The 72,089-nt window shown below is 37.5% G+C and overlaps 2 protein-coding genes and 1 long non-coding RNA gene across 6 annotated transcripts; 2 read left to right on the top strand and 1 right to left on the bottom strand.

Annotated features, from left to right (window-relative positions):
• The first annotated feature begins 28,076 nt into the window (after positions 1–28,076).
• LOC120360015 lies at positions 28,077–32,326 on the top strand. Its single transcript, XR_005576692.1, has 2 exons — positions 28,077–28,196; positions 28,510–32,326. It is a non-coding gene; the product is annotated as an uncharacterized LOC120360015 (long non-coding RNA).
• Positions 32,327–39,160: 6,834 nt separating this feature from the next.
• On the top strand, positions 39,161–57,275 carry LOC105198145 (protein split ends). The gene is made up of 12 exons (XM_039459542.1): positions 39,161–39,295; positions 39,342–39,705; positions 39,991–40,601; positions 40,779–40,959; positions 41,204–41,495; positions 41,721–42,458; positions 42,547–51,844; positions 51,949–52,065; positions 52,196–52,309; positions 52,547–53,296; positions 53,495–53,653; positions 53,835–57,275. Exons 1-12 carry the CDS (start codon positions 39,161–39,163, stop codon positions 53,961–53,963), a joined length of 12,888 nt encoding a protein of 4,295 aa, XP_039315476.1. The 3' UTR covers positions 53,964–57,275.
• Positions 57,276–58,862: 1,587 nt separating this feature from the next.
• On the bottom strand, positions 58,863–71,665 carry LOC105198146. Of its 4 annotated transcripts, XM_039459525.1 has the most exons (11): positions 71,461–71,657; positions 71,332–71,380; positions 64,674–64,872; positions 64,453–64,602; positions 64,011–64,277; positions 60,946–60,996; positions 60,605–60,801; positions 59,738–59,897; positions 59,506–59,639; positions 59,257–59,314; positions 58,901–59,166 (listed from the first exon to the last, which is right to left on the bottom strand). In XM_039459525.1, exons 1-10 carry the CDS (start codon positions 71,529–71,531, stop codon positions 59,273–59,275), a joined length of 1,320 nt encoding a protein of 439 aa, XP_039315459.1. In that variant the 5' UTR covers positions 71,532–71,657; the 3' UTR covers positions 58,901–59,166; positions 59,257–59,272. The 4 variants fall into 4 exon arrangements, with proteins under 4 accessions (XP_025995534.1, XP_011163098.1, XP_011163099.1 ...); XM_026139749.2 differs by lacking the exon at positions 59,257–59,314 and having other exon boundaries at positions 58,863–59,166; positions 71,461–71,652; XM_011164796.3 differs by lacking the exons at positions 59,257–59,314; positions 71,332–71,380 and having other exon boundaries at positions 58,863–59,166; positions 71,461–71,665.
• Between the last annotated feature and the right edge of the window lie 424 nt (positions 71,666–72,089).

Here is a 72,089-nt window from a genome sequence, read left to right as displayed (position 1 = left end):
ATAAAATGGCAGCTTGATTTAATCGCGAATAGAAAGCGACGTGGGAAATGGTGACGGTAGGGGAGAAAGGGGAGGGGGGAAAAACAGTTCGCCAACCTCGGAATGTGTTAACCGAGTTTGGCAAAATTATTTCGGAATCTGGGTTTCGAGGTTCAGATCGATGACATAGCGCGGAATAATAAATTACGATCTAAAAGTATCGACAATCCCGAGATACCCGATACAGTGAACGACTCTCCTCGACGTTTATCGGCTCTCTTCGATCTCTCTTCCCCTCCTCTTCCTCCTTCTGCTCCCTCGGCCCCTTTCTTATCATCCTCCTCGCGCCGCGCTCTTTCTCTTCCCTGCAAAAAAAAATCTCATCGATAGCGAGCGTCCTGTTCGCCTCCTGCGAACAGCTAACGCCCAAGTTAAACTTCGATTGCTTCGCTCTTTTTACGCCAGAAGAAAATCGTAATGACGGTACAGTGGCTCTTAAGTCCGAGGCAATCGAGGCAGTCGTGGTGCGCGTCCACAGCCGGCGCATCATGTACCGAGAAATCGCGTATCGCGAACCGAAAATGTTACATACGCGATACGCGATACGTTTTACGATATCTTTTATTGCTTATCTATATCCTATTTGTAACTTTTATCTCACCTATTTATGTTTTATCTCCATTTTATCCAAGAGTGAACAAAAGCAACTCGTTCGTAATATGGACACTAACCTTTTTCAATGGTACAAATGAGGAGCAAACTTTCATACAAAATACGTTTTTTGTCCACAATTTTTGGGAAAAGTTGAAATTGATTGCTGACGTCGCACCATTCTTTTTAACATTTCGCACTGATAGGCACATTTTCTGTAAAACGCGTAGTTTTCTTGTGCTTTTCTTTATCGTTTTCTGAAAATTATAAATTTTAGGCAAAACGCATTTTGAAAGTCTGCTTCTCAAATATGCTAACTTTTAAATAAAGGCATTACAATCGTTTTGAAAGCAATATGTATTTTGCATTTGGTTACATGTATATTAAACATAGAATTAAGGTGTCCCATTTTATTTTTGAAAGTTAAATGTCTAGAAATTGGAATTAAAAAACCTGCTTCAGAAAGTTGTAGGATTTCGAGAAGAATAAATTATGGTAAAATAAAGTTTTTTTTAATGGATTTTTCGGTCATAAAAGTCTTTGCCCTTTTTCAACATAGAATTTTATTACATAATTCTTTTAATTATTCTGTATATAGATGAATGAAAGTAGAATTATTAACAAGTCAGTAGTATGAAAATAAGAATTATTAACAAATCGGTTTAGCTTTTATATTTTATTTTGACACATATTTCGATATAAAATATAAATAGAGTAATTTCCTATAATTGTATTGAAATTTTTAGTGCACAGAATAATTAGATGAATTAATTGTAAAGAAAACACATAGTTGCTTTTCAAGAAAATTAAATTGCAACATGCAGTTACATATCTTTTTTAAAAAGTATCTATATATTTATATTTTATTGTTAAAAATAAAACGGGTCACGCTGTATGTTTTCCTAGAGCGAAATTTTAAACCTTGTCTTCTAAAAATTAATATAACATTTAAAAAGTAGAGAAATATCGCTAATACCGATATTGATCTCCTAAAATCATTCTCATATTTCTCGAAAACTAAACATTGCTGCGCACTAATACTGATAAAAACATGATCTGTTTAGATTTAGATAGTTAAAAAAATAGAAACCTATATTTCATACATTCATTGTTTTTTCTATGTAAAATCTACTGAAATTGAATTTTTGAAAATACACTGCAAAACATCCGCTCTAATATATGGTGGAAAAAAAGTGACTTTTTTTCCACTTTGTAAGTGTGAAATTAAAATGGAATTATCGACGATCGACGAATCGAGTCGCCATATTGCGAGTTGCTATGGTTAAGTTAGGTTGTCCGCTTTAAATAAATGATTATTTGTTTCAAGCGGACAACCTAACTTAACCATATCAACTCGCAATATGGCGACTCGACGCGTCGATCGTCGATCATCGATAATTCCGCTTTAATTTTACACTCTTACTTAAAGTGGAAAAAAAGTCACTTTTTTCCGTCATATTTAGAGCGGATATGTTTTGCAGTGTAGAGAATAAAATTTAATTTTTTTTTGCAAAAGAAGCTTAATTTAAACAATATTGAGTATATTATTGATAATATTGAGTTATTTTACATATCTGCGGGTCCCTAAATCTGTTTTGTTTCTATTTTTCTTTCATGTTTTCCTCATAAGTGCGATGTAAAATCGCACTGTGATAAAATCGCAGCATAAATCGGCCCACTTTTCTGTTATTGAGAATAGACTATAAATGTAGATAACCTAACCTACTGTAATCTTAACCTTTATTGTCGCGCTATTATTTGCATCCACTGAAGAGATCAAAAACGCTTGCCCCCAAAATTGAAGGCAACAAAACTTGTTATTTGCATTTTAGAACAGCATAATCGAGGTGTATGTATAAATCGATAAAAAATAATGAATGCTTCGACGTGATATCTGAGATATCTAGCACAAAGTAACATCTACTTGTAATTGATAAACTTTCTTGTCTAGTTACTTTTTCTATAATTAATTCCTGCACTATATGAGGTGAATTTCGTCTGAATTCTGTTTACTCGTCTGTTGTATGTATTAGTTTTAGACTCAATTTCTTAGATGATTTTTGGTTTTAATAACGTTAATTATTGCAAAATACGAAACAGTATTATGAAAATTGCTATACTATCTAATAGAAGGCACCTTCTAGTTTATACTTGTTTTCAAAGCTTTAGTTTAAAAAATATAATTTGAAAACAAAGTGGTATGCCAGTATTGATGATGCCTCTTCTAACATTTATCTTCTAAGAAATGTATATTGAAGTGTAAAATACGAGGGATGTTTGAATATAAAGTGGAAGTTGCCTGCCTCTGATAACACATTTAAAACACGATTTATAATTAATTATTTACTTATCTGTACCTTTCAACAGGGAGAGCTGTTTTCCCTGGCTTTTCTCTTTCAGTCGGTTGTTACCAGCATGTCTGAACGAGAGGTAGTAGCGTTGCGATTATCACTAAATTTTTGGCTAAGGAACATGCCATTTCCTCTCAGATTTTTACAAGACTTAAAAATCAGTTTGGAGCAGAATGTCTTCCCCCAGTCAAGTGTGCATGAATGGTGCAAACCGAAAGACTTCTTCTTTACTGGAATCGAGAAACTTCCTGAGTGCTGGAATAAGTGCACTTAAATGGCTGGGGGCTACGTTAAAAAATAGAATGTAAGTTATTTCATTATGCACAACTATTTCAGTGCGCGCCAGCGCAACGAAGAAACACTCCCTGTGTGACTTTCTGTGCGCGGGAAAAAAAATTCTTTTATTCCAAGTGCATATATGCGCCCACAGTCAAAATGAACTTCTTTCTCCGAGCACGTATGCGCCAAAATAAACTTCTTTTCCTGAGAGCATACATGCGCCAACAGAGTACTCAAAGTGTATAGCTACGAAATTCCGATTTATATTTGAACGTCTCTGGTATAATTAATACTGCGGGCGCTAATGCAACGGAGATAGTTTAATGATAAAAAGAGATTGATAATGCAGCCACGACAATTTTTCATCTTGACAGTATTTTTTCCCCCTTTCACATTTTGCATTTTGAAATGTAAACAAATGATTATTAGTTTACCGGGGGAGCTGCGCGTGCAAACCGGTGAATTCAATGTCGACGGTTGCAAAAATTTTTGTTTGCCATGAAAAATGAGAATGCCAGCTACATCGTTGCTTTGTGTCGAGGTTCTATGATTTGTATGGCATTCCATGGAATCAGATACCATTGTGCCTCGCTGACAAATTGCCTTTCGTCAAAAAAAAAAAAAAAAAAAAAAAAAATGAAACGGAAAGGATTCACGCATCGTGACATACCTATTGGGATGTTTCACGTTGAAAAAACAAATGTATTCAAAATGGCCGATTGGTACCTGCAAAGCGCACACACACAACATTCGTGCATTTCGTTCGGGTTGCATTTTATCAACATAGCACGCCTGATAAGCCTTTCAAACTCGCGTTACGCACTCTCTAATTTTATTAGAAAAAAAAAAGTTAAATGTATAAGTTCACATTAGTAGGAATTGACCGGCTCAATCAATTTCGAAAACATTGAGATGTTTATCTTCCCAGAATTACGTGAAACGATCGATAACATTAGCACAATTGCATGAAAACATTCCATATTACCATCTCATTTCATTACTACATTTTATATCAATACTCTCACGCAGAAACGAGCCTATCAAATAAAAAAAAAGGGGGGATACTACGCGTAATGTGTGGAAACTCATTCTTTCTTATATTCGCGGAAAAGTCTCTTTCTAAGGTGAGTGAGTCATTTAATGAAAATGGAGTTGTTCATATGGCAAAGGGGGCTCGTCATCGCGGAGTTGCGTCCGCAACGAACGACCCACTAAGAATCCCGATACCGCCGTTGCGCATTTAATTCCGCGTCACGAGGAAAATTTATGGTGACCAGCGGCTAATGAGGGAAAGAAGGAAAGAGCGAAAGAGAAAGAGAGAGAGAGAGAGAGAGAGAACGGTACCTTATCGCGGATAATCTGAGAACGCGTGGAACGAAGAGTGGTAGCCACGACGTATAAAGCGGTCGTGGGTGCGGAGCGTGCGAGTAGGAGGAGTAACCTTTTCGCTCAAAGATCTGGTGCCTCGGATGCCAACGGTTATTCGAGTCGGAGAAGAAGCCGGCCTCTTCTTCGTACCCGTCGCGTTGGCTGGCGTCTTCGACGTTACATAATCGCGCGTCTTTCCCCTCCACCTCCTGCCCCGTCGTTCCCCCTTCGCCGTCGTCGTCTCTCAATCACCACCTATGAGGCCAGCGACTACAACATAGGCGGAGGTGACACACGCGTAGTCCTCGGCAAGAGGAGATGCGATCCGTCTTGCTGCCTGCTTAGACGGCACGACACGGGCTACGGCTTCGGCTTTGCCGGCGCGACGTTCTCGCGCTCGTTGTGAACTTTAACAAAGTTTGTCTAACGGTACTGATATATCACGCGTTTTTCCCATCGCTGGATCGCACTGAATGAAACGTAACCAACGTTTTTGTTTGAAAATGACGCAGCGAATGCCTCGAAAAATATAGGTGAGGACACTAGAGCGCGTTCACTTATACGCTCGAAATATTCAAATTTCATAAATGAGAGATTGTAAAGCGTGTTACGAATGGATGTAAACAGTCAACAAAGAGACAAACAATAAACGAAGATCGCATGTATATTATAATATTGTTCTACGTGTAAGCTGATTTTACCGTGAATTGCTTTTATTTACCGTGTTGACGAGCAAGTACTCCGAAATACAAAGCAAGCGGTAAAAGTGGAAGCTCGATCGGCAAGTACAAGGCACGTATTTTTGCTACACACTTTTTTACTTACATCTTCTGCTAAGAACATTTGCTTGTCTTAGCCACGCGATCTGTCGGTCGGCATCACGTTCGCACAGTACAATACTTTTTCTCTTTCGTTTCCGTTTTCTTGAATCGAATGACTTGGCAAAATAATTTTCTGAAATAAGGAACCCAGCGATTTTTGTACGTTACACGCTCAGATATATCTGTACCTCCCAATCTACTTATATAAAGTTATATTAGCGGGGCCGTTGCGTGCCGTCCGTAATAACTTTCCCTCTGAAATCCGTCATGATGAAATCGAGGCGCATCGTGTGTAACGTCGATAAATTTAGCAATAAATGTTAATATTCCCGGGCACTTATTATATTCCCGACATTTCGATCATCGGCTTGTGTCGGTTACGAGTTAATTAATTCGCTGGATCGGGCGAGTCGTAAAACCGTCAATTAACGATAAGTTGTTGCAACACGTTTACCCTGTATGAATTTCAGAATCTTCAAACTTTTCATCCTGAACGTCTGTATATTTTAGTAATACAAAATACGTATTGTTTGATTACACAATTAGATTACACAATTTTGTAATATTATTTGTCAGGGATCGGTAAAATGATTTATTAAAAAAATATATGTATAAATATTCTAGAAACTTATTTAAAATATAAAAATAAGAAATGGGTTACAAGAAGTTATTTAAAATAGTAAATACTAAATAACTATTTGATTTTATTTTATAAAACATTTTAAATAATGTTATTTTAAATATAACTGACCCCTGTTTACCACGCTCATTTTTATTTCAATAAAGAAGCCAAATCCAATCGAAATTAACTAGCGACAAAAATTTATTTAAAATATACTTATTTACAAATAAATTTCTTTCTTCTTGATGTTTTCCATAGAAAATAAAAAATAATTCATAAGAAGTTATTTAAAATAACGAAAAATAACTATTTTGTTTCATTTTAAATAATGCTACTTTAAATACAACCAATTCCTGTTTACAACACTGATGTTTGTTTTTGTTTTTCGATTTCAATAAAGAAAGCCAAATCTAATCGAAATTAACTAGCAATAAAACTTATTTAAAATACCTATTTAGAATTAAATCTTTCTCTTTCCTATTTAAAATAGGAAATAAGAGATAAATCGCAAGAGGATTATTTAAAATAATAAATAATTATGTTGTTTTATTTTAAATACATATTTTAAATAGTGTTATTGTTTTATGCGACCCCTGTTATTTTGAGAAGAATTAAAGATATTAGTACTATCGCTTTTTTAAGCGCAACAGTTTTTTTTCTTATAGGAACATACGTACACTTGGTGCCTTTCTTTAACTTTTTGGGAAAGATAATGTTCGAAGGTCTCTCCCGTGTCGTCGATTCGATATTTCTATTTCTCCCATCGTAAAAGCCGCACCCATGGCTCTCAGGGTGACGTGGATGTATATATATATATATATACATATGCGTGTGCACTATTCGCGTGTTCTTCGCGCGTCACACGTAACGCACGGTGCACAGTCGTAAAGGCACAACGACGTCTATTAAACGCGGTCAGCGTTTCGAGAGCATCGACGCGAGTCGACGCCGATATCCGCGCGCGCGTCCGAAACGGATCGGCCGGAACGGAGAAAGCGTCTTCCCGCGTCTTGCTTATTAGCCCGGCGGAGCAGAAACGCTCCTTTTTCTCTCTTTCTCTCTCATCCCCCGTAAAGAGCAGCGCGTAATTAACGTCGACGTCGCGCGTGCGATAATTAACGGCAGCGTGCTCGCGAAACGCGCGTATTTTGTTACTAATAAGCCGCGCGCTATCGTCGAAAATGAACTGTATGCTGTCTTCAACAATCGCCGCGCCGGGAGATATGATACGAGAACACATCGTTCCGTATCGGCACGTGCACGGCCGCTCTCACCGTGTAAATATTGCACCGGCTGTGACAAGAATATCCGCCGCCGGGCGTTTTCCCCGACTCCGCCGATTCCCTCCACTGGAATCTCGGTTCGCGCTTCTGTATATTTCTCCTTGTCCTAACTTGGCCGCGGCGCGCGTTTGAATTTTTAGACACGTTTCAAACGAGCGCACACGCGCACGTATGCACACGCTCGCGCGCGCCCGCGCGCGTATGCACAGGCACGTGCGACAAGAGACCCACATGGCCGGTTTCGTTTGATCGGGGTCGACGAACTGTCAACGTGTCGAACTCCATGGTGAACTTTCACGTCAGCGCGCCACGGCGAATTCCGCGAATTGAAAATCGCCGAGGCCAGACGGCCGACTCGCCGCGCCGCGCCGCCGCTGCAGAAATTCATCGTGCACGGCGAAATTCAATTACAGGAATGCGCGTGACCAATTGGGGAGTGCGCGAGGAGTCGGGCTTTCTATCCGTGACTCCTCGAGGTCTGCGAACGGGAGCCGAAAATGACAATCTCTTTAATAACAAGTCCGTCCGTCTGTGCGATTGCGCTATTTTTTGCCATTATTTCTTTTTGTATTACCGTCACGTTAGGATTTTATTTAATAATATTTATACTGAAGAAATATGTCTTCGGAAATTTGTGTTAAATGTAACATATGTTGCATGTTCACTGAAATTTTTGTGTTAATTAACATAGAATGAATGTGTTAGAAAGTAACAATATTGTATAAATGTTAATACAAAAAATGTAACAATTTGAAAACATATTTCTTCAATAGAATTAACATTTTTAATATGTTGACACATACATTTTATTTATTTATCCTAGAATTTGCATTTTAAAACTATATTAGTTTTGTTATTTGTCCCAATTAACATTTATATGTTGACACACACATTTTGTTCATTTATCTTGGAATTCACGTTTCAAAATTACATTATTTTTATGTTATTTCAACACTGAAGAATATTAAATATCAATTTGACACAAAATATTTAAATAAGGTAATTACATTATGTTAAATTGATATTCCGTGTGTTAAAAATTCAATCACAAAAATCATAACAACGACCGATTTTAACATAAATACAAAGTGTTTTCTGGTGGAAGTTTCTATATAATATATAAAAAATATCTATTAAAAAGGCATAAGATATTACATATCGTACACAGTACACAGTACATTTGGTATTTGTGTTAAAATCGTTATTAAAATCGTTTTTGAAATTTTTTTGCGGTAAAATTAAAAATTTTTGTAAAAATTGAATTTTTAACACATCCAAGTATTAATTTAACATAATGTTATTTGAATATTTTGTGTTAAATTGATATTCAACATTTCTTAGTGTTAAAATAACACAATTTATGTTAAAAAAATAATGTAGTTTTAATACATAAATTCCAAGGTATATGAATAAAACGTACATATCAGCATATTATAAATTTAATTTTACTAAAGAAATATGTTTCCATATTTTGTTTCCAAACTTTATCGAAGTGTTATAATATTTATGTTTTTTTTAAATATATTTATCTTGTGTTAAATTAACACATAAATTTATGTAGAATGTTTAGAGGGGATGTACGATATATATTAAATTTAATTCAAATTTTTCAATAGCTTAGAAAATATTTTGTATGTTAAAAGTTTTATTTGAAATTTTTGAATAAAATGTTAACATATCAAAGTGTTAATCTAACATAATGTGATTTATATTGTTTGAATATTTTGTGTGTGTTAAATTTGTATTTAACATTTTTTAATGTTAAAATAACAATTTATACATAAATAAACAACATGAAAATAATGCAAGTTTGAAACATAAATTCTAAGATAAATAAAATGTGTCAACATGTCATAAATGTTAATTCTATTTGAAAAAATGTTTCTATACTGTGTATTTCTAAATTGTATTGAAATGTTACATTTTTTATGTTAAATTTTTACATATTTATGTTATTTTATGACATATTCTCATCTTGTGTTAAATTAACACAAAAATTTGAGTAGACCGTTTAGGACACGTGTGCGATATGTGTTAAATTTAACACAAATTTTCCAACTGTGTTGACACTGCTTCTAAATTAAATTTTACTTTTGACAGATTACTCGAATTAGAGGAAAAGGAGATGGGGGAGAGGGGGGGGGACGCTATAATTGCATTCATAATGGCAGGTAAAATGCGCTTGTCTGAATCTGTTAGCGCGAAAAGTATTGTACGTAACGTTCTGCGACCATCTTTTATGCCATATGGACGGTTGCTCGGTCGACCGGTCAATCGATTCACCCCGTGGCATCTGCCAGCCGCGGAAAACGGAGGAACAATGCATACGCTGGGGAAACTGCAGTTTCCTGACGTTTCTGACGCGCCGACGGCGCCGTTATCGCAAGGTCGCGCGCGTCGAATCCACAATCACGCGCGGCACGAACTGCGTTGTGCCAATAACTGGAGTACAGTGAAATTAAGGCCGAAACACGTAACACCTCGTAACAGGGCGGCGCGGCCGTTTTCTTTGCGCTTCGCGAGCGCTCGCGTGAGATTCTGAAATATTTCGTGATTCTGGAAAATTTCAAGATTCTGTCGAATGGACGACGGGTGCTCGAAGTCAGACGAGAGGAATCTCCTCTCGTTTTCACGTTAACAAAACATTCGCGACGTGTGCAACGCATCGAGCGAAAAATAATCTAGTCTTTTCGCGTTCTGCATACACTCCGAGAGAAGTTTCCTCGAGTGAAAAAATATTTGTTTGAATCAAAGAAATTTGCGCATTGTTATACACTGATTGTGAGAAAAATATTTGGTGAGATAGACCAAACGTTTAGTTGCACAGTGATCAAGTAAATTTTAAGTCATAATAACTAGCATTAAGTATGTAGTTGTTTTGATTAAGTTTCGATACCAATAACTACAAAATTTGATTAATATTTCTTTCAAGTGTGCGGTTAAAGAAAAGTTTCTTTGATTTGAAGAAATGTTTTGCTTGATCATTTTATTAGAATTAAAGAAACAATTTGGCTGTACAATGCAAATCCCTTTTTAATAAAAGAAAAATGCTTTTAAGACTAGAACCACTAAATTATTTCTTACATTTCTGTCAGCACTCTCTTTGAGTTAAACAAATTATTTATTTATTTTAAAAAAGACTAATATAAATAAATTTTTATTTTCCTCAAAGGTATTTATCTTCACTTCAACTTTAAAACTAAAAAAAAAACTTAAAAAGGTTAAAGAAACGGTTTCATCAATTTAAACATAATTTTTCTCTGGGTGTATCAAGTGTGTTACGCCCTATTGTGTTACGCCCTATTATAATTTGCATTTAATGCGGCCGCAGCGAGTTTTATGGCGGCCCGTAGAAGAACAAAGTCGGTCTCGATCGGCGCTGATGTATTCACGTAACCCACCGTTAATCCGTTCCATTAGAAACGCGGGATCGTTTCATCCGTTACGAACGTCGCTTGATATTGCATCTTCCCGTTCACCGTCTCGCCTCCGCTCCGTCGCGAAACCGCGATCGCCACATCGCGGAGGAGGAGACCTTCGCGCGCGCGCACGTAGGAAAAATAAAATTCTATTACTTCCTGTTGACTGACGAAACAACCGCGTCCGCGAGCGAGTCCGAATGCCATCGACGAAAATAGATCGTCATTAAAACAGACGCCTCCTATAGGTTTACGTCCGGCGCGCCACCCACCGCGGCGGGAACGCCAAGTCGGTTTTATAGATCGATTTTTCAAGCGGATTACGCGGTTTGTTCCTTCTCGCTCTGGCGAACTTTCGAGAGTTTACCGACAAAGATTACGCAAGCGTGACGAAAAAAACGGACGGGCCACACGAGTCCTCGGGGCATTAGCCTCGACGAAAAGCAATGACGCAACGTGTCGAACCTGTACGAGACGTTTCTATTTTCGAGGAAAAATTCCTTCGTCCCTCGATCGGATCCTCCCGCGAAGGACGAAAACGCTCGTCGGCCCGATAAACTTTTCAAACTTTCAAGTTCGGCAACGCGCGTTTCGTAATAATCCAACGACGACGACGTTAAAGGCGCGCACAGGTGTCGCGTTATTAATTATTTATATTTAGCGCCTCTCACCCTTGTCCGCAGCGCGCCTTAAACCCACCGCAGCTCGTATACCGATATGCTGCGGAATATTAAAGAAGATAGCACAGTGTGTAACATTGTTGCGCGATGTAACGCCCGGCGAGGCGCCGAGGATACACGTTTCCGAAACGCGATTTCCGGTTTCGTTTCGTGCCTGTATTCCGCGCGCTTACGCATCGCAACTGACGAACGATATATATTCCTTCGTGTCGCAACGAAATGTGAATAATTGCACGGCGTGTATGCGAGAGACGATACGCGAGCGTTAATAAGCGTCGCGAAGACGTCGCAGCACACGCGATAGGCGTGTAACTACGGAATTATCGATTCCTTTTTTCATAATTATTTATTTGTCACATTATTGTTCCGCGAACGGAAAAGTTCCATTTGACCGTCCCCGGTGTTTTCGCTCGAAATAAAAAGAATTCTTCTCGCGCAACGAGTTTATATATCGCGCACACACGTATCACAGTGTACAGTCTACCCCTTACGAGAACTCGTTTCTCTCCTGATATCATCATTCGAGCCTCCATCCTCCTCTCTCTCTCTCACTCTCTCCCCCTTTCCCCCTCCTCCCCCGCCCTACCAGAAACAAGTCCACGCTGTAATTCCCCACCGTGTGCGTTTTCTTCCTTTTGTCTGGCAAGAGTCGACGAGATAATTGCGAAATGATTTCGCACGCGTTAGGGATACGCGAGCGTAGAAACACCGAAGATGATATATCGTGTTTTTCAAGTTTCCGTACCGGAGTGTACCCCGTGACTTTTCTCCTTTTAATTTTATTTTTTTTTATCGCGTCACGCGATTGCCGTATCTCGCTCATTAAGGCTCCCTAATTAACGTAATAACCCTTCTGTTCCTCGTGTTTTATGACTCATCTACTCTCCGATACACTTCGCGATTCGCAATCGTTTCTTTCACTCGGGATATCCCCCTCGAATGTGTGTGAAATGTTAAGAACTTCTGTGTTATGAGATGCAAATTTAAAAATTAACGACCGAGACAATATTTTTCGCAAGAAATTCTTTACAGTATTTCTGGGGGGAGGGAAGCGAAATTTTATAAATGATTGTTAACATCAATCTTATTTAATATACTGTGATACTATTATTTTGGTTCAGAACTTCGGTTTAAGAACTGCTTTTCAAGACCGAAAGTAACGGCACGCAGTTTGAAGAACTAGAAAATCATCTATGAAATATTATTTAAGCATTAAGATCCGCTATTGCACAGAAAAAACAATATCAAATTAAAACTAATATAATCTATTTAACAATCATTGTTTCGTACAGAGCTAAGCAAAAAGTAGTTCACATACAAAATACAAAATATTGACAATCTTTTGATTTAAAATACAAGTTTGTATTTTGTATTTCAAATTTAAAAATTGCTTTTTCCATAATTCAAATACCAATTGCTAATATTTTGTATTTTGAAATACTTTTTACCCGACCCTGGTTTCATATATAAGAAATTATATTCTTACTTATATATGAAATAATGATGATCTTGTTTACGTATAATTCAATCTTTTTTAAAGAGTTTGGTAATCTTAAATTTTGGCAAAAAATGTTATATTTTTATTTAAATATTATAATAGTTATCTGAAGCACACTAAATTGTTTTGATAATAGTGCTAAAAATTACTAATTCTTAAAGATATTATTTTCTGCCCAATATGTTTTGCTCTTAATTTATGAGATTATTGAATAACGGAAATATATTTTTCTTGATAAAACTATACAAAATTCCTCAAGCAAATTGTCTGTTTAACTATATATGTCATCTCATTTCAATATTTAACACGTCTATAATGAAGATATTTTCAAAATAAAAATGTTTTTTTTATCTGCGTCGGCCTTTTCTTGATTTTAATTATGTTTAAAAATTAAATTTTATACGTTTAATCTTGATACATTCCGACCTCCTCGCATTAATTCTCACATTCTGATATCACAGGCCTGGGATTTACAATGGTTTCGCAAAAGATCAGCGCCCGTCACGCGAACCCGTTAGGCCTTAAAGCGTGAAATATCTTCCACGCGCCCGGCTCTGGCATTTTCCCACTTCCTGTTTACCCCGACAATCGAGAATTCGGCGTCGTAGTGTTTGTTGCTCGGCGGCCGCGTAACTTCTCGCGAGACGGTGCGCCACGCTTGTCGCGAGCGAGGGAGAAATCGAAGAAATACGAGGCGACTCTCCGCGTAAACATCGCGAAATCGTCGTCCTAGCACATCTTCACGTTCGGTACGCGTACGCGCTTACATTACGCAGAGAAGCGCACAAACGCGCGCGCGCGCGCGCGCACCCGCACGCACACATGCATGCAGGCACGCACGTAGAACTCTCGTGGCGGAGAGAACCATGCCCAGCTGAGCGTGGTGAAATCGCGTCGGCCGCACGCGGAGAGAAGGGAGCCCTAGAAAAAGGCAGGCCTCGGTGTGAACACCGCGACGGGAGGCTGCAGTTGCGCTGCACCGTGTGCACGCATCCAGTGGCGTAACTGCGCGCCGACAACAGCGGCAAAGCCGCACCTTGCAAAATATTTATGTCTTCTCCCGCGTTTGTTCTTTTTTTTTTCTCTCTCAACGCCGCCGCGCGTTTTTTACGCCTCCGTCCGTCGCATCGCCGTCCGCAGCCGCCGTGCTCGTCTTGCCCAACGTCCGCCTCGCGCAATCGACGAGGCCGATTCCGCTCCACGACTACGCGCGCGCGCGCGTCCTCGCGAACGTGGACGCTCTGCCACGCGTAAAGATCTCGGTAGAGCGGCGCGAGAGCGAGAAAGCGTCCGTGCGACTTTCAGGAGCGCGCGCAACGATTAACAAGCGCTCTTTCCCGTTGTGGAAAATCCATGGAATTTGAGAAACGCAGAGGCAAGGCGCGCGCGTGGGTCTCACGTGTGCGGCAATTGAACGGTCTGGAAACAAGTTACGCCACTGGCTCGCGAGCCGAACCTCCTTTCTCGCTCGAACCTTGATCTCTTCCTCTCTCGTTCTCCTCTCCAGACGTTCGTGTGTATACGCTGGAGGAAGGGCAGGAGGAGGAGGAGGAGGAAGAGGAGGACGAGGACTCCTCCGCCGCCACTCCGTCGTTCTCGAAAGCGTCGCGTCGCCCTTTCGGCCGATGTGTCGTGTACAGAAATACTATCGCTGTAAAAGTGTGTTAGAACACGTCGGATTCCGTCGGCGAGAGAGACACGAAAAGTTACTCCGACGGGGAATCCCCACCGGGAGAGACAACTTTACAACTATGCTGTAAACCGTTATGACTGTGTTGTAGCCGTTTTCAAGGGCTCGCCCGGAGTCGAGGGGAAGGACGGGGGCGTTATCGTATATTCCTCGTTGGACAAGCTCTCGTCGCGATTCCTCGATCGAGAGAGAGAGAGAGAGAGAGAGAGAGTCCCTTCCCGCCCTTACCGTACCTTAACGCAACGGTTGACGTGACCAGACCATTCCGTCACGTCGCGTTGCAGGGATATCGGCCCGCCTTATCCGCGACACAGCCGCAGTATAATAATACACCGTCTCCCACTTGCATCCCCTTTATCTCGCGCTCTCACGACGCGCTCGACACGCAACGAGCGCGGCGTACAAACGACACCGCGGCGCTGGCTTTCTCCACACGGGGCAGAGACACGAACGACAATCGCCGTGCGGTGCGGCGAAATATAGGCGCGGCGACGACGACGATGACGACGACGACGACGACGACGGCGGCGGCGACGGCGTCGACCGCGGTCGTAATATCGACTACCGTTAGTTCTCGCTCTTCCGACTTCTCTTCTTCACCGATGGATGGAACGATCGACTTGTCTTTACGAGTCGCCCGACACTCCGATGACGAAGGTTCTCTCTCGCTCTTCCTTTTTTCGTTCGTCGAAATCGCTCGGTCGTTGAACGGAAAGAATCAACAAAGACACACGAGAACAATGGGCGAGGTTATTAACGCGTAATTTTCTGTAAATAATTAATATTTTATTTTGATGGAGATCCGTTACAGAGGCCCACAGTTTTGGCTCTTCGCTTTGAGCCATCCACGCACCGAGAGAAATATTTGATAAAAGACCAAACGTTTATTTAAATAGTGATCAAATGAATTTTATAATTACTGAATATGTAGTTTTGATCAAACAATCTGTAGCATTAACCATACAATTGTTTTCACACAACTGCAACCAAATGGTTTGTTAAACGTAACAAAGTGTTTGGTACCAGTAACTTCAAAATTCACTTGATCATTGTTTAACTAAACGTTTAGTTGATATTTCTCTCAGTGCAGTGCAATTATATAATTTCAGAGCTGTTTCGCATCTCAAAGAACACCTCGGTGAGTCTTCATTTTCTAGGAATATTCCCCAACGTTCTTGCATAAGAATACCACTGTCTAATCAAAAAACTAAAACATTCAACTCTCACTGTGTGTGTGTTACGTAATTCTCTTAAGAAAAAGTGTTTCGATAAACTACTTAAGTATATCAGTAACTCGTGATACTGATATCAGTAACTGATGAAATATCAGTTACTTACTATTAAAAGTGTCACGAAATTCAATGTATTCTTAAATTACACAGAGAAAACGATTTCTTCGGACTTAATAAATATTATTGTATCCTAACAAATTTAATTGAAATGCTCCAAGCAAATCGGTATTCGAATCAACAAGTACAACTAATAATAGTGTTATTTTCGTCGAATAATAGATGTTGTTTGAACGAAACAGTTTTTATTTAAACAAATGCTATATACAGGCATATTCGTTTCAGTGAAACAACTTTCAGTCAAATAAATAGGAATACTAATTCCAATGAAATCTTCTCTGTGTACACAAGTACATGAAATTTAATGTATCTATAATTGAAAAGTATGTGCATGAAATTAGTGCACCTTTGACATTGAATGTTTTTAATGTATCTGCTTGAAATTTGCTTCCATTATATTACATAAAATTTTGCTGCCTATTTTGAACAGTGCTGATACAGTAATCAACAGTTTATTGAAATGCTTTTTCTTAAGAGTTAAATTATTAAGACAGTAGACTTGTCCTAAGTCCAAATGATGCGGTGATAACATGTAAAGGTCACTTATAACATCACATAGATAATAACCAGAAAAAACTAGCTGATCTAATCTAACAAGGTCCGCTAATTCGAAATCTTAGATGTTAAACTGATAGAAATATTTCTACATAGCAACACAGCTCTATTACGAATTTACCGAATCGCGTGTCGTAGGTGTATCTACTACAATGAAAAATTATCCTGACACGTCGCAATGTCAGGTGAGGAGTTGTTTCGAAAAGTTTGGGAACCACTGCCACGGAAGAATTAGACTTGTAACAGGTGCTAGGTATTTAGAAACCTGCCAGACAGGCTGCATTGTCCAGACGCTGTCTGACCCGACTCGCGGAATATTTCCGTGATGATTTATCTTCGGGCTAAGACTGCGTTGTGTCGCCGCGTGCGCATCCACATTAAAATTACGAAGAAAATTACCATATCGCTAACAGGTTCAACTTAGTGGCATAGTTAATTGGATTTGTTATCGACTATCGCAGTTATAAATATTATTAACGACGCCGTAGATGTCGCAGTAGTAATTAGTTTCACTAAAATATGGTAACAATTTTTGTATTAACTATCGTCATTATATATGTAAGTCCCACGCTATATTAGTCCTTTTTACATTTAGGGCATTTAAAATAAAATGTTTGTCTTTAGTTCTGATCTTTTTCCGTCTTCCGAAGCATCTCGGAATTAACGCAACGCGACACAAATATGATTTCAAATGTCTCAATTTTTTCTTAGCGAAAGTATCAATAAAGTACATTATTTTCACTTTTCAATAGCGATATTTTAGTAATTGATAATTTGATAAGTAAAACACGGCTCAAGTTCACTTCAAAATAAACGACTAATCACAAAACGAATCTTTCATTATTTATTTTCATCTTTGAGATGAAAATTTGTTTATGAAAGAAAAACGGCTTTCATTGTCTCAGTGGCTTGCAATTTGGAAAGTCTATTGGTACCGCGATATCTGAAAAAAGTAGCTTGAAAGTTTCACAGAAAACAACGCTGTGCTAGATTACTATCTGGTTAGATAGCATTATTTTCTGTGAAGATTCTGAGATATTTTCTGCTTTCTTCATTCTACAGTTCGTGGCTCGTGGCTCGTCATCGCGGGGAAAAATGCATAAGAATCGCGGGCCGTCTTCGCGAAATGATAATGAGCGGCTATTCATGCATCATGGTACTCGGTGTGAGCGGAAAAATCCTAGCGAGAAACCCGACAGCGAAATACAGAGGTGGTAGTGGTGGTGCTTCTTTGTCGCGCGTTGGCGCAAGAGTATATGCAACGCGCGAATGTGTCTCCTACGGCCTTTCATTCTCGTCCGGTCCCCGCGTATCTGCATTAAAATAACGGCACCTCGGCTATACGACACAGAAGCGGCACACTCGCCTAACGTGACTTCTCCGCCTTCAACCTCGCGAACCTACGCGCGCGCGGCCGCCTCGCTCGTAGTCATTGGCTTTGCCTTTCTGCCTGGATTTAGACCGGGAAGGCTTCGGATAATTCGGAGATTACGGGACGATCGCGCGATTAATTCTAAAGCCGCTTATATTTTCAACGGAATGAACTGGAAAAGCAATTATTTCGTCAATATTAAGCTCTGCTCGACCATAAATTACACTTAGAATCACTTACTTATTTCGTTTTCTCTTACGATCTTTCCTCATCTCTTATTCAAATTATTTATATCATATTCGAAGACTTTCAATGTCATGCTTGTTAAAAAATTGTTAAGCTTTTCAGTTACAAATGGTAATCATAATAACTTTTGATAAAAACTCTTGAAAGAATTTGTATCTTTTAAAAAAATATTATGAATCATGCATTAGCTTCTCAAAGAATTTAATCGGTAAAAGTTAATTTTTCGTAGAAATGATTAGGCTGAAATTAATGTTTTAATTGACTTCCTAATAAAGACGTTTTTATGTTTCTGCCTCTCTATAAGGTATATCTCTGAGATATGCCAATGAATAAAGCACGTTCATTGACCGGCTGTGCACCCAACTTATGAATAAACGTTTCGTAATCAAATGTTTTTCACATTATCGTTGTAATTAAAACTGTAATTGCGAACCACGTAATTTCGTTTGAGAAGGAAAATGAAGAAATTAAAAAGATATAACGTTTATATACACATTATTGACTATACAATATGAACTAAAAGTTATCGAAATTTAAAAACTGAAGGCTTCTCTAAATTTATTTGTTTTTTCTTAATGAAAACAAAAAATTAGGGTCGCAAATCTCCGAATTTTGTCTGTGAAACTAACTGTAAAGAAAAAAAACAAAAAAAATTGATTTATTATTAGAATTTTAACTATGGCCGCTCAATAAAGATATTCCACGTCTATGTTCATACTACACTCTCAAATATGAGTGTGTAGTTTTTGCAGCAAAAATTATTATATTTTGTTGCAGTTTTAAGTAGATAATTTTTGAACGAGTAGATGGATCTAAATGAAGTAGAAAGAAATATTTAAATACTTCTTTCAAGAACACATTAGAGCAATGCAATAATTCATGTCGATTATGCGAGCCCGGGATATTCAGCGTTACTAGAAACTAGGATTGTCGTCGACGCAAAAACGCTTTAATTCCAAATCGTCGAATAAATCGATGTTACACAGAAATAGCGATATCAGGGACATAAATGTATCAAGAAAAAGATAAAAAAAGGTCAATCTAATATAAGCAACGGGAGTGAGAGAATACTAATTAAGCTCGGTAAGAAAAGACTTCTCGCAAAGATAAAGGATAATAGCAATTAAACGGATATTTCCATTCTTCATGATCGTATTCGAATTGTGTCGAAACGAAATTATCGGAAACGGGAATGCTCGCCTGGCAACTGGCAGAATCGAACTATCGATTTTGACAGTGCGCCGAATGCCGAAAAATAAGCGCGAAGCGTAGAAAATGAATTTAGCTCACGCATGCAGTAACTAGTCACGTCGCACGCATCGCTACCAATCCCTCTTTCTCTCCCTCATCCCCTACCCCCTCGTGCCTTCTCTTCTGTTACCCTCCCCGTATTCTTGCACCTGGATCACGTTGCATTGTTCGTCCCTGCCGCGGGACGGACAGAAACAGAATGGCAGAAGGCCCTGAAAAAGAAGATCCGAGACAAAAGGAGCAAGAACGAGAGGAGAGAGACCGGAGAGGGTCTTGGAAACACAACGAGAAGGAACCAGCGGAGGTAGAGGAAGAGGAGGAGTCGCGGAGGTGGCCGAAGGAAGAGAGAGATGGTAGATAGGGTCGGCGGGTACGATAGGATATAGCAAGAGGGAGAGAAAGAGATGTTTTTCTTCCAAAGGGGACTTTTTGCGCTGGCTTTGCACGCTCGTCTCTCCTCGGCGAAGCGGCACGGACACGACGCGCCGCACCGCGCCGTCGTAGAAATCGTCCCCGTGTGCCCGCCGGGAAGTTTAGTGGGGGCAAACGAGTTGTCGGTATCCCGCGCGAGAGTCGTGGCGATGGTGGGGGGTGCGGTAGGGGCCGATAGGGTGGAGAGGAGCGGAGACCCGAGTCTGGGACACGAGGAAGGATGATGGAGTGATGGTGGGGCAATTTCCCTTGGCGGGGGAGGGGAAGGGCGTCAGCTGCGTAGTGCCGGCTGGACGACGGGACAGGAGGGGCCGGGGGGACGGGTGGGTCGCGGAGAGCAGAGCGGCGGGACGGGACAAGGGGGGAGAGCGGTTGGAACGAGGAGAGCTGAGTCATAGCGCTGTTGCCACGTTCCTCCCCGGCCTCGTTGGGGCGTCTCGACACGGCGCGGCGGCGGAGGCCCGCGATAGTCGCCGCTTGTGTCAGTGTCGTCTGCCGGAGAACGTGCCGTCCGCCTTCAGAGGGACGGCCGACTGAGTTTCAGGGAGATATGCCGAATTGCTTTTTTTCTTCTACCCCGACACGATCGCACGTCCTCGCCGCACTGTGTGGATCTCCGCTTCCGATTCGAAGCGATTCCCACGAAAGATCGTCTATTTATAGACACGTTCGCTGAACATTCCAAGGAATGTTTAATATTGGAGTTTTCTAACATCGAATTTCGATGTTAATCAGAGTTCTGCTCGAGTCTATCACGAGAGTAACTTTGACGTGTCTTCCCCTTCGGGAATGAAGAGTTGTAATGGGAAAATGCGTCGAGAAACGTCGTTTGTCAGTCTCTTCAAATCTTGGACGTTTTAAATTAAGATGTACGATCTCCAACTGTAATTATGTGTGCCAATCCCTGTCGTGATATTTATATCGGAGGCTGATATAACAATCTGGTTCAAACACAATTTATATAGCTCATGCCACAATAAGTATAAATTATAAAACGCTAAACCAAGACTATATATTTCTGTAGATTTTTGGATGCTCAATACGAATCCGGTTTCCAAATTGTTCCATCACGTCATGATTTTAAAAAATTTGTAGTTAAGGCTGCAAAAAGGACTATTTCCACATGTTTTATCATATTTTAATATATGGAAAAATTTTATTGTCATAAGCTTAAGTACATTGAAAGAACTTCACATCTCCAAAAGAAATTTCTGTGTTGGTTCTGATGAATAAGATATTTATAGTTAAAGATGAGGTCTATTGCGGAAAAGCTGTGAATTGGATTTACAAAAATAGCTTTTTCAATCATGCTTTTTTTAAACTGTAAAGCATTCTTTAACTTGCTGATTACAAATCCGAAGTTAAAATTTAACATGATAGAATCAATATGACGGATATCAAAACATAAAGAATATTTGGATTGTTGCAAAACTTTTATTATATTGAATTTGTAAATCTTGATATTGGATTCGTATTTAGTATTCAAATAACTATAGGAAATGGCTAGTCTCATTCTGATCTTCTATAAAGAATCATTTTTTGTTAAAAATAAATAAAACAATGGGCTATTAAGAGTACAACGTGGTTCATGGTGCGTAGTGACGTATAGCCATATTTATTCAGAAGGTATAAATTCAAACGTTTCGGCCCAAGTTCAGGCCATCTTCAGCAATAGACAAATATATTTGGACTAGGTAGCTTGCTTTCTCCGCATCACACAGAAATAAAAATTCAGTCAGCGTATCCGTCACAATCGAGTAAGCCATTTTTTTTTTGTTAAATTGGGTAACAAGAATGTATGTGGATTACACGTATGTGCTCTTGTAATTTCTACATACGCGGCATTGCGCATTATACATGATCAAATCCTTATCAGTTAGTCGACCTACTTGAGCTAGTTACATGATTGAATCAGTAGTTAGTAACCATGTTATAATAATGAAGTAATGTTGAGGATACATCCTATCCTCGTCATTACAAAACTCTTGGATATTGCTTGCTCTTGCGTTTTGTATCGTCAAGATAAAAATTGTATTTCTTCGAACTTCCAGTTGACGTCAAATGTATTTCGTTGCCTCGTCAGCGTTCGATTTTCATCAATAATCGTTTCTTAGCGATAATTATAATGTTTATTAGTAGTTTGACGGAAAAAGTAATTCCGCGCGAGATTTTACGTTGCGACTATCACGGAACAATATCTGCTCTTGTAAAAAGAATTGAAAAACGATGGGCAGCTGCAAGTAAAAAGTGACCGATAAACTTCTTTCAACTTCGAACCCTTCTTCGGATTTCCAACGGTAAACATTCTTCGTGGTAGCATCGCTAGATGTTTTATGTGGTGAGAGCCAGAGCATAACCGCGAGAGAGCACGAGCGAGAGCGGCGGAGAACAAAAGGAGGGAACAAAAGTCCTCTCTCCTTCTTGTCATCATCATCGTCGTCGTCGTCGTCGTCGTCGTCGTCGTTGCCGTCATTGCTGTCGTTGTGCACGATGTGCCCACTCTGCATTGTGTTCCTTTTTACCCGCGTCGTGCTTCGCGGAATCGCGAAACCTCATATTGTTAACGTTAGATCGTCACACTCGCGCGAAAACCCGAACTCTTGGGCAACACATGCTGCATCGCTATATACAACCATGCGCGTATTTCCCGTGCGAGCGTATTTTTAAAGAGGCGCGCGATATTTTATTTACGTAAAAATGCGGAGAAGAGCCCTCGGCGTATGCCGTATCGCGTGTGTAAAAATTGATGCCTGAGGTCTCCCCGGGTCTCTTTATAACGCCAAGTCTAACAAGATGTTCAAAAATTGATATCTCTCGTTTCAATTTGTATAACGATGACAAAGTTGTTAGACCGTAACGCATTATTGCTTTCGATCTGTGAATGGAAATTATTTGTCGGGCTGACATTATGAGAGGGGAATTAAATATTTAAAAGAGAGAAGAGCTGCACCGTACCGTATCGCGTGTGTAAAAATTGATGTCGAGTCTCCCCGGATCTCGTCTAACGCACGACCCAAGTCCAATGTGATATCCGAAAAGTGTGATATCTTGTTTTACACACAGCGATAAAGAAAATTGCTAGACTGAAATGCATTACTATTTATGATCCACGAATGGAAATTATTTGTCAGACTGACATTCTGAAAAGAGATTAAATATTTAAAAGGGAAGAGGAGCACGTTAATGAATTTCCGGCTGCGTCGACTCTAAAAGAAAATTGGAAAAAAAATTGCTGGCATGTTCAGTTTAATAATTTACATGCCATTATAACTTGGAATGATCGAACGTGCGAACCTTCGCAATAAATGCGATAAATGCCACGTTACTATCTTTACAGACGCCTCTATAAACGGGAGGGACGACCGCATCGTCCGCGGATGAAATAGATCGATAATTTGTTATTTATAACGCTGACGAGTTTACGGAAGACGGAGTTTCTGCGTTTGTCTCGCCTCCCAGACTCTTCGCCGTGGGCCGATGTATTGATTTCCTGTACGTCTCCCGTTTGAAACGTGGAAAGACGTATGATCGTTCGAACCGTCACCGTCGCGATGGACGGCGCGATTAAAGCGGCTTAGTACCCGTCGATGTAATCGCGATAATGTCCACCTGCAGCTACGTATACACTAATAATGCGACGCAGATACATTTAACACTTCGATCGATGAGTCATCGACGAGACAGCGTATATAATTCCGAATTATATATAGATGAAATGACACATGTGTATCTTTTTTTCTAAGTAAACATATATTTTTAGAAAAAAAATTTTATTTGCAGCGAGGCTTGTGTCCTCGGTAACCGAGCGAATCTCGAATAATCGCAAATATTCGGAATCGTCTACAGAATTTACCGTTCTTCATGTAAAAGCTGACGCATGTTTGTTAACGTAATTAGTTTAAGCGTCGAAGGAAAAGTTGTGCGCGTGGTGTTTTTCCATTTGCCTCAGCTGCGTAGTTTTCTTTGCAATCGGAAAGACATTAGCGACTCTACGATGCGCCGCTGGAAACGTCGCGCTAGAAACGCGATAGAAACTGTCGTTCTTCATCGTGCGCGCGATCATTATAGGTAACGAGCGGCGTTTTAAATGGCCTCGCGATCGAGAGACATTAATCCAGCCCGGGACGGCGAACGAGCGAGACTGGCGTTCTTGTAACGTAGGAGAACACGGCGCTGACCTAGAGACTTCTTCGGTTTATGGAGACCCATGCTAATGCCGCCGCATAAAGCAGAACCCGTCGTCGTGCGTCGACCAGAAACAGGGGGGAACCCAAGCCTGGGAGCGAGTCTGCCCGAGTAAAATTCCTCGATGAGTATTTTGAGGGGAGGGGAGGATAAAGAAGGGGCACGGGCAGGGAGGGGAGGACAGAGAACCGGCGGGAGCGACACTAGAGGGGAAGGGATACGATTCACGGCTCGCTCGCCAGGCAAGCGAGCCAGCCAGCCACCGTGGCACTCGGCGGCTTTCCTCTCCGCCATTACCCTCCCCTTCCCTTCTCCCTCTCTGTCCTATTCCCACCCCCCACTGCCGCGCACACATCCTCTGCCCCGCTAATCTCCCTTCCTTCACCCGCTTTCACTCATACGAGAGCGACGTAGAAAAGGGGCGCTCGTTGTGTGCGAAACTTGCACCAAAGCGCGCCGACGAGCGTGTCCGTGTATGCGCGTCTTTTTTTTTTTTATTGGGTAGTGTGGGGATGGGCACGCAAGGGACCGCGGGGGAGACGAGTAAGAACGAGGAAGGAAAGAGAAGCGGCGGCAACGGCTCTCGTCGAAGCGAGGGCAGAACGCGGTCGCGCGGTTGCAGTACGCCAGCGAGAGAATCTCGAGAATTCTTTGGATCCGATGAAAATGCGCCACGTTCCCAAAATATGCTACGTTTTTGCTCCAAAACTGCGGTGGTGATAAACGTTGACGAATCTCGGGCAGTTCTCGGCGACGGAATCTTCAGCTTGCGCAGTTTCGTAATCCGGTCCGCAGGGAGACGGACAAGAGGTCAATTTGCGCGCAATTGATATGAAAATGTTACAATTGTACGAACTTCTGGCTCGGTTTTCCTATATATCGAAAACTTGACACTAATCGGCGAGATAAAAAGTCAAGTCTCTTTCGAATCTTTCGTTATCGAGAAAGATCATCGTTACAGACACGGAGAATCTCGAGAACGTCTTCGACGTTTCTCGAAATGGAACACGCGAGTTTTCGCAGCACCAGTAAATTCCGAGATTCCTGAGCACGGCAACTACGCAACTGCGACATTCACTGGTTCACTTGTGCAGCGCGCCGAGAATAATGCGCAGCAATGAGAATAATTCGCACAGCCTCTCGGGAACTCTCGGACGGTAGTAGAGTCCCGGAAAACACAGCACAGATCACACAGTAAAACGTTCTCGTGCGTAGAATATCGCACGTTTTCCTACATGGGAGAAACGAGCGCGGGACGGAGAACGAGGCGCGATTATGCGAGAGAGCGGTGGCCGCCACAACGCATCCGCCATTTCGTGCGTGCGTTCGTTCTTCCAGATGCATACGTGGCAAGATTACGCGTTTGCCTGCTTCTTCTCTTGCCTTCATCGTCGGAGGAATAATCGAGATTCCAAAAATAATTCTCAATCGAGATATACTCCTCAAAAATGCGCGATTTCTTGTTCTTTTTTTCTTTTTCCCCCGCTTGTTAATGATCGATTCATCGAAATTACACGAGAAGTATTCGAGCATAATCGATAACAACGAACAACAACGAGAAAACGCAAAAAAAACCCTTTTCTAGTCGATAGAACGACAAAGGGGCCACGCCCCGTTCGAGTCGACACGAAAGAAGATACATATGTCAGGCATCGGCGACACGCTCGTTGCCTTTTTCGAGGACTTTTCGCCTCTCTACGAGAAACTATAGTTTCCAGCGCTCTTCAATTCGTGGAGGGCCCTAGTAAAATATCCCTGCAGGTAATCCGTCCAGATCTCGGCACAACCCTCATTCCCTTTCGCTGTCTAAACGCGCGAAACGATCATACGATACGACTCGTCCCGCGTGATGTGTAGAAGCTCTCTTTCTATAGTTATCTTTTTTCCCCCCTACGATGATGTACGCTTATGAGAATACGGCAGTGGAAGTTATACGGCTAAATGGCAGAGAAATCCTTCGGGAGAGCAGACCAGATACGTGCGACTCACGCGAGATTAGACGAACGACTCCCCGGGAGAGTCCCCGAACGTCCCGGTGTTTGCGCTTGCGTGCGGCGTTTCCTTCCGACGCGACCAATCGGTACGTGCTTCTCCCTACCACGATGACAATCTCCCCCACTTAGTGTTGTCGCCTCCGCCGAGCGCTCTCTGCACACAGGGTGTGCCAGAAACAACTTCCCGGACTCTTTGTTTTCTTTAATTTCGTGCGAAATTCAATATCCTAAGTTCTCTACTACAAGGGTCTGAAAACGAGACCTCTCACTCTGCGTTGTCCCTCTCTCTTGCTCTCTTCCCTTTTGCCCTTCGTTCGAAACTTCGTCCGATTCAAAATTGCGCTGAGGCTAGGCAGAGACGCGAAACGCGAAAGATATCGGTGGTGCTTCCCAATGGGACTGCGGAATAACGCACCGTGCAATTGGGGAATAAATCGATATTGGCGCTGCCGGGCGCTACGTCCTGGAAAAACTTTCCCCGTTCGCCACTCGACTCTGTATCGTTAAATTTCTATACAGCAAACGTAAAATTCTAAGATAAAAGTTTATTTAAGAAAATTACGAGTACTGACAGAAGCCAGACAAAAAAATCTAATCTTTTTGACGACGTATCGCATTAAATCCTATAAGCTATGCAGCACCGAATGATTTGTTGTAACTGTGTGTCTTAACATTACGATATAAGTATTTATCCATAAACATGATACAATTTAAACTTTGTTATATTTATAGGCTTCCTACAATAAGCTATTAGTCGGTATCATAAGTCATAAGCCACAAGAATTGATCAATCACAGTCGAATATTCTCTTCACTATACCGACTAATAGCTTAGTCTATAAAAAGTCTATTAACGTTGCGTTGGATGCGAACAAACTTGATTCATGATTCAGAAAAGTATTTTTTTATAACAACGTGACATTTCGAGGAAATCTGCATAAACTAGCACAAATCACTGTACCGTTAACTTGATGTAATCGATGAAGCGCGGCACATTAAAGCCGACGTTTTCTTTGGACACCTTATATCTATATGTCATTTCTTTCATACCACCTCCCTCTCCTCTCCTCGTGTTGTAGCGAGTCGAGTCACTCGGCAAGAGTCGTCATGGTCTCTCCCTGCAAAAACATCCGCGACGATTTTTATCTGTACTGATCTGAACGTAGTGAAGGAAGACTTCGATCGAGGTCTCGTCTTTCTCTTTTTTCACTTCTTCTGTCGTCTCTTTTTCCTCTAGACTTTGTCTCTTTTTCTCTCTCTTTCTCTTTTTCTCCTCTGCCTTGGCTTAATTTCCTGTGCTCGCATCGAGTATCGAGAAAGCTTTCTGGAGGCAGAGGATTACGGGTCTCTGTGCGCTTCGCGCATCTTTCCTTCTTTCTTCGAAATCCTAAACGATCCTAGCGAGATCCCTTCGGCGCAGTTGCCGCGCGTAGAAGCGCAACGTTGCCGTATCCGTAGAACTAGTTAATGTTTGCTGACGGAGGACACACTCTGCGCGCGGGAATAGGTAGCTTCTTGAAAATATAAGTCTCTGTAGTGACGTGAAGTCTTAATTTATTATTTTATGTAACCAATATTTCACGTTGTTTTGGATATTTTGCGAAAACTTGCACTTTGCAATATCAGACAATCAATTAAGTGTATTCAATGTTGAAACCAACATGAAGCCAATATCAATAGTTTTTTAATATCGACTGAAAACAATGCAATTAAACAACCAGGAGCAATGTTTCAAAAACAAAGTTTCATGTCACTTCTCACGATTAGATTAAGCGGAGTCGGAAAACATCTGACGAAATCATTCTTGATTGAACTCGTGTCCTCTCGGCAATGATGTTGACATTTGTTACATGAAGATTAATGGTGTTTCAGGTATGGACGCGTGCAGAGCGTCAAGCTGCTGCCACGGGGCGAGGAGTGCCCTGTGGACGGAGGTTCCAGCAGTTCCCTTGGCGAAAGCAATGAGGGCGGTTCCGGTTCCAGTTCAGGCGGCGGTGGCGGTGGCGGGGGCGGAGGTTCCTCGACCAGCGGGGGTGCGTCAGCGACGGTGGCGTTCATGGATATCAAGTCCGCAGCGAAGGCTCATGCGACTGAGCATACGCTGGACGAGCGAGCCCTTACCACACAGTACTACGAGCCACAACATCTTCAACACAGGTTTCCCTCTCATGGGTAAGTTCGCTTATTACAAAACGTTCCTATATGAGTTGCCTCGAAATACTCCTTGAGGAAAAGGAAAGAAACAAGATATATGATATATATGTACAAATGAGTTGGCCCCCTTAAACACAATACTAACTCTAATAAGCATATAATAATGAATTATGCGAATGTTAATATTGACGAAAAAATTAGGAAACGCCCGCAAGAAGCAATGGGTTTCTTTGATTTACAGTATTTAACACAAAGTTAACGAGATCGTTTAATAGATCTTTATTTGTCTTTATTTGACTCTATTGATTTTCCCATGAGTATTAATTTTCAGTACCGATTCAATATTCACTCAACTTTTCGAAACGAAACTTCATAGCGTGAATAACAAGGATGCAACAGACACCGTGGTGTCATATCTCAACAGGAAGAGATATTGAAGAAAAAGAAGATATACACCACATGCGCTAGTGACATAACGTAACACAACTCCTTCAATCATTTTTTGTTACAGAGATAAAAATCAGATTCCTCTATCGATGTGATAAATCATGAAATTAGTGCATTAAATTAGTTTCCGATAATACAGATAAACATAGCAATGACATTTACCATGCGGAAATAGTTGAGAAAACGCTTCAATTTTATCTATTCTTTTTCTTTTGTTATCTTATTAATTATATTTAGAGCAGAAAGAGATGGACTTTGAAATACGGATCCCAGACAACTGCAATTTTAAATGTTACGTTATCTTGTGCATAATGTTCATTCGTTTTTATTGCAAATTTTAACTGTAATATAGCAATGTAGTAGTGAGAATTAATTTCGATGAATTATGCAGCCGCATTCATTCGGTCGATATGGAAATGTTCTCAATCATGCCTTTTCCTCCAAATTAATCTTGTTCAAGAATAGAAAGATATTCTGGGGCTCGAAGCAGCACGTACAAGTGCCGGTTTACGATGAGTCACGTCCTAGGAATTAATTAAATCGCACGTCACAGGAAGCAGGTACAAAAGGACGACATTGAAACATCGTTATGGACGAACGGTCATTCTATTATCTCTTCAATAAAATTCATATGTGGTCTACGAATTATTGAATTACGTAAATCTCTGAGTTATTTTTTTCCCGACTTTCTGTTTAATCGAGACTCTATCATTAGATTCACATATTTTTGGCGTTTTAATTTTTATGATTTTATTTTATACTATTAAATTCACGATCTATAATTTGCGGCAGAATTCTATTTATAATTTTATATAAAATTTTATATTATAGAATATTTGCTTGTTTTTTTCTTTGGTGGTTGGATTAAAAAAATGACATTAAGAAAAATGTATATAAATATAAGGTAAATGGGGGGAACATATCACACGTCTTTCTTCTAGAATAACCTTAACATGTTATGAAATTGAACGATGAAAAATTAATATTCTTGACACCTTAATTTGTTCATATAAATAAAGTAATAAAAATTTTGACATTCAAGATTTTTGAGAAAAAAAATTAGCTAAGTCCTGCTAGCACCTTCCTCGACATATATGAGTAAGATGCTACGTCTTATGAAGGAAGAGAGAGAGAGAGAGAGAGAGAGATGTTATAACTATTTAAATAGTGTGATTTAAATAGTATGTACGTAATAGAAACTTGCATGTTTTGCTTATCTACAATGAACAAGTTTCAATTATAAAAACACAATAATGAGTGATAAAATGTAAATGGACAATTCGGAGAGCAATTTCTTATACTTTCATACTTTGAAGAGTTTAAATAACATTTCACAAATTTAAAATGTTTAGACTTATATATAAAGTATTTTAAATTATCAAAATTTAATTTTTTAAATCATTTTAATGAAAGTGTCAAGCTCGAATACTTGTGTTTTGTATAAACACATATAACAATTTCAAAAAATATTATCTATACTAATCACGTCAAGAAACATGACTGTGGTTACACAGTTATCTGATTTGAAAGTAAGCATCGAATCACAGAGCTTAGCTATTATGTTATTAAATATTATAAAGATTGTATTTTACGACTTATTTTTTTGTATTCTTACAAATACCGATTCTTATTAGTATCGGAATTATCTTTCATAGCTATGTAGCTTCCCAACAGTTTTGTGCATACTTATGCACGATCATATTAATTTTTAATTTATGGAAAAACTATAATCAAATTGGCATCTTTCCCCGATTTACCTTAATAAAAGTATTTCATGAAGGATTCTTTACTAATAATAACATTACTTTCAATAATATTCTCAATTACAATATTAGAGCAAGCTCATAAGAAATAAACTCCGTAAAAGAAATATTTGATGTAAGTTACGGCATATTAGAAGAAAGCATACTATAATACATAACGAACTTTTAGTCGAAGATCCAATAGCATATCAAAATTGTTTAAATAAAAACCAATTTAAAGATTTACTTAAGTAACATTTTACTTTGGAAAAAAACCTTTTCTTAATACATCAACACGAGCATGTTTATTTTTGTAATTGATAAATTTTACTGTAAGTAAGGATTCTTCTTGTATTCAGTTAATTAACAAGTAACTCCTGGGACTAAGACATTGTAAGTTAAGTTGTAGATTGTCATTTATAATTCACGGGTACATTTATACACTACTTATATTCCATCTGTCTTATTTGTTCACCTATTTTTTTTGTATAAAATTATAAATACATAGAATTCTGTCGCAAATTATAGATCGTATAAAGTGGACTTTAATGTATAATTTCCGAGTAAGTACAGTGAGAATCAACCTATTCCAGCAAACCAGATGACATCAAATGACATCTTAATAAAGTCTTAACGACGTCTCTAACGTCAATAGAAAGACATCATTGAAACGTCATTTGACATCACCTTATTTGCTAAGATCTGAAATTCATTAAAGATACTGGGAGTAGCAAAATTATGTCATTCAGCTATTTTCCATTTTATTCCTCTTTTCGCGAATCAAACTATTTTGTCACGCGATTCAAAGAATTAACCATATTGTCATAATGAATATTCAATGCCACGTAGTGCTATTGCTGCGTCGACTTTAGTAAACACGTATGAGAACACGCATACATATCTTTTCCGATACAAATAATCCGATTGTAACGTTGAGCGTTATGCATAACAGCACGTTATCGATATTAGCTTCGTGACGTGCCGATCGTTATCCGCATATCGTTAATATCTTGGGCTTTTAACATAGTAGACACACAACGCACATGCACCTCTCCCCTCAGTTAATATTAGAGCAGTCACAACAAAGCGAAATCGACCGCTCAACAACACAGTTTCAAATGTATTCGGCGATATGACGCCTCATGATAAATGGCAGATAAATATATGCAATGTGCGATAACTTCACACAGTGCTAGAGTTGGTGGCCAAAGTCATATATATCAAATTTGATTAGACTGCAGTAGTGCTCACGGGTGCACATTAAAGCTGTTTTACGTACTGACTAATCTAAAAGTGTAAAAGTGTGAAATGCAAAAAAATATATATATTGAATGACAAAATATATATTTATCAAACAGCACACAAAGTATATTGAAGATTTCGCGGATAATCCGTTCATTATACACTCACAGAAAAGATTTCTGATTCCAATCCTATTACTCTTCTATTCCTTCTCTCATAAAAAGGCCGTGTAAACGATTTTATTGTTGACGGTTTTCCGCGATACTGATTTGTTTTTTCGTTTGGTTTACTTCGTGTTACGAGAGTGGCTGTCTTGGCGTTGATTGAATTTTGACAGCTGTTACATTGACAGTTGTGAAAATGAAATTACATAATATCAAAAGTTCTGTAGCGTGCGTCAACAAGTGCACTAGTATAATAAAATAAAATTCATGTAGAAACACAATTATTGCTGGAAGACAAATTTTGTATTCTGAAATGGAAAAGTTCTTAAATCAAGAATAAAATAATCTTTGTGTTGTTCCATAAATTAATTCTCTCAAATTTAGAGTAAACAATGGAAATTTGTGACAATCTCATATTTTTGATTTAACAATAAAATAGTCTAATCTGAAAAAAATTTGAAGAATTTTTTTCTACTAAAATATCACAAAGGCCCCCCACAAAGGAGCTCGTTTTGTAGATACCAAAAATATCTCTCATACTAATACAAAAGTTCATAAGGACTCATTGTACGCATAGACAAAGCTGGGCTTTTTACGGATACTTTCATTATAATACATCGCGTCGAGTTTCTCTTGTTTTATTAGAAATTTTTCTGATATGGTATATTTATATTAATACATATTTGTGTGTATTTGTATATAACGACTTTAATGTGCGCCAGTTTGCTCTAGTAGGTTCAATCGAATTCGCTATTAGTTATATTTCTAATAAATTATACCATAATGTGTTTGATAAAAAAAAGTTTTGATATGACAAAAACGATCTCTTAAAATACCAATACTATTTTTATTACTGTTAATAAAAAATTCTTCAATGATTTAAACATTCTGTAATAGCTCTAAAATGTACTTGCATAACTATTTATTTAAAAAAAATCATAAATATAACAATCAATTATACAAAATTTTTTGTTAAAAAAAAACAAATGTGAAAGATACGAATAACTCCATCGTGTGTACAGAAAATTAATGTAATTTCAAAGTGATCATAAATTATTTCATGTTTTTAAAAACATTAGATGTTCAAGCATAGAGACATGCTTATCTTAAGAATGTAGCAGCTATACAATTGCAGCAAAAAGTTATATTATTGAAAACACAACAATTTTTGAAATTTTAGCATTTATTAAATTCCACGTGACTCACTATCAGTTTTAACTGCATAAAACTAAACTGATTAATGAAATGTTTTTGATAACTGTTAATAAGATTTTATATTACTATTTGTGTTCTTAGTTTTGCTGTTAAAAATATCAGATGAAACTGTGCAATTATACAACTATAGATAATAATTTGCGACGTTTTAATACTTACCGCCACATATTTCAATGCTTACTTACTCCTAGAACTTTACACAACAGTTTAGATTATCATTAATATATTTGTAACTTTTTCAATCATTTTATTATCAATTTTGATATATTGCAATTTTTCGCGAATTTTCATAAGAAATCGTAGTATAACTAATAATTACACGAAAAAAATTAGTTGTAGCAGTAAAAATCTATACATGGTAGCTAAATTTCAACTGTAACATATATGGATAGCTACAATTTTAGCAACATAACAAAATTTAATCAGTTGGTGATACAAGTAAAGGTTACAAAAATTTAGTTGCAGCAGATACTTTAATGAATATCTATGAATAGCACGTGTTGCAACCATTAACTGTAATTTCACTGAGAGACCCTAGTTTTAGTATTTTTGGTGCTATTGCAGATAGATTTAAATATCAAGATTTGAATCAATTTTAAGTAGAAATAATCAAAATTTATTGTCCGAATTTATTTTATTTTATTTTCACTTACAATTAGTTGGAGTCCAATTTGGAAATCTCAACTTCGAGAAATCTCTTCATGGGATGGAATCCTCTTGCCTCAGAATGTTGTTATCCAAAACACGAGTCAAAGATTTCATAATGTTGCGCCTTTTATTCTATTTTTTGCGATTTTTTTTGTGATTTTATGAAAACAGAAAAATATCAATTTTATTGTTAAGAAAAATATTTACGCAATTGTTTTTTTTCTTGTAAGTACTTAACAAGTATCTTTTACAAAGAATATTTCTTAATAATTGTCTTAAAATATACCCATCATAAATTTTAGAAAAATTCATTAATATGTAGGGAAAGGTGGGACAAGAAAGGGTAGGGAGGTAAAACGGGGTTTTCGTGTATTGCCTGTATCGTGCGATTCGAATACAGAAATCACAATTGAGCATACGTGTTAGATGCGACTCCTTGGTCAAAAAGTTACCTACGAGTCAGCGAAATAGACAGCTGCGTTATTGAGATAGACCATAATTTATACTTTTCTGCGATTTTCTTATGATTACAAGATATAACAGCGAGGAAACAGGCAGAGGCAAAAAAAGAAAAGAAGAGAGCAAGAAAAGTATAAAATAAAATTATATAAGAGCCAAAGAAACGTATGAGAAAAAAATTAAGCTAAAAACGCATCCTACCTTGCCCACGAGAATACCCATCTTACCTCACCTGTCGGGCAAGATGAGGAGAAATGCCTCTTATTGGTTTTTATTAAATAAAGTTTATAATATTTTCAAATTTGGATTTTAATGATAAATATATTGAAAGACAAATGTCCAAAGAGTATTATAAAAATAAAGATGACTCGTTAATTATGAAAACCTAGCTTTTATTCAATTTCAAAGTTTAACTACCCTGTCTTACCCCACCTTTCCTTACTAAAAAAAATATGTATAGTCTTTTGAAAAATATTAAAATTGTATCAAAGAAAAGTTAGAGCAATAGGCAAATTGAATTTTTGTTTCAACTTAATATGCTTGATTTTAGTAATAAATTACTAGGATTCAGAATATATTTTGAATAAATTTGATGGACTTACAATAGATTTGTAGATATATGAACTTATGAGATATTTAAAATAAACAATAGTTATTTAATTCAAATATTTTTTTGTGTGTACACAGTTTATTGTATAATTTTTAATATCCATCTTGAATATATGTATGTTTATATAGTCTAAAATCTTTTTAGGTCAATTTCATTAATTTATCACCATTTTTATCTAAAGCCACCGTTAAGAGACAATCTATGCTTGTAATAATATTGTATACATTCATATTCTTCACATAGTTAATCTTCCATGATTTAACCGAGGATTTAAAAATTGCAAATTTTCAATTTTGATAAATTTTTATTATTCTATCTCAAAGTCGGGCACGCACAAAAGAAAGTGAAAAGCGTTTCGGATCGTACAATTGTGAAATCGCACTTTGAAATATCGAAAGTGCGAGAATTTTTTGTAGAGTTCAAAAACCTTTTCAAAAATACTATCAGATATCAGTGATCCGGCTGTAAAGCAACAAAAAGAAATCACGTTGGATCACGTAGGGTTAACATATATTCGAATACTACAGTTATGGTATATGATTTTTCAAGTTGAGTGCCACTGACGTGCACTGTCGTGGCTTCAATATGTAGCATAATCTCTCTCTCTTTCTCTTTTTCTTTTCTCCCGCGAGATACGCGCCACGCATTCGCGCTGCGTTTCCTGACGTCATCGCCTATACCGCGGTCGCCCTCGTCTATTTACTGCGTATTTGACGAATTGCATGGCTATAATAAGTAGATAGTATGTACGCTGCACTTTCTCCGTGGCATCGACGGCACGCGGCACATACTTCAAGTCGAAGGCGTATCGCGTGTCGCGCGTTCGGAAGAGTCGCGACTGCCTTCAATCGATCGATCTCGCTATAGAGAAGGGTGGACGGAGAAGAGAGGAAAGAGAGAGAAAAGGATAAACGTAGAGGAAGAGAGTGGAGTAGCGGCAAAAAAAAGAGGAAAAAGGTCATGCGTGCACGCTACACGCCTGCACGCCTATATTCACGCGCGCGCGACCGAGGAGAGTATAGCGGCGTCGCATTTCCACGAAAAGTCAGGTGACCGTGACGACGTGGTCGCTGGCGATGTTGCCACGTCCCGACGACTGCGCGAGTGCTATCGCCCGAGTAGTAACTGTCGAAGCGTGACGACTGTAGCGGGAAGGGCGCGCGGGGGAGGGGGAAGAGAGCGTTAACTGTCAGTAGTGTAGTCAGGAATTTACGAGCCCGGTTCAACTCGTTCCACCTCAACCATTTCTCTCTCTTTCTTTCCGTCCCTCATCACACCTGGCCGTGTATGAACGCCGGGATTGAGATATTTATGTCTGATGGTGATTTCTTTTGTGCGCATTAGATCACTCAGGTGCTAAGGCATTTTCCCAATGTCTCGGCTGTTTACAGTCGCCAAACTGGCACAAAACATTATCAGTAAATGAATGTGCATAATGATGATCTAATTTTTGATCGATACGAAACAGTTTATTATTTTCTTCATTAATAATAATTTAATGAAAAGTTCATGTACTTTGTTTATACATTTGTTTATGGATTATAATTTTGGGGAAAAGTTATTTTTAAGTTGCATAATTTCTTATCGCACTTGTTATTTCTGCAAAATAAATGATGTTTTGTAAAATAATTCACTTCAATAGAGAATTGAATAATTTTTAACGAGTTTTATCGAGCACTTACGTTAACGATCTCTCTTGGTGATAACATTAATGTTAAATGTAAAAGAGCTATTAAACCGATTAGCAAATATCGTGATGCACTTCAATGTTCCAAGGAATTATTATTTTTACGTAATCACTCGATGAGTTACTTTTGGTGAGTTTCCGTTGCAACAGTCGGTTGCTTAATCGCAACTTTCGTTCGACGTGTATATTAGAATGTATTTATAACAACGTTATCGAGTAAAGTCCTATCTCTTGATCGAGATAACAAAATTTGCGAACTACATGAATCACGCGTTTTCAATTAAGTGCGTTTACCTGCTATTCCATTCGTTAAAATCATTTTGTAAATTGCGAGTACTTGATATTTTTAGATATTCAAATATTCCGTATCTTTTTGAGTAAAATTGAATTTATTGAATGTAGGTTATCAATAATCTTTTGATATTGAGTGTCATTTGGTTATGCAAAGAGCTTCGCAACAAGAAATTTTTTTTTCATACAATGACAGAAAATGACTTTGTTGATGTGTAATAACTTGCAGTAAAATTATCAGGTATTTTCCTCCAACTTTAAATTTTAATTGCAAGTATCATTTATTATCATGGGGTTTTTGGGAAGACAAAAGTACTGTAGATCTTTATATTTTTTTTCCTTAAAGATTTTCTTAAATCTTTTGTCCAAATAGTTTCCCATGATAACAATAACGAAACTTACATTTGAAGAAAATCCCCCATCCTAGGAAATTAGGATCTCTGAAAGTCCATGGTGGAAAAATATATTTTCCATCATGTGAAAGTCCAACAATTTAAACATTGTCAAATAATCTAATCTAATTTCATTTCTGATAAAAATTTGAATTTGACTTTTAGCTTACATATTATATTATACTTGTATCTTTATGATATATATTGTATTTTTTTTGCTCGGATTAAGAATTTAAACGAAATAAAAATTACAAATTGTGAACAATTGCGAGATAGAAAAAATTCGAGGTTAATTTGTGAGTTCAGGGGGCGACAGAAACGTAAATACGTCGTTGATTTTAAATATTTGTATCACTTTGATATTTCAGATTTTTCATTGAAATATCTAAATATTTCAGACCGGAATTTACGCAGTAGTATTATTTGTATTACTAATCTCTATTCTTGTTTTCTGTCGCGTGACAGATACGACATCAGTTATTTTATTTATTTATTTTTTTTATGCGTTATTTAATGATAATTAGCTTCTTCTAATCATCGCAAAGTTCATGAACATGACAATTTTCTTGCATCCTGTACAACAGTTATAAAGAACATTCGATAATGAGCACATTTATATAGATAAATAGATATTTATTGTTCTCCTTGGGATTACAATCTTACTTTAGAACTAAGACTCAACCTAGGCTTAACCTAAACCTAAATTGTTTGAAATTTGTTTGTTTTAAATAAAATTATATTTTTGTAATCTTCGAAGAATACTTTATGAATTTGAGTAATTATTTAAAGTTATATTTGAATCTGCGTAAAATTAACCGATAAATGAATTTTTGCTTGTTGTTTACAATCTTAAAATAAAAATCATGTTGTTTACAATCTTAAAATAAAAATCATTAAAATCTTTTATTTTTATTTCGTTTTAAAAATATCCATATCACAACATTAAAAATGTATTAAACAGTATTAAAAATGATGCCGAATTTAATAAAGAATACTTACAAATTGAATTTTTTCGTCAATATGAAGTCTCATCAATTATTCGACAACTTTGATCGAACTTCGGACTTCTCCACCAGATATGCCTGTTATCGAACGCTTTGTACTTTATTTTTAGTTTTCAGTATTTTTATCACGTGTATCGTATTTTTTAGTCTGCTTGTTTTTTTGCGTTAATTAATCTTGTTTTACATTTAAATTGTCATTATAATATGCAAATCGGTTTATATTTCACATAAATTTTTAATTAATGGCAAAAAAACGAATTATAAAATTAATTATGCAAATAAAATATGAAATTGGAAAGTGTGATGTATTTCAATATCTGTGTCATCTACAGGAAAGATTGAGATTACTATATAAATACGACAATTTCATACCGGACGAAAGCGGGTCTTTATAATATTCAATAATAATTTTCTAAGTGAATTACACAAAACATTTACCAGATTTCCCAAACTGCGCGCTTTTTACTTGCCGGACTTGAAGCACAGCTTTTAAGAAGAATTTGGCAATGTAATATCACGAAAAATTGCTAATCAGCCATTCTTGTTATTTAAACGTATTGATACATTTCTCGATCATATTAGGATTTTATAACGACCATTCTATTTTCTGTAACGCGTAAGAAGCAACTGCATGAGATGTGCTATAGAGTCAGAAGAAACTAGTTTGATCCAGAACTTTTTTTTTTGTTTTGTTTTAAGGAAGGTCTTTGTTACGTGCTAATCTTCTTTCATCAGTAAACAAGATTAATGAATAAAACGTTGAGATGACAAGGAATGATTCAGATTGAAAGTAACCAAAGATTATTATACCAAAATTATCGCACAATTCCAAAGATAATAAATACAAGTGATGTCAACAGTCCTCCAATAAAATATTCTTGTAAGAATAAAAAGGAAAAATGCATTTGTTTTTCTGATCTAACTTATAACAGTACTTTTGCATCGCGTAACCTGTTAAAATAAACAAAACAGAGAGAGTGACGAATGTATTTCGTGGCGACTCATCGAACCGAGTACCAGCGGCCGTTCCCTGGACGATGACTAAGCCCAGTTTTTTCGTCTTTCAGAAGTTCAGAGGATCATGGATCCAGCGGCGGTAACGGGGGAGGAGGCAGCGGAACAGGCGGCGTTTCCGGTGGCAGCGGCGGCGGTGGCGGGAGCACCGGTGCCGGGGTCGGCGGCAGCGGCGGTGGCGGCGATCGAGGAGACAGGGGAAGCGAGAATTTCGACTCACGTGGTTCCCACGGCAGCTTCTACGGTAGCGAGAGGAGCAACCGAGTGGTTGGCGCCGGGAGCGGCGGCGTCGCGGCGGCGGCGGCAGCGGTGGCGGCGGCGTCGGCGGTCATTCGGCGGATCCATCGGCGGGGGACCCTGGCGGCTACATATCTCGCAGCCGTCCACCACCTGCGAGCTCCTATCACGTGACATCAAGCAGGGCGAGGGATCGGCTATATCCGAGGACCGGCCCGTACGTCTCTGGGCCGCCGCCCCCGCCCCATATAGACCGTCATCGTGGAAGTCTACCGCCGTCGTCCTGGTCGGCGTACGAGCCGACGAGTTCGAGGTATGGTGGCGCGCCACCGCCACCTTCGCCCGCTACCAATGACGCTTATCAAGACGAGCAAGGTAATTATTCTGACCCAATGTAAGATATTTCAAATCATGTCATAGTACAACGCGTGGTTTCTATATTTGTTTTAAGTATCAAATGATTATAATGAATGTCAAGAGAATGTCAAAGATAGAAACCGCGTTTGCGCGATTCCTCGGTGTGAAGAATACAGAAGCTTAGTTACTGTAAATGTTTGTAGCGATAAGCTTAGATACGTAGATGAAGAAAAATAGTAAATATACGTTCCTTTCTTACTCTTGTTGCGTATTAAATTTTTATCATTCTCTCTTCTCTTGTAGGAGGCGGCGGTAGCGGTAGTACTGGTGCTCTGCGACAGCACAAAAAACAGCGTAGAAAATCGCGCAGTGGGAGCAGTTCGCCGAGCGGTAGCAGTCGTTCCGGAAGTAGCAGCAGCAGTCGAAGCGGTAGCTCGGGCGGCAGCTCTTCCGGGGGCAGCACGTCGCCTGGTAGCTCGCCGCATCGCACGAGCAACGTAGCCGTCACGGAGGACCGCAGACCGTTGGCCATCTGCGTTAGAAATCTACCAGCCCGCAGTAGCGACACTTCCCTTAAGGATGGCCTTTTCCACGAGTACAAGAAGCACGGCAAGGTGACGTGGGTGAAGGTCGTCGGTGCAGCTGGCGATAGATATGCCCTAGTCGGTTTTAAGAAACCTGAAGACGTGGAGAAAGCACTTGAGGTTTCGCAAGATAAACTTTTCTTCGGATGCAAAATTGAGGTGGTTCCTTATCAGGGATACGACGTAGAGGACAACGAGTTCAGGCCGTACGAGGCGGAGCTCGATGAGTACCATCCAAAGGCAACAAGAACATTGTTTATTGGAAACCTCGAGAAGGATGTTACCGCATCCGAGCTCAGGAAGCATTTTGAACCGTTCGGCGAAATAATAGTGAGTTGAAATTTGTTCCAAGATTGAAATAATTAATTCGTGATGCCAGTAAAGATTGAATAAAGAGAAAAGCAAGTTCTGAACTTTAAAATTAAAAGGGCAAATAAAATAATATATTTAAACCTAATAAATGTTAAGACTAATTTATTATATCCCATTATGTTTGTTATCTTGCAGGAAATTGATATTAAGAAACAAGGTGCCGTGTCGAGTTATGCTTTCTGTCAATATTCGGATATTGGTAGTGTTGTTAAGGCGATGAGATCGATGGATGGTGAACATCTGGGTGCGAATCGAATTAAACTTGGATTCGGAAAATCGATGCCCACATCCTGCGTTTGGGTTGATGGTATTGGAGGTGAGCACATTTTATATTACATTTAATCCTTTCAATTGTAAGATAAGACACGCTTTTATAAGAGCATAGTTATGTATCAAAATAGAAGCAAGCCGATATATGCTGGTAGTTTTATTTTATTAAAAAATAGCATTAATCTTGTATATCAGCATTAAAATTGGCAAAAACGAGATATTAAAAACAAAAACTTGTTACAATATAAACAATAACAAATCATAGCACTAAATATATCTTTTTTTTTCAGATTGTATGTCCGAAAAATACTTAAACATGCAATTCCATCAATTTGGACCGATAACTCAGGTAGTGGTAGACCGAGAGCGTGGTCATGCTCTGGTCTTTTTCGATCAAATAAGTTGCGCTCAAGCTGCCGTAAAAGAGATGCGGGGAGCTGCACTTCGTGGCCGCCGTTTGCAAGTCGATTTTGCCTCAAGGGAATGCCAAGAGACGTTTTACGAACATCTCGAACGTCAAGGAAATGCTAGTGAAAAGCCTTGGGACTCGAGGCCTTCGTCAGCATCGTCATTTGATGTGACGTATGTATATTTTATAAATTGATTTTTTTGTAGCTAAAAAATATCTATCGATAAAATAAGAAATTTTTTATTATGCATAGTTAATATTTAACAATCTCTATTTGAAAGAATGTCAAGTTTTAGCTTCATTAGAGATTTTTAATAGTTTATTAATATAAGATGCGTGCTTATATGATAAGTACACGAGTCATAAGAATTTAAAACAAGTGCATTTGTGATTCGAAGGATTCCTTCTAGGCGGGAGCGTAGTAGCTTTGACTCGGCAGTGTCGGTGTCGAGTTCGAATAATAGATTCACACGCTACGATACGCCCCCGCGATCGAGAACGGCGAATTATTCACGAACTTCCGGAGGCAGTACACCGGGCGCGAGTCCAGCCCATTCGACAGCGATGTCGCGAAGTAGCAGACGATCCTACCAGGATTCCTATTACGATGCTGATTACGGTGAACCGACGTCGCGACGGTTTCGCAGCTATGACGAATTCAGTCAAGGCAGCGGAACCAGTCACGATGATTATCAGAGCAGCGTTCTCAGCGACGGCAAGCTCAACGACGAAGATTGTCCGCCACCGTCACGACGTCATACGGTGCAAAGCGTTGTTACGAGCGTTGATCCACCTGCGCCACCGCCACCATTATTACCTCCACCTGACATTCGACATCTGCAAAAGGAGCGCGTCCATTTGCTAGAGCAACTCGAGGAATGTCACAGTAGCGGCGACGAGGTCGGTTTCGTGCCTAAGAAACGTGCGAAACTTGATAGTTCGTCGACAACAATACTATGTGAAGATGACGAGCCAGAAATCGCATCGTTACTCGTTACCTCGCATTCTAGTAGAAAAGGCATGGACTTTAGACGCGTTAGTGATAGCAAAGTAGTGGTGCATCATAGCACAAGAAGAGGTAGTTGCGAGGGCAGGGGTCCTGGACCTTGTAAACGTCGTCGGGATGCCACGAGCAGGTGAGCATATCTAAAAGTGTTAATATAAAGAAAGTAGAGAAGAAACATCTAAACATTAATCAAAACAAAAATCACAATATTTTTACAGGCATCACGAACATCATGATGGATCTCGACCGGGTACTCCTCTTGTTGATGAACGACCGGAGAATTTGGTACCTAGTGAGCCAAGACGATTTAGAGAAAAGAGTCAAGACGGTCCATTGTCGTTGCCTTTACCAAGGTTTGCGGCACAAATGTTGAACAACAACAATAATACAAGCAGCAGTAATAACAACAATGGCAGCAGCACTCGATCAAGCAGTGCCAGTCTTGCCAAAGTTGCTAGTCCACCGTGTGCCAGCTTGTCTACTGCGCCCAGTCCTCGTGCCGCTCCACAACCTCCAGCTTCGCCGCCTCCCAGACATACCAGCTCAAGCCCAACCAGTTCCGACAGCGAGACAGCGCCGCAGTCTCCTAGTCTAGAGGAGAGGATACGCTCTCTAGATGAAAAGTATGAAAAGTGGTCTGGTTCGAGAGCATTGAGTGCTGCTGGCGGTGATGCACTGGCAAAACTCGATGCTAGCGCTTCAGAAAGGTTCCGATTTCGGCATAAACTGCTCGATATGGATCTTCATGAGGTGCAACCTTCCGACATCGTAAAGTCGGTTCTCGCGAAAAGAAGCGTGTTCGATGAAGACTCAAAACGATTGGAGAACTTTAATGAAAAGTACGAACCGCGAGAATTTACTGGTGTTATTGGTGTTAGTTCTATGATCGGGAGTACCGCTGGTCTTACCACTAGTGGTGGCTGTACCAGCAAAGTTTGTCTGCAGTATCCGTTTCCTAGTCATCCGCCGGTACAGCCGACCAGCGGTACTTCGGTTAGTCAAGTCGGCATTAATACCTCATTGTCCGCGAGTTTGACCGCGACGACAACCTCGATGGCCCCGTCGATATTGAAGACCGATCCGCGGATAGTGCAGCATAACTGTATACATCCAACGCCGGCAACGCCGATCACACCTGGTACTTCTATCAAGACAGTTAGTCCCGAATTACCACCGGTTTCTCTACCGATCGGTCTCGTTAGTGGAACGGTAGCCAATAGTGGCAACGGTAGTGGTTTAGCGTCAGCCAGTAGTCTTCTAAGCAGCAATGGTAGCATAAGTAACATTCACACTCTTGGAGCCTCGACACATCGAGGATTGAGCATCTCTACAACTACCGCGTCGCCCACGGTGACTGCGGCGTCAATAGATGCCTTCTCGCCTGCAACAACAGCAGTATCTGTTACGACAACCTCGTCAACGGTAGCAGCGACAACGACGATGTCAGTAACAGGCGCGATATCTTCCATGACTACTACCAGTTCGATAGCTCCACCGTCTTCCATAACATCCTCATCTAATTCTTCCTCGTCATCGTCATTATCCACATCTTCCACAGATTTGACTCGTTCTCGTTTGAGAAAGGAAACGAGCGGTAGCAGCCGAGAAAGTAGAGATTCTCGCGACGGAAAAGATAGCAGGGAATCGAAACATAATAAAGGGAAAGAGTGTCAAAGAAGATCACGGAAAGAAGAAACTGACATCGAAAGAAATCGTAAAGATAAAGATGAAAAAGAAAATGCAAACGACACCAGCAATACAGATAATCATAATAGAGACTTTAAAGAAAACAAAGAATTAAGGTATGATCGAAAAGAAAGAGAGGAAAAAGAAAGGAGGGATAAAGAAGATCGTGATAAACAAGATCGGGACAGACAAGAGAGAAAGGATAAGGAAGATCGTGACCGACAAGAGAAAAAAGAAAGGGAAGAACGCGAAAGGCGCGAAAAGGACGAGGAGAGACGAGAAAAAGAAAGACAAGACAAAGAACGACAGGAGAAAGATAGAAGAGAGCGGGAAGAAAGAGAACGCGAGAGAAAGGAAAAGGAAGAGAATGAGCTTAAAGAAAAGGAGAGGCGAGAGAAAGAACGTGTCGATCGTGAGAGGAGAGAACGAGAGGAGAAAGAACGGAAAGAACTGAAAGAGCGCGAAGAGCGTGAAAGGAGAGAACGCGAAGAACGAGACAGAAAAGAACGGGAAATTCGTTTGGAGCGTGAAAAACAAGAAAAAGAACGACTTAAAAGGGAAAGGGAAGAACAAGAAAGAAGAGAGAAAGAAGAACGAGACAGATTAGAGCGAGAAAGGAGGAGAGAAGAAAAGGAACGTCTTGAACGAGAAAGAAAACGAGAAAGAGAAGAGAAAGAGAGACTAGAGCGTGAACGGCGAAAAGAAAAGGAAGAACGAGAAAAGATGGAAAAGGAGAAACGTGAGAAAGAAGAACGAGAGAGGCTTGAGAAAATTGAAAGGGAGAAACATGAAAAGGAGAAGCGACGAGAACGTGAAGATCAAGAGAGGCGGGAGAAAGAGAAAATCGAGCGCGAAAAAAGAAGAGAAGAAAAAGAGAAAGACAAGAAAGAACGTGACGATAGCAGACGACAGTCGACCGAAAATCATTTACATCCTTCTATTACTTCTCAATCTCAGAATCAAATTGCTCCAGCACCAGTGCCGATCAAGCGCAGGTGTTCGTCGCAGGATTGCCCCACAGACGAGGATACTAAACGTGCGAAACTTTCGGATCATCGGCGAGACAGCAAAGACCGGTCTAGGCAAAACAGGAGATCCGAAGATCGCAAGCATCGTAATGATTCGCATCGTTCTAGTCGAGAAAGCAGGGAGAGTCGTGACAGTAAAGAAGGCGGTAATACGCAAGATAGTAGAGACGGAACGCATGAATCGACACGGGAAAATAATTCGAGGGACAGTGGAAGCAAGGAGAAACAGAGGAGCAAAAAGAATCGATCAGAGAAGGAATCGAGAGAGCGCAGCCCGAGAGTCTCGCATGAATCCGACAAAGAATTTCTATCAAGGTTGGAACTTTCCAAGAGAAATGACTCGAGTCCATCGACTGAACAATCTTCTGTGGGAACAAATCACAGAGACGCGCAACTTCATCAACAACAACAATCTACAGTGAATTCTCATAGCGACGTGGACGATGGTCCTCTCTCTACTCATGAAATACAGGCGAGAAATCCATCGGCCACGGATACAGACAGCGACGAGCCTAAGAAGCATTCAATCTTCGATATTGTTGATGACGAACCTGCTTACATTAGCATGTATGACAAAGTGAAAGCTCGTTCGACAAAGAACATGCAAAAATTAGAAGAAGAAAAGCGTCAAGTACGTTTGAAGGATAAATTTTCGCAGCTGAAGCAAAGTCGTGCTAGACGAGAGGAGAAGAAGCAAAGCACATCGTGGGACGGAGATTCAGTAAGCAGCAAAGCTCTGACTGAAGACGAGGCTACTTCCGAATCAGATTCAACAAGAACCAAAACTCTCTCGAGAAAAGGCTCGCGATCTCGCATTCATTCGGACACGAGCGAGGAAGAGGAACCATTCAACAACAAGATCCGTAAGGCTGTGAAGACAGAAAGATTCCTCGAAAGCGATGTCGATCTCGGTTTTGCCGATACTGAAGAAAAGCAGAATATCTTGGAAACTCCGAACGTTATAGTTAATAGTGTACATACGAATATTAAGGAAGAGCCTCGTACGTCCGACGAAGACGAGCGAGCCGCTGTTGGTTTCCGTACAAATCATCCCACGATAGTGGTGAATAATCATGAGAGAGATTCGCGAAAGAAATCACACAAAAAGAAACAGAAACGTCAAAAGAACAGCATCTCGATCGAAGAGAATTTGAAGGTTGAACCGAATGTAGAACATAAAAATAAAACTGATATTACGTCGAATGCGGACTGCCGACCGAATCACGGCACGGAATTGACAACTGTCGCCACTGCTACGACCATCGTCACAACAGCGTTAGAGAACGCGGAGGAAAGAATGCGGGTCGATAAGAAACAACGTAATAAAAAGGAGAAGAGACGCGATCGAAACGGAGAAGATAAAGCTAAAGCGAGGCGAAAGAGGCTCAACAGGCAAGAAGCGAGGGATTCTCAACGTATGGAGGATATCTTTGGTCCTCTCTCAGACGACGTTGACGATGCTCCATCTAACACGTTCTTCAATAGATTTGGTAACATGACGTCGGAGAACAGTGTTTATGCTTCGGATAGCGATGGTGGTCGTAGCTCACTCGACATGGACAGAGTGAAACGAAAGACAGAAAAGAAACGGCGTCATCAACCGGAGGACGAGAACAGCGTCGATCTAGCTGAAGCCGGACGGGAGATCGAAGCAAAACTCTTGGGTATACCGAATTCTCCAAAAGCCGCTCCCGCGTGCACGACTGAACCCAATGATCATGATGTCTTTCGATTCACTGACGATAATGACAGTGTCGAACCGTCCACCCCTACGACAGTGCCGGAGAAAGTCAAGGAGAAAAAGAAAAAACGGAAGAAGTCAAAAGAGGAACGCAGTCGGAAGGATTATCATCACCATCATCATCATCATCATCATCATCATGAAAAGAGCGGCGAATTACCTTATTTGGGTGCCGAACCTAGTCCACCAAGAGCGAGCAGTCCATTAGTATCTAAGACAATATCGCCCAGCTTGCCCACGTCTAGAGAAACACTATTAAGCCCTATACCTAAAGTGACTTCCAACGTATCGACTATACCGTCGATCACTCCACCAGTCGTGACCAGTAACATTCAAACTCCTAAGTCAGAGAAGAAGAAAGATAAGCTCATACCTGGCTTTGGAATAGAAATAGACGAGACGATTCACGAGAATGCTGTAAAAAGTATTTCGGAACCGGATGAAAGGGATAGTAATTGTCAATCGCGAAACGGCAGGGAAGAACCAGAAGTACCTGTAGCAACGACACCACCGGCTCAGAGCGAAGACAAACCACGAGTAGCGATATCGCAGGAAGAAACGGAAGATGCCGTTGCCGCGTTACTTGAAGAAACATTCGGCGCTTCGACGGAGGACTTCTCATATGAGGGTGAAGAAGAAGAAACAGAAACCGACGGGGTTGCTGGAGCATCGGCCGAAGCACCTCAGGAAGATGTCGAGGAAATGCAGCAAGCGGTTGAAAGTCTGAATGCTTCGACGGGAGAAGGCGACGCGGACATGAAACCGGATACACCGCAAAGCGAACACGATCTCCAAATTGACACGGACACGGAGGAAGATCCAAATTATGAAACGGTCGATCTCACGCAACCGCCAAAGACACCAGACATACCGTCGTTCTACAAATCTCCAACGAAAACATTGCCTATGACGCCTGCTTTAGCTACGACTGAGAAGCCGGTCGAAATACGATTACCATCCGGAGTTACAAAACCACAGAGTCCACCTTCTGTGATTGCACATTCTTGGAGCGATTGCTCATTTTTGAACGAGCACAAGTCACGAGAAGCCGTGAAATCTCACCAGTTAAAGACTAACGATTCAGACGCTGACGTCAGCAGTCCAGAAAGACCAACGCAGGTACAAATAACGTCCGCGTCGCCACCACCACCTCAATATAAACAGCCTATGTTAGTACCTTGTAGCGTACCTATCACAAGTGACGTACCGAAATCGATCTCCGTTCCGAGTTCGCGACCATCGCCGATTACAGTGCAGCCTCTGTATCAAAGACTCCCTGTGTCTCCACAGTCTCAAATGGTACCAATGCGTCAAGCTTCTCCAAAAATGCAAAACGTCACGACAGTTTCCTGCTCGTCCTCTTCCAACATGACACCGTTGCCGCCTCTGGTCCCGTCAAGAATGCCACCTTTGGTACCGTCGCAGCCATCACCGCGCGTTTCTCAACCGCTTTCGCCTAACGGACAATGGTCACGGAATCCTACGTTGAATCCGCACGTGCCAAATGTAGGAAAGAGGAAATCGTCACCGCCACCTACTAAGATCGCTGTGTGTGTGCCTATTCCCGCCCAGAGACCGGAAACGCCGGTTCAGCAAATTTATTCGACTGCGGCGACTCAACAGCCTGTAATACAGCATGCCTCGGGAATGCTGGCGCCTGCACCCGGTTATCCTCGTGGTGGTTTACCGCCTTTGACCCTGAACATCCCGCCGCGGCCTTATATGCCAGTGCCACCGTTGGCATCCGGCATACAGGTCAAGAATTCGCGCGATGCCTCTCTGGGCGGCAAATCCGTAATCGAGACACTACTTCCTATAAACCCGAACGAACCGCCTCAAAGACTAGACGAACCAAAGTTATCACCTGCCGTTATACCAGAGCCGACTAATAAAGCATCAACGTCTCCTAAGGTTCCTTCACCAAATCAGCCACCCACGTATATACCTGAAACGGCAAAGATTGAGATCAACGCTAGCACATCCAGTCCAGTGTTCGGCAAATCTGCTTACGTCACGGATAGTTACACGATGTCATCTAGAACGCAGAAGCAAATGTCCATGTCCATCACAACAGATAGTAATTTGCTGTCGCCGAGACAAAAACAGGAGATGTCAAATCTTCAACTTCTAACTACACATGTACCTCGCTCTTCTACTCCCAGTCCTGTGATCGTGGCTCACGGTCAATCTCACTTACTTCACAAATCTGTACATTCTTTAGGCCCACCAACTGTCTCTTCTCCGAATCAGTCATTGATAAAGACCGTGGTACCTGTAGTTCCTCAACAAATAACGTCGAACACACCATCGGTGCCCAGCGACAAATGCGTCATCCCGCAAACGCCCGCTGCTTGTCAGAGACAGTCGCCTGTTTCTCAAAGTCAAGTAGCCAAGTCTCACATACCTTTGGTATCTACAGTATCACAGACAATCATAACTAGAGTACCATCTACCGTATCTTCTGTGTCAACTCCATCAATGAACGAGCAAGCCACGCCAGAATGTTTAGAGCCACGTATAATCCAAGGACAACAGTTGGAGATGGAAAGTGAGACACAGATTAGTCAAACTGTTCAACCAATGCAACTTACACCACCTATACAATCTACGCAACCAATGGATGAGATAAAGAAGGAACCAGCAGACGTCGAGCAGGAAGACATAATGGAAGACACTGCATATAATATAGATGAATCTGAAAAGCCACTGTGCGTAAAAGAAGAAGATGTGAAACAGGAGAAGCAAGAAATAATTAATACAGAGATTGCGTCGTGTCCTAAGGGCGAACCTATGGATGTGATTGTACCGAAGATCGAGACGGAAACTTCTATAAAATTGGAACCTGTGAATGAAATTAAAGAGGAAGAGACTGTAAAGGAAACTGACGAAGTAGAATTAGATGAAGAACCAATAGAGGACCCATTAAAAGAACCAAGCACAGATCCTCTCGCTATCGATTCCAAGGAAGATCCAACTGATAGTAAAGAAGATAGTGATTACTGGTCTGCAAAAGAAGTGAATATCGAAAGTGTTATAAAGAAAGTTGACGCTCTATGCGACGGTGAAGGTAACGACGGCGATGATGAAACGCAACAGGGCAACGAGAGCATGAATAGTGATTCGCACGACACAAGCAAGAACGAGTCTGATTGGTTTGATGCCGAGTCGACGGAGAGCGAGAGTAAGAAGAACTTTATCTCGGGTGACGATCACGATGAGAGTGTGGAAACGTGTGAAAACGAGTGTACGAGGAGTCGTCGCGGCAGAACGAAGAGCAGACGCGGTAGCCGTGGCGGGGTTACTACCAGGCGAGGTGGCAGAAACGCAAGCGCCGTCTCTCATCGACGAGGTGGTAGAAGTTCCAGGGGTAGCAAACATCACGTTGAGAAGAATAAGTTGCCAGCTGACGTTTATGAATTCCACGATGACAGTGAAGAGGATAATGCCGGTCGTCCACGACTCATTCTCACGATTAAATCTCCCGGACCGAACGTAACTGGACCAAATGCGCAGCCGGCGACACCTGTGGCCGCGGTCAAAGAAGTACCACCAGAGGAATTCGTTTCTCCGGCCGCCAACACGAGAAAATCGAGAAGATTAGCTGAAAGAGATGGCAGCCGTAACACGGTTGATGACGTCATTGAAGATGTTGTTCGCGGATCACCGGCGAACAAAGGATTAATTAGCGGTAACGCCGGAAATGTGCATGCTACTAGACGAAGCACCAGGCATAACAATATTCCGCGTACGGTGCAACAATCCGTCGTACCGCTGACAGAACTTCGCAAATCACCGAGGAGTAGTCGCAAAGCAGTGAGACGAACATCGGAGAATAATGACGACAGTGGAGAAGAAAAGGTGAAAGAAATAATAACAACACTGCAGGAGGTTCCGAGCAAGGAAGAACCGAAATTGGCTCAGCCAGAAAGTCCGAAAGCGGAAGAACCAGCTCAAGCTGTTACATCAGCGACGCTGAAGACGGTATCGCACGAGCCGATGACGTTAATCGATCCAGTCACGGGAATGCTGATACCAATGAGAGAATCTGAAGAGGGTCAATACATCCCGGTATCTACATCGTCTGGTCAAGCGCAAGTTACCAACAGAACACTTAGCGAACCTCGAAGCGGTGGATTACAAAGTGCAAGTCCGACGAATGAAACGCCGCGAATAAAAACTGTTTCCGAGAGTTCCGTTTTAGTATCAACAGAGCCGAAGAAAGAAGCCGTTATAGAGCACGCGTCTTGTCAGTCAACACCGTCCCAACAAATTCAACCACAAACTAGCGTAATTACGAAACCACAATCTCCAGCGATACAAGTCACCTCCACCATTACTGTTGCGCAATCTTCAACAATAGGCACGACTATCGTGACTACCGTGTCTGCGACGACCGCACCAACCACGACGCCACAACCAATATCCACCTCTCCTCCGCAGACGAAACCTACGAGTCTCAAGGCGCACGTGTTGAACGCTAGCAAGTTAGTGACATCGGCTCAGCAGCAGGTTATCACGAAACCAGTTACTGCAAGTTTGCCTAATCAAACGATAGTACAGAACATCGTCAAGCCACCCACGCAAGCGATACAAGGTCTCAATTTGCAAATACCACCTGGCAGAGTCGCATCACCCAGCTTGAGTCCACATGCGAAACAGGCAGCGCCGCTGACCCCAACGAATGGAAAGCAAGGACAACCCATGTCTCCCGTGCTCAACAATACTGGAACGCCGCCTAATCCTAAGCAGCATCTTCTTCAAGCGGCCAAGCAACAAACATCGACGATAGTGAATATGCCACAAAAACTGCCGATAAACATACATCCTGCCAGTGTAAACGTTAGTACTCCGACACCAAGAATCCATCAACCAGTCTCGCAGCCCACCACTGCTCTAAAGGGTATAAATGGACAACCTCATCCGCTGAATCCAAAAACGCATTTGCTACAAGCTGTGGTTCCACCGGCGGTAGCTAGTTCACCCACGCAACCGCATCTCGTCAATCCACAACAGATTTCATCTGTCGTGAATAGTGTCCGACCACCGGGACCAAAAGCTCCTGTACGTAAGCTTTCAATCAAAAAAATGTGATGTTTTAAATACGAAAGAAATATAGACCGAAAGTTTTTAATTAGCCCTGATTAATATTTGAAAATTTATTTCAGACTACTGGACCAATGGAACCACAAAAGGTGGAAGTGCCAATGTCTGGTTGTATTATGGTGCCAACCGTAAGTCCGCAAAGTCGTAGCGTACCAATGCCAACGTACGAGGCTCCATTGGTAAGCATATGCTTTAAATCTTCTAGTTCGTGTGCGTTTAAAAATCTTGCATTTGAGTGAGATGAAATAATGAAACCGATCCAGAATACGTTGAATCAGCATTAAACTAACTTTGTTTGGTTTCGGTTAGCATGGAAGTACGGGTGCTACTCCACCAGGGGGTCAGTATGGTCTTGTTCCCCCGCATCGTCCCCAGAGCCCTCCATTGCCTCCACCTGCTCACCATCACGCTAATACTTCACAGGTACTTACTTTCTAATATTCTTTTAATAAAAGAATTTTTTAATATAAGTTTGCGTGCGACTCACGTGAAAGATCAAGCAAGGCTTTTTTATATGTTGATCATAATTCTGATGCATTGCATGAAATTTTAAAAATTGTTATTTATTAATATTTATTTGTATGTATATTAAATTTATAGTGAGTTAATGTGTAAACACGATATTTGATGTATATAATTGTGAAAATATTTCTATTGCAGAATGAAGTTGTCAATCATTACGGAGGACTGACTCGTGATCATTATTTGCATTCTCCGATGTTCCAATATCAATATCTTCGCGCGGAAGGGTTAACTGCTCCTCGCATAGCTTATCACATTCCAGGAACAAGATCTCCGCACTTACCTTTGGACCCGAAACTCGAGCCTGGCATAGAAGACAGTCACAGTCCACCTTTAGAATTGAGACGCGGTACGAGAACACCTCAGGATCGTACTACCGATAGTCCGCAAATTGCTCAAGTTTACATGTTACATGGAGCAATGAGGTCGTTACCACCGCCTCCACCGCAGTATAACACAGGAAGTAATCCATCGTTAACCGGTGCACCAGCTGGCGCTAGAGCGAATTATTATGAACCACCACCTGCTCACTTACGCTCTCAATATCCCATGCCTGCCAGTGAAGCTCCATCTGAAATGGGTAGAGCTCCTACGCCGGATAGATGTAGAAAACATCAAGTCGTTACTCCACCACTTTACGCGTCTCAGGTGCCACCGCAAGCGGACTCGTTTCAAATGTTACTCCAACGTCATCCGGTTATGTGGCAAGGTTTATTAGCTCTCAAGAACGATCAGGCGGCAGTACAGATGCACTTTGTCTTTGGCAATCCCAGAGTGGCTAGAGATAGTCTACCGTGTAACAGCGATGGCTCCACACCACCATTGAGAATAGCGCAAAGAATGAGATTGGAGCAAACTCAAGTCGAAGGCGTGGCAAGAAAGATGCAAGTATGTATCGCAATCTCTTAATACTCGAATTGTATAATGTCAATTCTAAATTTGTCTCAGTTAAAAAATATTTTATATTTTAAAATTTTGTGTAAATGAACTTTCAAGAAATACTGAAAAATAAATTGCATATATTGTATAAAATCTAAGATAAACTTTTTTTGAACTATTTTTTATACATTATTTAATGTTCTTCAGACTGAAGATGAACACTGCATGCTGTTGGCACTACCCTGTGGCCGTGACGAAGTAGATGTATTACAACAAAGCAAAAATCTTCAAACAGGATTTATCATGTATCTTCAACAAAAGCAAGCTGCTGGAATCGTAAACATTGCTGCACCTGGGTCGCAACAGGTATGACAAAATTTATTATCACATGATTTATGCGTTGTATGAGATTCTAATTTTTTACCAAGTTTAAAAGTTTTATATCAATTATTTTATTTACTTTGTTTCTTACTTTTAATCTTTTAATTACTTTCTCAGTTTTAATGACGATTAAAATTCAATATTATAAATTATTTCGATATTTTAGGCGGCGTATGTAGTTCACATTTTCCCGTCCTGTGATTTTGCGCATGAAACTTTGGCAAGAATTGCACCGGACCTACACCACCGCGTCGCAAAAATCGCTCATCTATTAATCGTCATTGCCACGGTTTGAGGCCGATCAGCGACTTACTGGATTATAATCTGTCCATATCTCTCGCCTTCGCGCACCGCAGGACGCTTCGCACGTGGTATGAAGCCTGGAGTGTCCGTATGACACCGCATAGTTATGCGATGAAAAAGAGAGATGCATTCAAGAAGAAGAGCTCTTTGTCTGGAGTTGTATCAGTGACAATCAAATGGAACCCGGCAGTAAGCCGATCTTTTAGATCGTAGGCCTAAAGAACAAGGCACGAGGTTGTGCAGTGAAGCGAGGTTAGCACCTGATTATCATCGTGCGTGCCTCTCTTCGATGAATTTCGCGCGAGCAAGCTTATTTCGTTCTCTTGTCTCTCTTTCTCCCCATTTTTTTTTCCATTTTTTTTCTTTTGGACAGCTTGTGACTCGCGTCAATCATTGACAACGTTTGTGGGATCGACCGACGTCACTCTTGGTCTTTCCGACAAGCGGGTCAGGCACAACCTCAGCCCTTAGAAACAAGACCTTCGATTCGTCGACACGCGACGCCCATTTACTTACGCTCGTCCTTCCCATATAGGAAACAATAATAATTCGTTGCTCTAGATGGACAAGTGGACTGCGAAGCATAATAATAAATAGGAGAACCTTAACATACACTCATCGCTATTACATTTGAATTATTTTAAGCGAGATCTAGGCGTTAATGATAAATTGTGTAAATTATATAAGCGAGCCACCGAGGGCATAACTACTGTGATTTTAAGTATTTAACGATAACATAATTGCGTATAAGGAAGAAGAGAAGGTGACAAAAAGTAAAAACATATAAGGGGATGCCCGACTAATGGTCCGCGCGGTATGTGATGTGTTTTTGTATAATATTGCTCTATATAAATAACTATGTATTATATTACCGTAATTGATAGTTTGCTGCTGCTGCTGCTGCTGCTACCGTTGCTGCTGCTGCTGCTGCCGTCGGTCACGTCGAATTAGAATGTAAATTACAATGTTAGACATCTAGCACAGAGAAACGAGAAATAAGTTGGGCTACCCGAGTAGGATTTCCGATCTATTCGTGGATCTATTTGCGAGTATAGTGTACCATAATTACCCAGAGCAGGATGCGAATTTGTGAATTATTATTATTATTATTATTATTATTATTATTCTTAGCATACTCTTAGCGTCGTATAAAAAGATTTTTAACGTTACTACTTATTCTTTATCATTATGATTATTATGATTATTATTAATATTATCACCAGTGTTTCCAGTGTTGCCAGAGTCAGTATAATTCTAACACACGTACACGCATACACACACAACAATCAGAGCAAGATGGAAAATTTTGTACATTACAACTGAAATAAATTAGACGATGAATCGGTTTTCTCTAGTAAGAGAGAGAATCGTATTTTGTTTAATTTATTTCAACAAATGACTTTGGTAATACTGATCATTACCCATTCTTATTACTGTTATTATTATTAATATTATTAAAGTACTATTACCACTGCTATTACTATTATTACTACTATACTATTACCACTACTACTACTTACTATTACTACTACTACTCTATCACTACTATTACCGCTGCTATTATTATTAACGTTATTACAGCAGGCTAGCTAGGGCATACCAATCTGCACATTTAAGAACGAATGGGGCTTATTTGTCATACTGAGAGAAATAGTATGACCGATCTCATTGACCATTGACGCCGCCCCACACACACTTCCATCCTACAAGAGTTAAATATACCCGAGCGGAACGGACTACGAACGAGCGGCAAATGCAAATGGAACGTTAGCTTGTTCAATTCGCCATTCGCCGTTCGTTCGCTTCATTGTTCGTTTGCACGTGCAGTGTACACCTACCTTTACATCCCATCCCTCGATTCCGTCGTACGACGACTCATAGACTCTTTAGCATTCGTGTCCGAGATAATAAATGCGCTTATGTGTATAGACCAGAGATTACACTATATCACACCAAGCCGTCAAAAAACATTTTAAGTAAATTAAGGAACTTATATCTATTTACGATATTATGCTGCTGCGCGTAGGGCGTATGCCTCTAGAGAGTAATCTTCATGCAAAAGTATCAGGGATGGACGAAACGTGCATACGTTCGTTCTAATTCCAAATTATGAGGACGCTTTAAAAAGCATAAATATTTTAAAAATATTTCATCTTTGAAATAAAGAAAAACTTAATCTTTTTTTTTAACAGTGTTGTTATGAAACGATGCGTAGTATAGTTCATCTCGTAGTATACTTATTTACGAAAATTGCGGATGCAACACTCTAGAGCGAGAAACACGATTGTTTATTTTACTTTCCTATTTCATTGTTCCGTTATTAATTTTAAAAACGACTGACGATTCGACGAATCTGTTAATTTTTATTTATGGCGATAAATCACATTCGTTCCGTCCATCCCTGTAATTTATATTACTTTAAGGCAGCGCGGATACTCGCGGAGCGTGTGTATGTACAGTGTAAAAGATGCGTTGTGGATATGTACAGTGTAGAGGTATAATTGAGCGAGCAAGGTGATAAAAAAAAAACAAGCGCGTATATATTATAGCTACGAATAAGCACATAAGGCACGGACGTGTGCACGTGTCGCGCGACGTCTCGTTTATTTTCACAAAAGCGCTGTGTTTTTTCCCTTTCGCTCTTTCTTCTGCAGCCAGTCATATAGTGTGCAGGTGCAGGATCACATATTTCCTGTGCCGTTGTTACGCGACGCGTGCGCCCGTCGGTGAGCCTCGTCTATCTTGTAAAATATCTGTGAATATTATGATTTAGTTTCTTCCTATTTGTAGGCTACAAGGTATACAAAAAAATGTTTACGTTAATCATTTAAGGAGAATGTACAGATATCACTATATCCTTTTTTGTTTTGTGTTTTACTGTAGTTATTGATAATTATATGGATATTAACGATAATAATAACTATGATTAAAAAGAAAAAACTTAAGCACGGCTCGATTGCGTCATTCTTGAAAAACCCGCTAATATGCGCAATATATTTATTCTGTGTAAGAAAACTCGGTGATAATGTATCATTTGTATATTAGTAATTACGTGATCTCCTAATAATCGAAAAAAAAAGAATGAAACTTGGATAGTATTGATATACGTTGCGACGTCACACCGTTCCATCTCCTAAATTCGTCACAATTCTCCATGATTTATTTCCGCGCCGTCTTCATGCGTTCTTCTGAAATGTTAATGCGTTAAAAAAAACGTATGTTAAGAACTTTCTTTTTATATTAGATCAGGAGCTGGACTTCTCGCTAGAAAGGTAATATAATAAAACACAAACTATTACCTCTATATTGACGTATATTTCTTACGGTCTTACATTCGTCATATTTTTCGTTAATTTTGCCAATGGGTGGCGATAATGTCATAGGATAATGACAGTACTCGAAAAAGATTCTAGCCTGTTCCATAAACTCCTATCGAATGAGACATGGATTAATATAAACAGCATTGCGCCAAAAATATTTTCCCAAAAATCCTGTTAAACGAGATTTCAATTATAAATTAAAGAATAGACTCCGCTCTTTATGTTACGACTTAAAGATTAAACAATAAAAAAATTTTTTATCATAATGAAACTAAATTTTTTGCTTACTGGATCGTTAAATAATGTCGGTCATTAACAGACGTTATATAAAATAAATAGTATCATTTTATAAAAATAGTATTTACAACAATCTAAATTTTATTTGTTAGATATAATGAATTTATTATAATCAAATAGGTTCACAATATTATATAACATTACGAAGTAAATTTTGTTGTATTGTTTGTTAAGAAAGTTAAGAATTATTTTAAATAATTGGAAGTTGTTGACTTTCAACATTCAGATCTAGTAACAAATAATACAGTGCTAGGTTTATGATTCGGATTCGAATGACTCGAGAAATCTTCATACAATCGTAATTGAAGTAATGCAACTTACGAATAACCGATATCGTCGAATCACTCCTCAAACAGCATATGGGAATCATGGATATTATTGACGAGAGTTTTGCACTTCTGGAGCAAATCGCATTCGCATCGTGGTTGTATGTTGTATTACTATGGGTGCTTTCCAGCTACGACACAAGTCGACACTGTGTAACACAATGTCCAGTGTAAGACAACTAAAATTTTCTCTCTTACACTAATGTGTTACACAGTGTCGACTTATGTTGTAGCTGGAAAGCACCCTGTGTAAGGTATGTATATATATTGTATATATAAGTTATAATTATACAAAATAAGTAATTTTCCCCAACGGGGATGTTGGTTCACTAATTCCTACGGATAATATTAAAATATGTGATGTCTAAGAAAATTTGATTTTCTGTAACGTTTATTGCTATTTTAAATACAAAAATCTTACATTTCTAACATTATTAAATTATTTCATTTCTTCTACTAAATACTCGATTATTTTATATATAATGAATCACAGATATTTTAAAAGCTTAGAACCAAAATACATTTAATAAATTAATTTATATTTGAAATATTATCAAAATTACAACATCAATTATTTCTCGATTTATCAAATTCGTGAGAAAATTATCGTAAATCAATATTCCAAGATTTATTTAAAAAAATAAAGTCTCAACTTTAATGTTTATATAATAAATATTTTTGAAGATGATTTATTACTTTATTTTGTTGAACGCAAAATATATGTTGACAAATTGAAATATATAAAGTAACTACTAAATTAATTACTATTTATTTGAAAAATGTAACTAGAAAAGTTACAGTTATAGATAAAAAAGAAGGAAATTACTGGAAAAAAGTAATTGTAATTGTAACTTTATTACAAATAACAAATTACTTCCCAAAATTAATGGCTATTTAAGTGTTAACGTAGCATAAAACTTGCGAGTATTGATATAAAAACTAATAATGGACATTCTTATTTATTATATTTAAATTTAGATATAAGATGCTTTGAACTATTTTTATTTTCTTTTTTTTTATAATTTTCGTATTATATACATTTAGCAGCTATAATATCGCGGAGTACAATATTATATCACATTGATTTTGGAAGATGATCGAAAAGTAATAAAAGGACGGTTTGTTATAAAGTTGAAAATTTTCATTCCTGCGTTAATTCTTGACTTGTGGAGGCGTTATCAGTCTCTTCCTTACAAAGTACTTCTGCGTACAAAAATTGAGATGTTTCTAATTCGTTGAATGAAGAATCCGTCTACAAAAAATATATTTATATTTTTAATTTTAAACTATATAGATAAGAAAATAGAATGTTTATTTTTATATGCAAAAAAACGTATACTACCATATTTCGTTAATAACTAGGGATGTAATAAATAGGAATCCAATAAAACCTTTATAAACTGTTACGAGAAAAATATAACAAAAAATATAAAAATTAAAAAATAGCACACTATATATATGACTTTTTTATAAAATTTTTTTCTATTAACTGTATTCCATTTAAACATTTGAAAACTACAAGATTTTCAAAATCTTTAGTAACGGTATGTAAAAATATCAACAGAAACTTACGTAATAGATTATATATTACCTTTTCATGTGTATTACTATCGTCAGGCAATGTCTTTTTAATTTCCCGGTCATACCGCATTTTGCTAAAGCGGAACCATTCGCTTGCTATATTTTCGAATTCGCATTCAGAGAGATCTTTGGCTTTTAATACATCTAATAAAATATTTAATAGTTAATATTACAAATAAAATTCTTATTAAATTTAAATAAAAATTTAGAATAAAAATACAAAATTTGTTAAAATAACTCACATTTCAGAATATTGATACATTTCAAATCGCACATACGATAATTGCTTCCGCGTCCACGCCAAGAACAAGCTTTGCCGAACTCATTTGTAAATAAACGGCTCATACAACGATGCACTAAATTTTTGCTGCCTTTTCCTTCAATATTTTTTAAAAATTGGATCTTAAAAGCATATAATTAAGTTAATTTAATAAACATGCTTCTGTGAGTGAATAGATAATAAGTGAAATATGATTCAACATGTTACTACTCTTTTCTTACAAAAATAATTTATCGTTTTTACATATAGACCATTTTTAGCCCATTTTAGCCCGTTCTGTCATTTTTATGCCCGTTTTACTCCCAAGTACATGTAGTCTATTGCGAAGAAACATGACATATACGAATATGCATATGAGTATTTTTGAGTAGATTGCCTGTTTTTAATACTCATTTTTTTAATGCATGACAACAACGCATTAGAATACGATTTTCTTTTACTCACAAAAGGAGGATCAAGTAAGATATCAGCAGAATTGGCTTAACTTGAAATATATTTTACTTACTCTCTATTAATTAATGGATAAGTGATACGACGTAATAATCAAATATACGCAAAAAATGTGCATCAAAAATTTCTAGTAATGCCTTTTTGATGCCAAAAATACTTATAAATATATGTTATTATTACTTGGATATACTCGTATGCAACTCGCTTTAATCACTCATTTTTGCGGAAATGTTTCTATTTGCAACTTAAACGGGATCATACTCATTTAGCCAAATGCACGTTTTTACTACTCAAAATAACTGTTCTCGCGGGTTAAAAATGGTAAAATATTTTTGTACATATTATGATAAATATTATTTATATTAAAAAATTAACTTACAAAATTCGTTTTTGTTTCAATATCATCCAAGGTTTCTTCAAATTTTTGAAGGTTTTCTATGGAATTGATGGGAAGTATGTCACTGAATATATCTGTAGGCTGTTCTATATTAACAACGTTTTTTTCTAAAGCTCTCAACCTTTGATCGATGCTTTTTACATAATTTAACGTCTGAATACAAATTGAGATCAGCTTTTCTGAAACAACATTAATTAAAATAACATATAAATTTATTCTTACCATGTTGCTTGCGATTAAGACTTACGCATAATACATTAGAATATTATATTCTCTTACAACGTGTACAATAAATAAAGATAAATGTAAAACAAGATTCTTACCAACATCGCCATCCATAGATAATGGAGAAGCAGTTGAAATAGAATTGAGATCTACAAAAAAAGTTATTGTATTAATTGAGACGTGCTACAGCAAAACATTGTAAGTGCCAAAATTAAGTAAATGTGTTTTGTTGTACTTATAATATGAATGTAAGCGCTGTTTTCTATTACATACTAATATCTGTAAAATGTGCTGCTGAGAAACAAGCAGAAAAAAGTTGCATTTTTTGCATTTTTATTTGGACTTACAGTGTTTTGAAATTTTAACTTAATTAATTATTTCAACGCAATTTTTTAAAATTAGAACTTCATTAAATTTTTAAAATTTATATATATTTTTGTAAGTATTATGATAAATGTTATTTATATTAAATAATTATTAATATGAGATTATTCATATCAATAATTTTTTGTAAAAATTTTTAAGCGATAAATTTAAAAATTTTCTTTCTACTAAAAAATTAAAAAATAGTATCTTTAATAAAAAAAACCCGATAAGCTAATATATAACGATAAAATAAAACTGTATTGTTTTGAATTAGGATTCTTAATCCAAGTTTCCCAATTGGGTATAAAGTATTAACAATAAAATAGTATATCGATTGTAATCTGTATTATTGATGCACTTTCAATCAGGTTATATGTGAAATACCGCATATAAGTGTATACGTTTTCCAATCGTTTCTGAAAGTAATCACTGGTAAAAAGTTTATAGAAAACAATGGAATAAAATCCTATCGTTTTGAATATAATGGAATCTAGTTCGCGAATTCACTAATATGAATCGTGTATGAACGAAAGAAATTATATAAGAATAAGAGTTTTGTGATAAGATTTCTATTGTAACATCAATATAGGTATTTCTATTCTAAAAATTCAGATAGAAATTTATGAAATTTCGTTATTTTTCATATATGTTTAGAGGTGTTTTACAGTTTGCGAAAAAATGATAGATTCTTATAAACTTTGTTTCTTATTTTACTGATGGAATGTCATTACTTAAGGAGTTTGTTCACCTTTATAAACTCGGTAAAAAAACTTTTCATACATAACTATATATAATTATATATCAAATATGTCCATATATATTAAAATATAATAATATAATAATATATAATTATATACAATTATGCATGATATTTATATATAATTGTATACAATTATATATAATCATACATTATGTATTACCCGCATAAGCGCCCGCGTCGAACGATGAGTTGTGTCGCCTTTGTCTACACGGCCGTAATTTGCTAATTTTATCCTCTTATAATTCAAAAAGTAAGCGTCGGACAAAATTTTCGACAAAATAGGAAAAATTGTCTGAGAATTTAGCTAAGAACACGTCTTTACAGAAACACATAGGTCGTTCTGAATCACCCTGTATAATAGTATATAAATTTTACATAAAAATCATGCATGATTATATATAATTATATATATTTTAATATATATGATATATAACTATATATATTTGATATATTTAATATATAACTATATATAATTAAATATAAAAAATTTTTCACTGGGAAAATGCTACGTATTGCGTAAAAATTTTATATTAAATTTTTTGCGACATAACAAATTCACAGTTACAATTTTACAGAATTTGTTTACACAGTTTGTGAGAAATCCAAAGTCAAAAATCATGATTTTTACATATATTCTTATGAGTAAGACAGATATATAGCAATGATGATTTATTTCGTTATAACTATAACGTAAATAATGTTATTATCTGAATAAAAGTTTTTTATTATAAACTATATACATCAACAAATAGTTGATAAAAACACAATTAATTTTCACTGCACGATTTTTGTATGACAACAGATAATAAATCAAGAAACTATTGCTGTCGTTTGTTAAAAGTGTTAGATTGTAATGAGATGTAACAACTTCGTTTTGTTTTACGCGTGATTTTATTACTAATACGTGCAATTTTCATCAACTCTCATACTTAACCTATTCTAAATCTGTTGATCTTTTTTCTTCCGAATGAAGAAAATAGATACCAAGCCAAATCTGTGTTTCTCAATGTTTAAGAGACTTAATATCTCCTGATAAATAAAGCAAATTAATTTATTTGCTAAAACTTTTAGTTCTACAATTCGACGATCTTCTGAGACAGACTCACCCGGTGGTACATTTTCACTATTAATTTTTTTTCTTCGTCCTGCTTCTTGTTGTTTGAGGCGTTTTTAATATTGTTATTTAGTGACAATTTTGCCTTTCCATCGTCTATACATTGAAATCATATACGTCTTCAAACTTTCGACTAGCAGCAACTATAATATTATGATACAACATCAAAGTTTAGTGCAATTAATTATTATAGAATGGTGATGTTGCCATATCTCACCATAGCTTTATATTCTAAATTACAAGTGATATATTACACAATTATACAAGCCGTTATTATTGATCCTTCTAATATCAAAAAATAATTATTATATATTCTAAAAATCAAATAAATGATAAAATATGTTATTATTGTAAACTTTTTTAAATATATTTGATTGGTAGTGGTTTCTATCTCATTCTTTCCTATGCTCAAATAGAGGAGTCGCTCCCCTTACCGCACGCCTCTCGCGAAAGATGAACAAACTCCTAGAGCTTAAATATCATATATATTAGTAACGATGCTTTTTGTATAATGAAATTACAATAAATTCTCATAAGTCTTTACATCCTAGAAATTTAGGTGGAAATTTATAAAATTTTGTTCGTATTGTTCATATACAGACATAAGTTTTTAAATTTGCTAAATAATGATAGAATCTTATGACAATTGCGCACATGGGGTGGAAATGACCAAGTTTCACGTCTTAATAAACCGCCTACAATTTGTATTATTATACTTTCGTGATGACTGATAGCCCTGTTAGAGAACGATACACGATTTACAATCACATAGAAATCCTATCAATTTTAATCATTTTTTTAAATCATATTTTTTTATCGAGAATTTACAACGTTTTGCTTTGCACGTCTCAACTATAAACATTTTATGTTAGTAATTTGTTAAAGATAACATTATTGAAAAGAAAATAATTTTAAGATCTTACTTTGTCCATTAATTTTCTTGGATTCATGAGCCAATGATTCATTAAGCTTATCCACTTGTGGAACAATTATCTGTGTTTGTAATTTAGCACATAAAGAACTGTTTGGTGCAGAGAAGTTTTTTTCGGCAGCAATTTGTGCAACTTTTTCAAACGAGGATTGCTCTTTAAGCAAGATGTTTTTGTCACATAAAGATTTTTTTTCAGACGAATCCTGACTTTTATGTATTTTTAATTTCTTCTGGGGAATCTGATTTTGTGAAGATGAATCTATAAAATGTAATAAAAATTAGTAAAGTATCAACAATTTGTTAAATTTTACACCAATTCATTGACAAAAACCAAATTATTGAAAGAAATAAAAAAAAAAGTATAATTTTTAAGAGAATTTTAATTTCTAGGTTCAATAAGAACAAAAAATAATTTGATCTTAAAGTTAAATTACCATCATCGTCATCCTCACTGTCATCACAAATATCATATATATCGTCAAATTTTTTTTTGTATATAATTCTTTTTCCACGCCCTCTGATTTCGTCACAAGAAATTGAGTAATTAGCATTTTCTGCTATTGTTCGTGCTTTTTCTAAAGTCTCTGTAAATATAAAATATTAATATTGAATAATTTATATTTAAAATAATTGCCACTTCTATGCATATGCTTACCACAGTGACATTCCACTCTAACATCAAAATATGACCAGTCAACCTCTGGTGGATAATTTTTTTTAATAAAGAAGTTAACATTCTTAGTTGGTGGCCATCTACATCGAGTAAAATCTTTTGTAAGCCACAAAGTCGGAATTTCGGAGTACGTTCCTTCTTTCAGAAATTGTATGACCACATACGGAAAGCTCATTTCGATCTGCAGTGCAATCGTATAATTATATAATAAATTACATAAAGAGCATAAATAATATAATAAATCTATTATATTAAATTGCAAAAATTCGTGTCTGATTATCAAATTTCCCGACAGGACAACATTTATTAAATTATATGATGAACTCTTACGTAAAAATTATAATTAGCAATTATGTATATGTTATAGTCAATTTGATTAATTCGGATATTATACATAATGGTTGGCCAATATGCATAATATCCGCTATTTTTGGGAAATTTGAATAATGAAAGCAAAACTATTAAAATTAATCAAAATAACCCATCATTATGTATAATGTCCACGGACAATGTGATTAATGGATTGAAAGACTGAAAATATAAAAAAAAGTATTTTGTTTTCCACCAATCTCAACTTGTTACTTATTGTTAGTACAACTTACCGTACATTTGAATACTTTTTATTTATTTGTTTTACTTATTTTTCTGTCATTATCTGAGAAGAAAAACTGTACAACGACAGAAATTATTTTATTTATGTTTAACATTTACATATCAATATTTTTCTGTAACTGAAATTTTTTGCTTTAATTGATAAATTAATGAGTCTACTATAAATATGAAAAATGGATATTTTATAAGATTAGCAAAAGTTCCTATACACAATTGAATTTAAGTATGAATATAAACTTGTGCATATATGTATACATGTATCTGTCAATTTTTACGTCACCAGTTTTAATATGTGATAGATTCAATTTAATAAGATAATGAATTTCACCAACAATGTACTTAATAAGGTAAATGAATGAGAAAAAGTTAAAAAATCATAATGGAATATAAGAAATGAAGAAGAATAAGTAATTCTACATACATAAAATTTAGTTTTTTAAGAATAAGATATTATTTAAATTTTACTGATCCTTTTTTATTAAATAAATTAGAAAATAAGGAAATTTTTATTTGTAAGAGAATAACAATTGCAAACTTTGAATAAAAAGAATAAAAACTCACTTTGTGTATTAAAAGATTAAAAAAATTTAAGGTACTAAATAGTAATATATAAATATTTTTTTTTAATGAAAAGTTTGATATATTTGCTTATTTTTACGTTAATAAAGCTTCAATTTATTCAAATAAAGTTTATGATAACTTAAAATTTTAATATATAAATAAAAAGAAAAAAATAAATCTTTAATAAATTAACAAAAAAGAATTAACAAAAAAATAAAAGAAATAAATTAAATAAAAATAAAAGTACTTAAAAATTTTCAGAATAATAAAATATGACAAATTAAATAAAAATAAAAATATTCAAAATGCTCAGAATAATGAAATATGACAGATACAAATGAACAAACCAACTACTTATTTAAACAAGATAAGTTATCATGACATTTTAAATAACATAACTTATTCTTATGTCTATAGCTACATTTATTAGACTAGCATTTTTTGTACAATTACACCTCCTGAATCCTTATCCTTCAAATAGAGAAAAGATTTCCTCACGTATTCTCGTAAGCTAACTTTTCTTGATGAGACCTCATCAGGATTAATGAATGATTCTGTACATATACAGAATTTATTTCTGGCATAGAATTTTGATAGCACACCATGTTCTGTTCCCAGCTCATAAAAATCATTATTTTTAGATAATATTACTGCTAGCAGATTTTTTTGGATCGCTTCTATCCCTATAAACATCTGATATATGTGATCTGATGGTTTCGCTGATATTTGGCTCAGGAAATTTGACACATGTTTTTTTCATTTTATTTTAGCTTGAATTTGTAAATTAAATTTTACCTTCTTTTGAATGTCAAGAATTTTGATTCTTTTTTCTTTAATTTCTCTAACTTCTTTCAATTTTTCCAAATAATCGCTAGTTTCTTCAGTTTGCTTTTTATTTTTATTTTTATCTTCTTCGTTTTGTTCATTATCATTATTTTTTCCTCACTGCTGTGATTTTCCTCGCTTTGCGCTTTATTTTCATCTTCATCTTTACTATCTCCAGATATATTTAAATCTGAAAGTATTTCTTCTAAATCTTCTTCAGACTTGACAAAATGTAGGACTTTTCTGGGCAAATTGAAAGTTTTAAGTCCTATCTTTACTGGTTGGCCAAACATAGCTTCATACGGACTACACTTTATACCTTCGTGATAGATTCTATTTTTCATAAATTGTACAAAATGCAAGCCATCACTCCAATGTATGGTTTTGTGTGTTTGAAGCCAAGTGCTAAGAATGTTCTTGATATCTTGATTGGCACGTTCAACGGATCCTTGACTTTGACTGTGACGCGGTTTTCCATAAACAATTTTTAATTCAGATCACATAGAACAAACTTTTTCAATAATTCTATTGAAAAATTCTCTTTTATTGTTACTTTGTAAGACACAAGGAGCTCCAAAAATTGTAAAAATATCCAATAACGCATATGCTATTTCCTCTGCAGTTTTCGTTCTCAGTGGTCGCAGTTGTACAAATTTGGTCAGATAATCCTGATACACAAGAATAAATTTAAATCCTTGATCTTCTTGACTTTGCATATCAATTAAGTCAACTTGACAGTGACTATTCATTGCACTGGAAATCATTGGTTTTACAACTAAACCTTTTTCAGGAAGTTTAGACTTTTTTTGACAAATTTCACATAAATTTAAATAAAGCATAGTTGCTTCTATTGTAACGTTTTTAAATTTTTTCTTAATTTCTTTTGTCATTCTATTTCTACCTCTGTGTCCAATAGAAAAATGTACGTCATGAATAATATCAAAAAGTTCTTCGTTAGTGACATAGTATTTTATAACTGAGTTATCGGATACTGGATATATAAGTTTCTCACTATCTCCAACTTTTATTAAATCAAAACGTTTCAATTTTTGATAATCATTTGGGATTTTCTTCTTGTCCTTTTAAGTTCTTTAATTTTAAGTTCTTTAATTTCATTTTTTAGCAGCACGTACTTCTCATTGGACAGATAGCCACGATTACCACCTTTATTTGAAATTAGTTCACAAAGTTTATCATTAAATTCTTTTTTCATTTTTTCACTTTTGGTCGACGTCATTCTTCATGTGAATATGTTATTCAAATTCCAGGTTGAGTCGTAACTAGTTAAAAAATTAAATAATAAAGTTAAAAAGTTATTAACTTTTATTCTATGTTAAAAATTTACTTTTTGAAGGAAATAAAATTATTGAAAAACATATTATTCTCATAGAGGAAGGAAGAAGGTTGTGGAATACCATTCTCTATTTTTGACAATAACTCAGTAAAATAAATATACACAACACATTCTAACAAACAAATCGACTTAATTGGATAGTGTCTAACAATGAACTCCCAGATAGCATTAAACATTGCAGTAATATTACAACAATGTTACAAAGTTACTGTAATATTACTGCAATGTTTTATGCTGTCTGGGCTTATTCATAGGGTGACCTGTCCGATGTAGTAATCGTGGCACAGAGACTCCTGCTCTTTGGGTCAAAGATCTGTGTTCAAATCCCACTGATTTAAACATCAGATTTTATTCGACCGCTACCTTTCGGAAAGCAATTTCGGAAAGCCGAGAGTATTTTGCCAAGAGAACCTCTGTAGATAAGGTCGATTGAAACGGCGTTATAGATCCCGTATATCTGTGTAAATTGTAAACACATAACAGAAATTCGTTGAGGGATCACTACATTTTTATAAGAGCTAAGAATTAGATGTGAGTTGAGTCAGTACTGGCTTCTGTCCTAAAATTAACTGAGAACATTATGGCTATTTCACATAAAAGTCAAATATTAAACACAAAAATACACAAAGTCGGAATGCAAAAGTTAAAATTTAGGATTACAAAGTCCAATCAGTTGCGTGAGCAATCCTGCAAAAATATTGTAATGGAACACGTCTGAACACACACGGCCCCATAAACGGAAAGTTTCTGTTTCTAAGGACTAGATGTAATGTATGATCTTCTGTCTGTAAGCAATACCATAAATCAATTTCGAGCGCTGTTGCGGCGAAATGTTGCGGTCACTTATGATAATCGACACGAATTTTTGCATTCATCTAATTTAAAAGAAAATCACTTATGCCGATATCCCATACAGCATAGAAGAAGCAACATTGCTGCAACGTTGCAGAAATACTGCAAAGACTTTTTTTGCAACATCTTCAGCAATGTTGCAGCAATATTTCAAAAATATATAAAATAACGGTCGGTATTATGTCAGTTTTAAAGCTTATTTTGTCAGGCGATCATTTCTGCTAATTTTACAAAAAGTTTAATTATTGCAAAATTCAAAACAATATTATAAAAACTGCTATATTATTTGCTAGAAGACACTTTCGAGTTTGTATTTACATTTCCAAAGTTTTATTTTTAGCTTTTGTTTAATAAAAAACAATTAAAAAATAAAGTAGTAGTATGTCAGAATTGGCGACTTTTTTCTGTATAATCAACAAATATAAACATATATTTTACTTGTTGTCTTCATAGACCTGTCAATAATTTATAGATTTAATAGTAAGTGCTCAATACTGCGGCAAAAATAATACAAGCAGTAAACCCCACTTCTGTGGGATCGCTAATGTTCCAACCGTTCTATATTATACGTTCGTAGTGAATGACAATCACCGCAGTACTTGGTATGAACAGAGATGGCATACAAAGGTACTATCAGTTTCAAAGGTACTATCTGTTTCTTGTGAGTGTTAAGAAAGTTATTGATAAATAAAGTTTCAATAACGATCTGTGAGACCACTATTACAATTTAAAAATTAATCCAATTGAGTCAGGAACGAAAACGTTCGTATACTAATAAAGGAGAACGTCCTCTGAAATTCCCGCATGATAACACCATACATTGCTCCTAACACAAAAGACTCTTTTAGTTGAGACGTCTTGCAGCACCAACAGATTTATCAAAATTATATCTTTTATTTCATGGCAGAGAATTTTACAACTACATTGTAGTAATATTGTAATCTTACATAATGTAATACAATGTTTTAGAAATACTATTAAAATACAGGTACAGATATGTTACATAATAATATTGTAGTAATATTATAAAGAAATTGTGAGAAAATAAACTAAGATTTTATATATAAATATTTGTATAAACGTATAAATTTTCAGATTCCTCAAATAATTTTATACAAGAGACTCAAATTTAAGCACAAATTTATCATGATTACTTACAATATTTTTAAAAATACTTGATAATAACAATCTTCGAAATTAAAGAAATTTTTCAAACTAAAATATAATTTAGTTTTATAATTTTGTTTTTACAGTAAAGTTTTAATATTATATTTTAATGTAATTCTAATACACTAAAAATAACATTGTTATTTAAATCACAAATAATTTATAAGACTTATATATGCACAGATACTAAAAGAAAATAATTATATAAATATAAATTTGCAATTGTGCTGTTAATAATATATTAAAATTTATACATTTTATATAATAGTACGTATCATTTACGTATTATAATAATACTTCATTCATAGTACATTGTAAATTTATTTATATAATTATATCCTTAATTTTTAGTATTTGTACATATATTCCATAGACTGTGTTAATTAGCTTCATTATTATATGACATTGTAAAGTATTACATATCCAGATAGCACAGAGAATTCAAAAAGATTAAAAAAAGAATTCAGGTTTATGTCAACAATACTGAGTTCATTTTGAAATGCAAAAGAATTTCTTTTTCTGAAAAAGAAAGAAAAAGTCAGGAAAAGAATTTTTTTTGCACTTCAAAATAAACTCAGTATTGGTGACATAAACCTGAATTCTTTTTGAATGCTGTGTGCTATCTGGGTATATATTATATTGTTATGTTGCTACAATCATGTATTGCAAAATTTTTAAGAGTGAACATTTTACTGTTGATGCAATTTTATTAACGTTTTTGTAATGTTGCTCTGAAATATTTTTGCAATATTCTTGAGTTCTATAAGATTATGTCGCTAATTTCTCTGCAATATATGTATCTTTTCTTTTCTTACTTCATCTTATTGATATTAAGGCATAATATTAGACAATAATAATATTAAATTCTTTTTTGTATTCGTTTCATATATGAATAACTAAAATATAAGTAACTAAAATAACCGAAAATAATTACTGCCTTTTTGACACATAGATATAAATTCTTAAATCTATTTTATAAGTCAATATAATAAAAGTATGCCATCATGTCTGATTTTGCTTGATAAATTATAGTATACAAATTGTATACATTATATATTCACATATATTTATGTATATAAATATTATATATAAATTAGATATTCACTATTGTTCTTAAAATGTTGATGTTGCGATATTTAATAAGGTTTTGTGTGCATTTCCAATGTTTTTATGTTATTTTTGTTACAATTTGCAATGATGTAACATTGTTGCAATATAACTTGCAAAAATATATCATTGCAAATTGCAATGTAATGGAAGATACTTTACTGTTACCAATAGGTTAGGTATGTTTCTCTCTGTGATGGATATGCTACAACTAAATTCGATAACCAAAAATGAGAAGAAATAAGAAAGTTCAAATGATATCGATAAAAGAATCAGAACTAATTTACTTACCAGCTAGAATTTTCAATATTGTAAATACTTTTCTTACACCTTTTACAATCTAATGTACTTTTAACAAACATATACACTAGGATCTACATAACGGTGCACTGGCCTGCATTGGTCTAGGGACTGTTGCTACTTGCTGGCAAGGGCGCATTTTCTTGCGCATGTCCGTGTGACTTGGTGTGACTTCAGGCAGAGAGGAACCTGAGAGGGGACAGGCTTCGAGTTTAGATGGAACCTTCTTTTGAAGCGCCTCTATGTTTCGTGAAAAATGGACATTGAACTACGTAGCCAATGTCCATTTTCCACGTCGGTAATGTCCACGTTTAGGTGGTTCTCAGCGGTGCTATGTCCATTTTTACGGTTCTCTTCTGTGCTATGTGCAGGAGTGAGAGATGCGTCAGTTGGATAAAGACGGATAATAGATCTCTGTCTGTCTTCTGTTTAGACCATCGGTTAGAGAGAGAAAGTATCGCGGTAGCAAACACGGAGCGAACGGCGATGTTATCTCTACGGATACTCTCCTCTCCACTCCCCTCACGGCTAACTCGTTTTCCGGTCAACGTTTTGGCCGTAAAATTCAGAAAGTCCTCTTCGGACGATTTCTGGGCAGGGACGTAGAAAGGCCAGAAAGC

The sequence above is a fragment of the Solenopsis invicta genome, unplaced genomic scaffold, assembly GCF_016802725.1.
Source record: "Solenopsis invicta isolate M01_SB unplaced genomic scaffold, UNIL_Sinv_3.0 scaffold_67, whole genome shotgun sequence".
NCBI classification, from domain to species: domain Eukaryota; kingdom Metazoa; phylum Arthropoda; class Insecta; order Hymenoptera; family Formicidae; genus Solenopsis; species Solenopsis invicta.
The sequence above is the reverse complement of the archived record's forward strand: the minus strand, read 5'-3'. Positions and strand labels throughout refer to the sequence as shown.

Bases quoted from the DNA above. Each gene is read 5' to 3' on its own strand.
- LOC105198146 (XM_026139749.2), bottom strand. From the start codon at position 71,531: ATGTTTGTTAAAAGTACATTAGATTGTAAAAGGTGTAAGAAAAGTATT. The intron at 64,603-64,673 runs GTAAGCATATGC...TTATATTTACAG, and splicing joins TAGAGTGGAATGTCACTGTG to AGACTTTAGAAAAAGCACGA. The intron at 59,640-59,737 runs GTGAGTTATTTT...ATATTTTATTAG, and splicing joins ATGTATCAATATTCTGAAAT to ATGTATTAAAAGCCAAAGAT.
- LOC105198145 (XM_039459542.1), top strand. From the start codon at position 39,161: ATGGATCCAGCGGCGGTAACGGGGGAGGAGGCAGCGGAACAGGCGGCG. The intron at 40,960-41,203 runs GTGAGCACATTT...TTTTTTTTTCAG, and splicing joins TTGGGTTGATGGTATTGGAG to ATTGTATGTCCGAAAAATAC. The intron at 53,654-53,834 runs GTATGACAAAAT...TCGATATTTTAG, and splicing joins CTGCACCTGGGTCGCAACAG to GCGGCGTATGTAGTTCACAT.